At 44.6% G+C, this 72,089-nt stretch overlaps 1 long non-coding RNA gene across 2 annotated transcripts; it reads right to left on the bottom strand.

The window, feature by feature from the left end:
* Positions 1 to 50,753: 50,753 nt before the first annotated feature.
* On the bottom strand, positions 50,754 to 69,449 carry LOC114087415 (uncharacterized). 2 transcript variants are annotated; one of them, XR_003581806.2, is made up of 3 exons: positions 69,355 to 69,449; positions 53,796 to 53,959; positions 50,754 to 53,355 (listed from the first exon to the last, which is right to left on the bottom strand). It is a non-coding gene; the product is annotated as an uncharacterized lncRNA (long non-coding RNA). The 2 variants fall into 2 exon arrangements; XR_003581807.2 differs by having other exon boundaries at positions 50,754 to 53,330.
* Positions 69,450 to 72,089: the final 2,640 nt, after the last annotated feature.

Raw genomic sequence — 72,089 nt, 5'->3', positions numbered from 1 at the left:
AGATACATTGTGATAGATGTATTCAAGAGGGCTCAGGCATGTGGCGATTGGCTAGTGGGAAGCCCTCACATTTTATAGTTTGACAGGCCTGGGTCTAAATCCCAGTTCTGTGACATTGATAGTTCAGCGTGACTCAGGCATCTTTACGCCTGAATTGGGTCACCTGTAAAATGACTTTATTGTTTAAGTTCTTTAGAGGAACAAATCAAAGAATATCCCCCAGGCAATTCACACCTTGTGGACATCTAGGAGAATTCATCCTGTTGTATTTTCCAGCTTCTCGTCCTCAGCAAGGGTAGAGTTAATGACCCTCGAGGACTTTTTCCTCACCACTGCCGTGCTACACAAGCTCCCCCTTAGATTCAGGCACCATCAGATGAAGGGAAAGAGAAAGACAGGAGAAATCCCCAAAGATAACAAGTTTCCCAAAATAAACCAAGTTAACCTGGAAGACGCCATTTGAAATCAGAGCGACAGAATCGCATTTAACAGGGAAATTCAAGCATGCCCTCCTTCCTTCATTCTCCTTACCGAGCGAGAAATGAGGCTTTGAAAGAAAATGAGAACACATTATAATCTGCAGATCTGCGTCCTAATGAGTAAATTCAATGCCCCAGTACTTGCTGAATTATTAGTATTGTTATTCTATGTTATCATATTTGACTGCTTTGACCTATAAAATCTGCAGTTTCCAAAGTTTAAAATGAATAGATATTGCTACTTGAATGCTATCAAGATATGGACAAGGGAATCCCTTCCCTCTGACCCGAAAGAAACCCTGTGTACTGGTCAGGCCCCCAGCAGGTCTGAAAAACCGGGAGTTCTATGTTTTGGTACATTTTTTACCTATAACACTTAACTACTCGTACCTATTTTCTCTCCCTAGATCACCATTCTCAGGAATGGAGAAACCCAACCAAGTGATTATGAGCTTGGAGTGATTTCTAATAAAAACAAAGACATGTTTCTTCAGGCAGAGAAGACTGACCTGATCCTTGTGATACTCAAGACTGGATGTTGTTTGAAAACCTTAGGAAAATTATTAACAATTTCATCTTCTGAGACTAGTATCTCAGGGTTTTTAAGTTGATTTTCTATAAGTTTCAGTTTTGTGAAACAGAATAGACAATAACCATACAGGACCTTATTGGAACATATTGCTGATATAGAACAGATCGGAACAGATGAGTTGGTGCTATTTCTGGGCCTCTGCATCTCTCTGCCAACCAGAAACAAGCTGGCCCACGACTCCCTAGCTCCTTGACAGTCACGACATTCATGGTTACAGGAAGATTCAGAAATCATGAGACCGCATCTCTGCCCAGCCTCCAGTGTGAGAATCCAACCTTGAGCAATGACAGTCTCAACTTCAGTACCTCCAGGGACAAGGAACTTGTTTCTCAGATTGTTAAATCACAACGTGACACCATGCAGAGATTGGTAGCAAGGGCTTAGGAGGTAGCCATGGGCAAAGGCATCCTCTTTGTATCTCAGTTCCTCAGGTCCCATAAATGGGGACCCATTTATGACTTAATTTAGAGGACTGTGTTAAGAATTTTTTGTAAGGTACTGCTGGCCCTGGGTATCACATTCACTCAGTAATGCCACACATGAGTATACCATCATTATTTTTGGTGTGGTTCTGCTTTCCTGGATAACAACCAGATCCAATACAGTTGTCCCTTGTTATCTATGGTGGATTGGCTGCAGGGTCACCAGCAGATACCAAATCTTCAGATACTCAAGTCCCTTACATAAAATAGTATATTATTCACCTGTGAATTACACGCATCCTCTCATACTTAAATCATCTCTAAATTACTTATACAATGCAAATGATATGTAAATAGTTTGTATATGTATTATTTGGGGGTGAAATTACAATAAAAATGTCTATATCCAGTACAGGGACAATTTTTTTTTCTGAATATTTTCTATCCAAGTTTGGTTGAATCTGTAGATATGAAACCTCCAGATGCATAGGCTATGTTTCTAGATTGTGTGCAGATCTAGTTTCCTCACCAATGATATTGTATAAATGCTGAAGTTAACTTTGTTGCTCGTTGCCGATGGTGTAGCTCAGGTTTAGCAGCCAGGCTGAGTCTGTCACCAGTGCCTGCAGAAGCTGTGCCTGCTCCAGAACAGGCCGCTCTCCATGAGAAATCACCAGCCTGTGCTTCTGAGCTGATGTCGCACAGGATTATCTGGGGCCTTCAGCACAGTGCAGATCAGGTAGCCACAGATGATGTCTGACTACTCTGTGACAAAATCCTGGCTCTGGCTAATCTGAGCAGAGTAAAAGGACCAGGTTTTATGCAGCAGGGGGAATTCTCAAGAGTCACCACAGGACCCCCATGTCCCTCCTTGGCTCCAACAGGGAATGCACACATTTTTTTCTGTGTGTGTATGAGTGTTGCAATTTAAGTAAAGCTGCCAGATTTGATTTCTTCCTCTAGATAATGCATTGTTCACGGGAGCTCCGTTTGGATGGTTTTGCATGATGCTTTGAAATGCCAACTGTGGTTGTGGTCCAGATCGGCCACAGTCAGAGGCCTCATTCAAGGAATCCATATACAGCCCTCCTGGGTAAACTCTAAATCCTCCTCCTCCTCCACCACCATGGCCTTTAGCATGAGGAACACCTAAGAAAGTCAGTGAAGAGGAGGCCAGAACAAACCACCTGCCCAGGGGTTCAGAGGATACCAGAACTCAAAAACAGCTCTTGAAAAAATATGTTAACTAGATCATCCTTTGCTGACTTAATTAGAAAAAAGTATTTGAGGCTAGGGGAAAGAGGCCTGAGAGTCTTCAATATGTGGTCCTTTTCGGACTCTTTGCCTCTCCTTTGCCTCCCCTTGCCATGGTTAGTTAGCATGCCCAGCGTCACTGGCCTTTATCCTTGAGACTCTAAATTTCCAACTTTTCTCTGCTTGGGACCTTTACACTTCCTTTTTCTAGAATGTTCTTCCCTGATCTCAGCTTAACTGTCACCTCCTTCGGAAGACTTTCCTTGACTATACCAAGTAACTCTCCCAGTTTTTCTCTCTCCTATCATCTTGTTTCATTTCTTCATCGCACTCCCCCAATCTGACACTAGGTGTTAAGTTACTTGTGTATTATCCATCTGGCCAGAGCATAGTCTCCATGAAATTGGGAACCCTTGTATAGAGAAGGCACTCAAAATGCCAAATGAAGGAATGATATGATCATGGTCTTTTAGAGGTTCTTAATGGCGGGGGTGGGGTCCTCCATGAATTCCACGGAGGGAGAGATGAGGAAATAAGCAGAAAAATAGAAGAATTGTTAGCCGCCACATTAGCTAGGGACGGAAACCACCAGAAAAGGGAAAATCTGAATGCTTAATTATAAAATGCAAACAAAGGCAGTTTTCAAATAGGAACTGGATTATGTCCTCATAAAGCAGATGGATTATAAAGTGCCAAGAATGGCTACTTCACACCCCCTCAAGACCGGTGCCCAGTTTTGGATGTAAGGACAGCATGATTTTTTTCAGCCCTTCCCAAGAACCCTTCAACCAGAAACACTTCAAATGAAAGTACAAAAGAGGCTGGCTGTCACCCGGCGCCGGCGGATCCTTGCCATGTACAGCATCTGGGCAGAAGTCAGAACATCTGTTCTCAGCATGAACCCGATTAGCTTCATCATTTGGCTTTCAATGGAAAAAAATGTACAATTATGATACATGGGTTTAATTGGTGGCAAGGTGGCCACTCCTGCCTTGCCGCAGACTGTGAGCTCGGGAACAGGCGCGGCTTCTGGGGGTGGGGGTGTCCTCGTGCCAGGGGACGAGGACAAGGGTTGGCAGCAAGACAGCAAGGGTTTGGCTACCTGTGGTCAGCCCTGCAGCAACCCAGGCTGTAAAGTCAGAGGCTATCTGGGGACCGGGAGGAAGAAGGTGGCACAAAAGAGGAAGAATAGAGGAGAAAGAAGATGGAAATGGGAGAGGAAGCCACAAAAACATGACCAGAAAGGCATGAGAAAGAGGGAGGGGGTGGAGGAGGAGGGAAGTCACCCCACCTGGCTAATAACGGGGCTGGGGGTCCCTGAGCACTAATGCAAGACAGTTCTACACTTCCTAGAGGTGAGCCCTGGAGCAAGTGCCTGACTCATTGTGCCACTGTTTCCTCAGCCCATGAGAGGGGGCAATCTCAGCACCTACCTGAGAGGGTCGAGAGGGTCTCTGTGAGATTGAGGGGGCTAAGTATGCATAAGGACTCAGAGCAGCCTTGACATTCAATAAGGGGTCGTTCTTCTTCCTCTTGCTATTACTACTGCTGCCATTGTCGTTATTTATAAGACTGAATGCATTTGCTTCTTGCAATGCAATGAGACACGCAAAGTTCCCCAAGCACAAAGCAAGTATGTGGAAGTGAAAGGCCCAGCCTTAGCTCCCTGCATCTCTGGGGCCCCTGCTCTTTATCAGCCACTATGCAGGAACTTAGGGCCACCCTAGAAATGCCCCTCCTGTTTATTACTGCTATGACAAAAACTTTTGAGAAAGGCCAAGAGAAGTCTCCTTCCCCAGGCCCTGTAAATACAGGCAGCAGCACCACACCCAGGAAACAACTGGGGTTGGACAGATGTGGTTCAAATTCCTGTTCTATTGTCTAATCCAGTGAACTTCTATTCTCTAGCTCTCCCCCTTTATTGTGTGTTAGCATCCACATATCAGAGAGAACATTCAGTCTTTGGATTTGGGGAATTGGCTTATTTCACTTAGCATGATAATCTCTGGTTCCATTCATTTATCAGCAAATGACATAATTTCATTCTTCTTTGTGGCTGAGTAATATTCCATTGTGTATATGTACCACATTTTCTTTATCCATTCATCTGTTGAAGGGCACCTAGATTGGTTCCATAGTTTAGCTCTTGTGAATTGAGCTGCTGTAAACATTGATATGGCTGGGAATGCAAAAAAAGGGAGGGGGGACGAGAATAGGAAAAACAGTGGAATGAATCAGACATAGCTTTCCTATGTTCATATATGAATACACGACCAGTGTAACTCCACATCGTGTACAACCACAAGAATGGGATCCTAATGGGAGGTAATGGAGTCAGGCTTAGTGGGAAGAAGTAGATCATGGGGATTGTACCCTTAAAGGGGAGAGTGGGACCCTGAACCCTCTTCTTTCTGCTTCCTGGCTGTCATGAGATGAGCTTTCCTGTGCCGCACATCCCACCATGAGATACTGCCTTGTCACAGGCCCAGGGCAATAGGGCCGACTCATACTGAACTAAAATCCCCAAAACCGTGAGCCAGAATAAACGTTTTCCCTTTCCAAGGTGATTATACCCAGAATTTTGTCACAGCCATGGAAAGTGGACTCACACGGTGGACTGTGCAGAAACGTTCACACACAACTCCAATAAAACGGAACAGTTGCTGTTTGCATTTACATAAATTCCTTCATCTTCGAAGATGCCCTCCCAGTGATTTAGCCACCTGGGTGCTGGTCTAGGAAGAGCTGTTTAAATCTTGGGCAAGTTGCCTAGCCTCTCAGATGGTCTTCCTAACCATCTGTAAAAGACGTATAATAATAAAACCTATTTCACAGAGGGACGTAAACATTCAAGGAGGTAATGTGCGTAAAGAGGTCAGCAGATACCAGCACACAGGGAGAACTCAGTCAATGTGAGCTAATAGCTGAATGGCCATATGTGTTACCATTTGGCAATTGCTAAAGACAAAGTGCTGCAATGTGGCTTAAGAGCCATCAAACCTAATTTCTAGAAATTATCCCAAAAAATAGTCAACAGTATCAACACCTTCCTTGGCCTCTCACCCCATCTGCACCAATCAGCGAGTCCTCTCCACTCTATATGATCCTCTCTGATCCTCTCTCTCAGCTGGGCATGGTAGCGCAGGCCTGTAATCCCAGCGCTCAGGAGGCTGAGGCAGGAGGATCACACATTTAAAGCCAACCTCAGCAACCTAGCAAGGATATAAGCAACCTAGTGAGACCCTGTCTCAAAATAAAAAAAATAAAAAAAAATTGCTAGGGATGTGGCTAAGTGGTTAAGAGCCCTTGGACTCCATCCCTGGAACAACAAACAAACAAGCAAACAAAAACTTTCTCTCCACTCTGTCCTCTCGATCCTCATTCATCAACTTCATTTGGTTTTCATTATCTCTCAAGGGGTCTACCTCAAGCATTTATAAGGGTATCCACAGAGGTTTTTGCCCCGGATCAATCTATTCCCTTCTTTATGCAGAAGCTATGTAGCCCTCTTTGAAGTCTCAGTTTGTATTAAAATTTGTTTTCCCATTCTACAGGTTGAACATTCCTAATCTGAAATTTTGAAATATTCCCAAATACCAAATTTTTAAGTGCCAACATTATGCCACAAGTAAAAATTCCACACCTGACTTCAAGTGAGATCATAATCAAAATGTAGTCACATCAAAAATAGTATATAAAATTACCTTCATGTCTATCAATGGACAATGGATAAAGAAAATGTTACACACACACACACACACACACACACACACACACACACATACACACGATGGAATATTATTCATCCACAAAGAAGAATGAAATTTTGTCCTTTAAGGCAACATGGTGGGACAGGAAGACATTACTTTAAGTGAAATAGTACAGAAAGGTACAGAAAGACAAAAGATATGTTTGGTGGATGTGCCAATTATCTGATCAGATCATTACACACTGTATACATTGATTGAAATGCCATTTTGTCCCTGTGAATATGTACAATAATTATGTGTCAATTTAAATATATATGAAAGAAATACAAAAAATAAAATTACCTTTAGGCTATATGTATACGGTGTACATAAAACATGAATGAATTTTGTGTTTGGACTTGTCTCTCATTCCCACAATATCTCATATATATGCAAAATAGATGGGAGGAAAAAAAATCCAAGCACTTTGGATAAGGGATATTCAACCTGTACTACATAGTAGAATCACATTTGTTTTTATTTTTCAAAAAATCACATTTAAACTCTTTACTATTTGCTTAATGTATCAATCCCCAAATTTCCCAAAGTTCTCCAGCAGCATCTGTAGCCAGTACATGTTAGGGGCTTGGCCAATGTTCTTGAAATAGAACACAAATGCAAAGAGATGCGTAGGTAAAGACTAGAAATTAATCCCCAAACCTAATAATAATGGCAAATTAGGAGAGCAGGATTATGGCTATATTTCTTCTCAATTTCCTGAAAACGGAGATAGATATTTTCTATGATTCTTATCAAAAACATTTTTAAGACCAAAAAAAAAAAGGTGCCTGGAAGTATTGCTGAGAGCCACACACAGCAGAGCATCTGCTGGGTGCTACCTGTGTCTGCTGCTTGCAAAGCCAGTGCTGCCTCTGAGCAGTGTTTCTTCACTGGGAAAGAGCAGGTGCCAAAAGTCTTGCAGATCACAGGCAACCTAAGCATATGGCATGAACGCGCAATAGGCGCTCAAGTCAGAAGGAAACACAGCCAGGCCACTTCCAGGATAGAGCAACAGCCACCTGCAGCTCCCGTTGCCTGGAGTCAAGGGAAATACACTCAGGATGAGCCGGGGGCTCTAGGATTCTTGCTACCTCCTTACTCATAGCAGTGATCCCGCTCAGGAGTGGTTCTCTAGCCGTTTCAAGACACAAAGTGACATTGCTGGAACTTGCTGCCAGGAAGCAGGGTTTATCCTGCAGCCCTTCTCTCCTGTGGGTAAGGAAAGAAATCCTAGGGTTTGAGGATCCAGTGTTGCAAGCAGCGATTCTCTGCTCTTAGCAACCAGGACTGCAGCTTAGTGACATCTGTCAGCTGAGCATTCTCATCGAGTGTGTATTTTATTCAACTGTCGGCACTCCGGCTGCGCAGGCTGGGTTGGCATCCTGCTCCAGGCTGGCAACTCAGCCTCCACCCTCAACTGACAAGAGGCCTCGCTTCAGCTCCTCACAGGCTGTGCATCTGGTTCCCGTGGCTCCTCCTCGCCAGGTGACAGCGACTCGCAAACCTCTTAGTCATCGCTCCCCTTCTCTGAGCTCCTGTGCCTCAAGGACAACACGGTTCCTTTTCTTGAAAGCACAGTTTTCCTCTTGGTTCCGTTTGGGTTCCTGTTGGGCCGTCTGAGAGCCAGCAAGGCAGGTGGATGGAGGACAACCTGGCCAGGAGCAAGACGCCATCCAAAGCTCTCACTGCGTCCAGCCTACGGCAGGACCAGGTCCCCCAGGCAAGGCCGTGCAGAGGTGCCCTCCGCCCCCAGCCGGCCATGCTTGCTTGGTGTGAAACCCCGAGCTCTGGAACAAGAGGCCTGAGGAATTCCTGAGTTCCTTCAGACCCTTTCACCATCCAGGGCCTCAAGACTCTCCTTCTGGTCTCAATAACAGACAAAAACCCAAAACCAAGCAATCCAAACTGGGATGCTTCAGAGGGAAGGTGCTGGAGTTAGACAGACATTGAATTTAGATCCTATTTCTCCTGCTGACTACGTGAGGAACCCCGAACAAATTACTTTGACCTCTCAGAGCTTCACTTTTCTCATCTGAAAAAGAATAGGGATGTTGTGCCAATTTGGGGTCAGGGTAAATTGAGATAAGTCAGATCCTTCATAGAAAAATCATCATTCCTGATATCTAGTAAGTGCTTAATAAATATGATGTTGCTATCATTGCTTCAAAAATACCAGCTAAGAGCCAGGCATGGTAGTGCATGCCTGTAATCCCCTAGGCTCGGGAGGCTGAGGCAGGAGGATCAAGAGTTCAAAGCCAGCCTCAGCAAAAGTGAGGTGCTAAGCAACTCAGTGAGACCCTGTCTCTAAATAAAATACAAAATAGGGCTGGGGATGTGGCTCAGTGGTCGAGTGCCCCTGAGTTCAATCTCGTACCAAACAAACAAACAAAACCCAGCTGGCTCATACACAAGGATGGGAACGTGGTTGAGATTCTTGGTTGCCTCCGATTTACATGTAAAAGCCTTTGTCTGCTTCTTCTCTCCCTCCCCCAGTCCCTGCACACTGTCCCTGCTCTGGCACCTACCTGGCCCCTGCCACTCTCTGTTCTGATTTCATAGACGGCCTCTTCCCTCATTGGTTCCTAGACTCTTCCCTGAGGACAGTGGCCTTCCTATCTCAGTAGCCTTCCTATCTACAGTAGCCTCAGTAACACAAGGTTACTGAGCTTTCCTTTCCACTGTTTCCTGAGCAGAGTTCTTGCCTTAACTTGGCAACTTAAAAAAAAAAAAGAAAGAAAGAAAAGAAAAAAAAAAAAGTATTGATTTCATGGGCTGAAATCTTTGAAGATTTTCAAAGTCTCAGAACCACTTTCCAGTCAGACAAGTTCAAAGAAGGAATTCATCGACTGGCTTCTTGGGCGCTCAGACATCATTTCCACTTCAGTCAGGAGAGGCTGGGGAAGGATTACTCACTGGGGAGCTTCTGCCTCTTCACAAACCATCTGATATCACAGGAATGGAACTTCCCCAGGTGCTCCCACTCCCCAGCACCACGAGTGCCAGGAATAGAAAACTTCCCCTCCTTTTGGGCTCAGAGTGGACCCAATTCTTGCTCCTACTGTGAAGGACCATGAGGCCAAGAACAGCAAGCTGGCTGCCACCATCAGAACCTAGGCGGGGAAATCTGGTGACATTTCCCAGAAGCTCCTTTCGGAGTGGAGAGGCTTGGGATACTGTGAGACCAAGAGGCCCCGAGCATCAAAGTCAAGACAGCATCTCTATGGGGGGCCTCCCTCCCTGGGACTGACTCTCTCTCTCTCTCTCTCTCTCTCTCTCTCTCTCCAATTCCCTCCTTGTCTTATGTAACTAATTGCAAATTTATCCTCATGTTTTTAAGGCAGATTTGGTACCACCTGAATGTAATGAAGTAATGTCATTTAATGATGGTACAGAGTCCCCACATGGACACAAAAATAAAAATAAGAAACAATGAACAGTTTAGAAAACTCCGTCCACAGTCCATTAATTGAGAGAACACTACATAAAGCATTCTTCAATGAAACCATTTTTTTGTGCTGAAGCAATAGTTCATGGCCTGTTCTGGGCCTCTGGCTAGAAACTTCATGACCAGGCTACGATTCCAAACCAGCCAGAAGACAGGGAGTGAGACCACGGGTCAGAACACACAGAGGCAGGCATGGACAACTCCAGAGACCTTGCTTCTGGATGTGAACCCGTGGGTGACAGGCAGCCTGTTCTACACAGAGGAGTTGCCGATCATCCCTGCTAAATGGGAAGGGCACAATTTATTTCCCTCCCTTCCGGGCCAAGTAAGACTCAAATTATTTTACAAGTTTTTCTGAGAGTCACATAAAAATAATCAAGTCACACTATAAAAATGAGTATTTGCAGATCTTACAAACAAATAGAAGCGATCCTTGTGGCTGTTCTGAAATGAGGGCATTTAGGCAATGCCAGGAACTAGAGATTGGAGCAGTGACGGATCAGGCCCTGATGCCTGAAATAAATGACCTGCCCCAGGAGCTCTGGCCTGGGAGGGAGGAACCCAAGTTCCCAGAAGGGGCAGCGCTGCCATAGCCAAACAGTACAAGCAGTTTGCTCTCAATTATCCACCCCCTGGGTAATTTTAGGAAAATTCATTCTGTAAATTACAGATTTTTTTTTTTTTGACACTTAACTCAGGAAAAAAAAAAAAAGTTGTCTAACAGTGATTTCATGTCCAAGTAAACCTGTCATCTAACTCTTAGACTTTTCTTTCCCTTCTTACAAGGGGAATAGAGGACATGTTCCAAGACATTTTCCGAGAGAAAATAAATTCCCAAAGTTGAAAGATCTGAGTTTGCAAGTTTGGTTAAAATGCTGAATTTGAGAAGGGGGTTCTCAAGTTGACGAAGTGCTTCCCCCCCTTCACTTCCCCATGAACTTGCCAGCCCCACAGGCTGTGACTCAGAGACTGTGCAAGCCCCAGCCCCGTCTCGTAAACACAGCCTTCCCGGGCCGCCCCATGTTCTAGATTCTTTGCTAACTCAGTGCAACTCAGGGTCGGGGCAAATAAGGTAAGGAGACCATTCAAGTCCAACTTGTGAGGCTGTTCTTTTCTCTGCTGAAGTTTAGGTAGAGGCCCGAAAGGCTGTTTTCTCTATTGTCTCCAACTAAACTGCTGACAGCGAAGTATGAACACTTGGCAGGATTACAAACTCCAACAATAAGCAAACTGCACGAGGAGACTGTTTTCTGTGGCTTTTCTGTGGCTTTCTTTTTTGTACCTTGTGATGTTCCAGAAAGCCGTGGGTGCATTGTTCAGGCCCACTCCCAGGCCATCAGTGGCCACAGGGTGGCCCTTGTGGTCACCTGCATGGTTGGTTAATGCCAGGGAGAGGCAGGGGTGTTGGATGGAGAAAAGCTCTGGCAGCCCCGGGATCACAGTCAGAAATTGGGGTCCTCCTTCCCCTAGGATGGTCTGCTACCAACTCACCTGCTGTGGGAGCTGTGACTGGAATGTATTATCAGGACGGTCACAAGAAAACCCTTGTGTGAATGGAGAGGCACGAAGCAAAGGTGAGAAGTCTCCATCTCTCCTTTTTGACGCCTTCTCTCTCAAGGGTGGAGGGTTGACCTGTTTTGACTCTGCCTGCCTGAACATTCGTGCATTCACCCAACACCGCAGCCTCCTCCCTCCCTCCCTCCCTGGTCTGTTCCCCACCCCCGGCCCCCCGTGATCCAGATCTTTTTCTCTTTCAGAGCCCACTCGTCATGGTACTACTTCCCCTGGGCTCTGTCATCACTCAGCGGCAGCCACATTACCTGATAAAATAATTTTGCTACTGTACCAACTCTCCCAGGGAACATATGCATGGATCTGTTTCCTTCTCGAGATGTGTTATCCAAGAAGTGACTTTCGTACAGAAGATCAGGGATTGGTACCTCGATGGGGCCGGAGTAAGTAGGATCAGAATACAGCTCAAGGGAATTTGAGTGACGGAAGTGATTAAGTGGCTTCTGTGACAGGGAAGGGCAGGCAGGACTGGGTTGGCTTCCTGGGGGACCTGAATTGACTTTCCTCTCAGGTCTGGCCTATGTGTCACCCGGCTCTTATCAGTTTCTCCACTTGGCAGCTCCTGTGTCTCTGACAGCCCTGGGCCACACGTCCTGATAGCTCTCCATCAAGAGAAGAGATGTCTCTTTTTCAGACAGAGTCTCTGGTGAAAGACTCGCATTGGCTCAGCTTGAATCGAATGCCACCTCTGGGCCAATCACTCCCGCCTGAAGGTCTGGCCAGTGTTTTCATTTTCTGATGCCACCGTGACACATCATCACATGTGCGATGGCTTAAAGCAGGACACACGTCTTATCTTATGGTTCTGAAGGTCAGAAGTCCGTAGTTTTCTCCAAACTAAAATCTAGGTGTCAGAGGGCTCTGTTCCTTTCTGCAGGCTCAAGGGAAGAATCTGTTTATTTGCTCTTTCAGTTTGTTGACAGAATTCAGTTTCTTGTGCTTGTAGGACTGAAGTCCCTGTTTTCTCGCTGGCTTTCATTGGTGGCTTCTAAAGGCACATAGATTCCTTAGTTAATGACCCCTTTCTTCACCTTCAAAGCCAATCATGGCGGGCCAGGTCTTCCTCATGATTCAAATTTCTCCTACTTCTTTTCTGGTATTGCATTTCTTTGAAACTTCTCCCTCCTGTTCCACTTTTAAAGGTTCATGTGCCTACTTTGGGCCCACTTAGATAATCCAAGATAACCTCCCCACCCTAAAGTCTACAATCCTAATCACATCATCAAAGTCTGTTTGGCCATGTAATGGCCATGTGTATGTAAATGAGAAAGTCCTGGAAATGGAAATGAGTTTGTGTAACATATTCACAAGTTCTGAGGATAGAGCATCACCAGCTTTGGGGGGGCGGCAATTACATAGACAATCACAGCCAGGGTTTGGTCACCTGTGTAGCCAGGACATGGGCTGATGTGACTGACGGCACCCATAGAGCTGTGTGGAAGGAGGAGTCAAGGGAAGGTCCCTAATAAAAGACAGGAAGCCATTAGCAGAAAAGTTCAGTACAAGCCAAGATAGAGCTTATTACACATTCTAAGTCACTGCTCAAAGGTATTTGCAGGCTCTTTAGATAGGAACTTTAATAGTTCCAATGGCAAGTGCCTTAAACATTTTTTAATGAATAATAAATAAATGAGAGGGGAGGAAGCAGATCAAGGTTACCAAGTTTCCCATCGCCAAGCACTAGAACTTTATGGGCTTAACCATAAAAGAAAACTGAAATTATTATTCCTAACACTTTAGCCCAAGGAATTATGCTCACATACGGCACAGGGGACAGTCAGGAAAGAGGAAAGGGACTAGGATCTGACTCAAGATTCAGGTACTTGGGTAGATCAGGCTGAGCAGAGGAGGTGTAGCCAGAGAGGTTAAATATAGCATTGTGCCATCGAGCCTGGACTGTTAGTTAGGACATATTGGATATGGTTGAAACTCCCGTATCTGGTCACACAACCTTGGGTAAATCCCACCTTGAGTTTGTTTAGTCTCTGGGGACAGGAGAGAGACCACTGAGGAGGAGGATGAGGTGACAGTCACCCAATCCCCTCTCCACACCCATGCCTGACATCCATAGCCAACTACAGCCCTCCTCCATTCAGTCCTACTTGTGACCACTCTCGGACAGCCACCAATACTAATTGGCCAAGTCTAACACAGATTAAAATCACTCAGTCATTCTGAAGGTGGATGATTTCTAAGGTGCTTTCCAGATTGAACATTTCATATCATGAGGTTCTAATATGGAGCAACTACTTAGGATTAAAGGGGACCTGTTTAAGTTTCTATTTAAACTCCTATGTCTGGCAGGGTACAGTGGCATATGCCTATAGCCCCCTGACTTGAGGGACTGAGACAGGAGGATAGCAAGTTCGAAAGTTCGAGCCCAGCCTCAGCAACTTAGTCTGTTTCAAAATTTATATATATATATATATATATATATATATATATATATATATATCTCCATTGCTGGGTTCAATCTCCAGGATCACACAAAACAAAGAAATTCCTCCATCTGGATGATGATGAAGTAGGCTGGTGGGAAAGGCAAAGAGAGTTGGAACAACCTTCATGGTTTAATCTCAGCACTCAAGGACAGTTTCAGTAGGAAATCAAATCAGAAACAAAATGAATTTCTCTTCTCAACCTTAAGTCTTGAAGTGACATGTCCTAGCTTCACAAATGTCAACTCTAATCCTTGATGGACAGAAAATGGTTTTGAGATTGTATAGATAAGTAATCTGGGTTTTGTTTTGTATTGTTTGGGGCAGGAATAGATGGTACAGATAAATTGAGACATTTTGCAGGTTGGTTCTCTAGAAACACTGGAATGGAGATTAGCAAACAGGAAATTGATCGGGGTACCTTCTCAGGATTAGCCCCTGTGGAAGAAAGGAAGGAAGCAGAATTGGTCTGAGGGTAAAATTGGGCCTTGGCTTCAAGCAAAGGTCTCAGCTGTCTGCAGAGGGAGCTCAGAAGCAGGGCTGGCCTTTGAGAAATGACCAAAGTCTACCCATTGGAGGTCAGACCTTTTCTACCTCATTGACCAGTCATTGGATGGAGATGGACGCTGTCCTTCATAAAAGGCAACAGCAGAGGACTATCAGTCAGCAGCAGACCCCAAAGTCCTTCCATCCTGCAGGAGCCACATACCCAGGAAGAGAAGCAAATGGGATCTTCTACCTGCCATTATCTCTTTGGGTGACCAGTAGTACCCATCAGCATTACTTTCTTCTGTCCATTGACTTTACAGATGCCATCCTCTGTGCCTCCTTGTACAGTCTGTAGCTTCTGCAGGTATTGACCCATGGCCAGTTTTCTGCTGATGCTCAGCAACAAGAGTAGGATATATGCTGGTGCAGAGAGTTTGTTCTGGTGGATAAACATTCTCAGTTATTCCATGGTGATTTCTGGTAAAAAAAAAAAAATGATGGGCAAATGATATATTTTATGTAAGTTTTATAGACAAAATATCTTAGTCTGCTAGTGCTACTATAACAAAAAGCCACAAACTGAGTGGCCTAATCAAAAGAAGCTTCTATTCAGCCAGGCACACTAGCACACACCTGTAATCCCAGCGGCTTGGGAGGCCAAGACAGGAGGATCACGAGTTCAAAGCCAGCCTCAGCAAAAGCCAGCCTCAGCAATTTAGCAAGGCCCTGAGCAACTCAGTAAGACCTTGTCTCTAAATAAAATACAAAAAAGTACTGGGGATGTGGATCAATAGTTAAGTGTCCCTGGGTTCAATCCCCAGTACCAAAAAACAAAAAGAAGCCTATTTTCTCCACAATTTGGAGGCTAGAGCCCAAGATCAAAATGTCGGCAGGTGTGGTTTTTCCTGAAGGCTCTCTCCTTGGCTTATGGATGGTTGAAGTTTGGCTGTGTTTGCGTGCCGTTTTTGTCTCTATCCTTGTGTATCCCTCGTGGCTTCCTCTTCTTATAAGGACACCAGTCCTATTGGATTAGGTTCCCACCCTTATGACGTCATCTAACCTTATTAGCTCTTCAAAGACTCCAATAGAGTTACAGTGGTGGTTAGGACTTCAACCTTTAAAAATTTGGGAAGAACACAATCAAGTCCATAACACACAGCGTTGAAAAATCCTCTGAACACACTGCCCATGAACCTATGGATGAATGAATGATAACATGCAAAATTCATACTTGGCTGCCATCAAAAAATGAGCCCTGAATTTTTTATCTCCTTTTATTTTTGCCACATTGTACAGATCTTACTCTTTACGTTGGAATTCAGAAAACGAAAGATTTCAAAGGAAAAGAAAAATCATCATATTCTTAAAACCCATTAAAAATGTTAAAGCAATTAACATAATTCCTTCCCATCTTTTTCTCTCTGCTACTTGTGAATGTCTTTGAAGGACTGGAGCATATTATCAACACGATTATCTAGCTTTATGTTCTTCCTACATATTATTGGAGCAGTGCTCCATGTTCAAAGGAAAACAACATAGTCATAATTTTCATTGTCTGATATTTTATTTTGGACACTACCACACCAACTATTGCACATAAATATTTACTTGAATGTCTGGCTTCCCGATATTTTGCGTTTTTCATACCAATTCTTTTCTCTCTCCGCCTTTCCAATTTTTTTATTTTTCTTTTAGGCCCAGTTGGAGCCTTTCTGAAATAAAGACTTCCCTGGCATCCCGGGAACATGGTAACTGTGTCTTCCTTGGCTTTTATTCAATGGGTTTTCTACATTATTTGCTTAACCCCACCTTTCCTGTGCTCTTTCTTGTATGACTCTTGTGCTGCTTTTATTTGTTGTTGATCCAAGCCTATTTCTCGGTACGACTGTAAGCCCCTTGAGAACAAAGATGGAAACTTGTATTTATTGCTCCTCGCTCATGGTTGATGTTGGTTGATTGATTGATCAGTTTGCCGGTTGGTTTGCTGTTTTCTGAAAATTAAGACTCGATCCCCAGTTGTCTGTGGAAATCACTTCCCCCTCCCTACTCAGCCTTTGGAGGGTACTGGTTTGTGACATTTCCGCAGCAGGACTAAATTGGATGCATTGTGTTCCTTTGTGTTCCCCTGACTTCCCCAGTCTGTGTGCCTTGACAGCAGGATGGTTCTATTATGTTATATCCTATTGTGTTTTTATAATGGCTTAATTACTGTGTATGGGCTTCTGACTGAGAACTGGGGAGTTGGTAAATCCTATAAATAAAATGCATATCAGTGACATTAATCTGCTGCCAGATTTAGTTGGGTCTACATTGCACAGGTTCCCATTAAAATTCAAAGTGTTGTCAAATATATGTTATAGGTAAAGAATCTATTTTAAATTCCTTCAGAAAGTGAATTAAGCTTCAGTCAAAACATATTCTGGGAAGAGTAACTTTGATGTTCTGATAGACTGTAGAGCAGCCTATCTCAACGTGTTTTCTCTCTATGAAATGGAAGGCCGCACCAACATCTAGAGACTTCAGAAGAAGACAGTCTCTTTTGTGCCTTAATTCGGACAAGCGAAAACCTTAGATTATCATTGCTACCAAGTGATCAACATATAAAATGTATGCAAAACTGGGTCTGATTCATTAGCATTGCTGTAAATGGCCAACAGACAAAACTCAAATTACTTTCAGTATTTAAACTAGAAAGGGAAGGAAGGAGGACTGGGGGAAGAACCAAGGAAGGAAGGAGTGAATGCCTGTGTATGTATCCATACTATCAGTGAAATCTACCATTTCATTTGTTCTTCTTTCAAAGCTTTATACACTTTAATTTTCAGGTTACAATAACAATCATAACAACAAGTACCGCTTGAAGGATAATGATCAGGGGGGTTGGGGAACGACATTTTGACACTGTTGCTGTGATTCAACTATTTTGGGGGGAGAATATCTTACAATGCCTTAAATGATTTTATTTTTATCTTTAGAAATAAATGAAGAAGCAGAATAACTCTTCCCACCAAGGCCTGACTCCATCCCATACCCCACCCTGGAAATTCAGACTGCCACCCCGATGTGAGGGATCGGGAAGGAGGTTCAGGAAGGGGACAAGTGGGACACGTGTTACATGCTTTTAAGAAATTACTTTTATGTTTGAACAGATCGTTCTGATGCGTGAACACTTCTGCATTACTGGTTGCATGTGACAGTGGGGGGCCATTTCCGGACACCTAGTATGAACAGGAGTGATGTAATAAAGACGTGGATCATTCAAAGAAAGGAGAAAAAGTCACTTCACTTCTCTACAACTGTCAGCTGAGAGCCATGTTGGGCCCTGATGGGTCCAATACGTCTCCTTGGTCCTTTATTTCCAGATGCAGGTGCAGATGTCAACTCCAAATTCCCGTGTTCTCATGGAGGAAGGATTGGGCCCTTGCCAAGATGGAAGAAAAGGAGAAGCCAGGGCAGATTCAGAATGAGGATGAGAACAGGCAGCAGCTTAGGAAGGGCTCGCGCTGCAGGCCTGGGCCTTTTCTTCCTAAAACAAGAGTCTCCCTTGAGGAGACTGTGGGTGGTCCCATTGGGGGAGGTGGCAGTGAGGTATTTGCCCAGCATGCAAAATTTAAGGAGATACCCAAAACTCAGCAGTCAAAATAAAATTTCTTTTTGGGTAATAGTTTTACAAAAATTAATATGGATGCAAAAATCAACCTTAAGCAAAATATCAAAGTTTTAAGTAAAGACATCTAATCCTACAGATAGGCACCTGAACCTAACTCACCCTATGCTACCTCAACCCTGGGATTTGCTGTCCATCTTGGATAAATCTAAAGATGCTCTTTCATAAGTTGGAATGGAACCACCATTTGACTCAATTATCCCACTCCTCAGCATATACCCAAAGGATTTAAAATCAGCATACTATAGTGACACAGCCATACCAATGTTTAGAGCAGCTTAATTCACAAGAGCTAAACTATGGAACCAACCTAGATGCCCTCCAACATATGAATCAATAAATAAAAAATGTGTTGTATATACACAATGGAATAATACTCAGCCATAAAGAAGAATGAAAATATGGCATTTCGAGTCAATGGATGGAAATGGAGACTATCATGCTAAGTGAAATAAGGTAATCCCAATAAACTAAAGGCCAGATATTCTCTCTGATGTGTGGATGCTACAATCAGGGCGGTGGGGGAGAGTAGAAGTACTTTAGATAAAGGGGATTGAAGGGAAGGGAGGGGGAATGGGAATAGGAAAAACAGTACAATGAATTGGATATAACTTTCCTATCTTCATATATGAATACATGACCACATCATGTACAACCACAGGAATGGGAAGTTATGCTCCATGTATGTATGATATGTCAAAATACCTTCTACTGTCATGTATAACTAAAAAGAACAAATTTTTCAAAAAAAGCACAGTGGTAGAGGACACCTGGGTTCTAACCCCAGTAGCCAAAAAGAAGAAAAAAAATAAGAAAAAATAAATCTCATGGACACAGAAAAAGTTAAAAAAAAACAACAACAACTCAGTCACAACAAAGTACATGTATTAACTAGCTTGATTTAGCCATTTCATCATATATACATATTTTTTCAAAACATCCCATTTTTATTGGATAATTTTTATTTGTCAACAAATAAGTGGGGAAAAAACAAACAAGCAAACAAACAAAAAACTCCAGAACCAGGAACATGCACAGAAAACTCTATCTAGAGTTTAGTTCTAGACTCTTAGGATCTATGAATCTCTTGTAAGGCTCAATCTACCTCTAAAATTATCTAGATATTTGTGATTTTTCTAAACCCCCATGTCTAAGACAATGTGACTAGCAAACACATCTTAGGGAAAATGTAGTAATAAAAGGAAGGAGAAATAAGCAAGAGAAATTAGTACAAGTTGGAACACAACACGGGGGTGACAGAAGGTGGGTCCCACCATCACCATCACCAAGAGTACTACCTTAAAAATTAGGCAAGTAATCATAATAAGTCCTCTGACCTAAATTAGCATACAGTGGATTAATATCAATTAGCTTCAGAATCAACCTTTAAAGAGAAAAACTTTATCCAAGAAAATTAAGGCTTGTTGAGGCTCTTGGGTGTTTGAAAACAAGCTGATGAGTTTGGATTGGACTCTGGAAAAGATGGCTTTGTTAGAAGGAATGTTGGTTTGCCTTCCAATCACACAGTTCTTGAGTAGGAAACATTCATGGATCTAAAGAAAAGATGAGTCAGGAAAAATAAAAATATTTGTTTAGGTGATAGGATTGTAGGCACCTTTGTCTTGATCTTGGATTTCTATTTTTATAGTAATATTTATTATGGAAAAAAAAGATAATGTGTTCCTAAGGATTGGCCAGGCATGGAAGCACAGGAAAAGGAAAATAACAAAGGCAAACATGGACCACATTACTGGGAAACCGTGTCTCTCCTTATTACTTCTGCTGTGAAATAAACTAACCTCAAGTTTAAAGGCTTAAACCAACAACCATTGTATGAGTCTATCTCTCAGGAATTTGGACTGGACATAACAGAGATGACTTGTCACTGATGAATGAAGTCCAAGCCTCAGGTGGCAAGAGCTGAAGGTTGGGCTGACCCAACAGCTGGAAGCTGGAAGCATCTGGAAGCTTCTTCACTCACATGCCTGCCCTGAGCTGGGATGATTCCAAAAGCAGGACCACTCGACAGAGTGTCTGTATGTGGCCTCTCCGTGTGTGGCTTGGTCCTCTCATAGTATGTGGCCTCGGGGTAGACAGATTCTTCCCACTGGAGTTCAGGGCTCCGAGCACAGGTGCTCTGATGAACAAGGCAAACACTGCACAGCCTTTACCACTGAGCCTTGGAAGGGACGCAATGTCATTTCTGCCATATCTAGTGGCCCAAGTGGTCCCAAGCCTGCCCAGATTCCTAGGTAAAGGAATTGAACTCTACCTCTCGATGAGGGAGTGGCAAGGTTGCAACGCAGAAGATATTGTGGAACAGAAGGAGTTTCTGGCTGCCATGTTTGGAAGATGCAATCTGCTGGGGTGTCCAAGTTCAAGAGCACCATTCATCTGACCAGGTGGCAGGGGGAGCACCTCCGCCTCTCAGGGACTTGTGCAGTTTCACACGAGAGCCCCATAGCTGGCTCTCCTTATTCTGAGGCTCTGATAATTCAGCTTTTCGCTCATTTTCCTAGGAGGAATAGAGAGAACATACGAATCCCATGGTAGTTCTGTTTCTCCTTGTACCTGAGGAAACCGGCTCGCTCTTCAAAGCAACATTCTTCCCATAGGATTGTTTGCCTGAGTCACTGTGGCTCCCTCCCCTGGTCCCTGAGTGACATCCATTCTGGAATGACCAGGCTCCGGCCAACTCCTGCCCCACAGTCACAGTGCCCTGATCAGTGCTTCTTCATGGGGCTGGCTGGGGGTGACAGCCAACCTCCCAACCATGACTCTGGACACTATAGGAATCATTGTTTCCTCTTTGAAACCAAGAATGAGGTAAAGGGGTCTAAGTCAAAGCAGGGGAGAGGAAGCCATGAAACAAAATGGGGACCTAAAGAGGAAAGAGGAGCCACAGACTGGGAGGAGGACAAAGGCATCAAAGAGCAAAGGAGACCTTCAAGTAACATATCATGGAAAAATCTAGGTCAAGAGGTGTGTTTCCTAGACAGGCCATGCTCAGTCACGATTTCCCCAGTGCCCAAATCCCACTGACCTAAGGTGGTAATTAGCTGGGTTGAGGGGACACAATCACTTCTGAAGGCTGTCCGCCTTTCTGTCTCCATGTCTCCCTCCTGACTTAATCCCAAGGGTTTACGGAGAATGAGTCCCAAGGACTGAGCCCATTGCTGTGTCACCAAAAACTCAGCAGGTTATAGCCCTTGCTGGTCCTGGTGGCTTACAGACATCAGGTTTATCCCATAGTGACCCTAGTCTTCCTCCACGAATGGATCTTTTATTTAACAATGGTGGCAGGCAAGGCTTACCAGGTATCAGGCACTGTCCTGAGTATTTGGCAAATATTTGCTCAGTTAATCCTCCACAAAGGAGGTCCTCTATGATCTTTATTCTACAGATGAGGAAACTGAGATAGGTTAGATACTTTATTGCTCAAAGCCAACCAGGCTGGCTCCAGATTCATTGTGTGCAGTCACTCGGCTGTGAGTCTGGCACAGTTGGGGAGGCAAGTGGCCAGGCACAGAGGAAAGGAGGGACAGGGAGATGCCCTGGACACAGGCACACCTGCTTGGTTGTGGCTGGGGTGAGGGTCATCCCATACACCCACAGGACTCCTGAAGCTCCTCTGCTCCCTGCAGTCTGTGAGTCTCTCCCTACTCCACCAGTTTCCCTCCTGTGAGCCACTGAGCAGAGGATCCAGGGTCACTCACTGCAGTCATTCACAAACCTGCTGGTAGTCTAAGAACCTCCCTACTGTGCTCCTAAGACTCGGTCTTCATAGGTGACTTTGACTGTGGGAGAGGGGGACTTGCAGGGTAGAGTTCAGCTGCCAGATTAAATACAGAATGTCCAGTTAAATTCAAATGTGAGATTAAAACAATTCATTTGTAATACGATTGTGTTTCATTGCAGACCTTGGAGGCATATTTATATCTAAAAAAATTCTAACTTACTGTACATTCTACCTTTTCTTTGGTACTAAGGATTAAACCCGGGGCGGGGGAGGGGGGGTGCATTACCACTGAGTTACATCTCCAGACCTTTGACTGTTGCATTTTGACACAGGGTCTCATTAAGTTGCAGAGGCTAGCCTTGAACTTGTGGTTCTCCTGCTTCAGTCTCCCTAGTCACTGGTATTGCAGGTGTGCATTCTGCAGTTTCATTTGCTAAATCCAGCAACCTTAAACGTGGGCTTCGGAAAACCTCCAAGATGCTGAGTGGGGAGGCAGATAGGCCCTGTGTGGCAGTCTGAGTGGTGACAGGTGAGGGGTGGCTCCCTGGAGACATAGGAGAGCTGGCCCATGCATCAGGCAAAGCAATGCTCTTCAGTCCAAACAGAGGCCATTCCGTGGCATGTCAGAGACCAGGAGAAAAATATAAATGCTCATGTCTTTGGTGTTGTGCCAAAGGCTCACGTGACTGGCCACACTTTACATGAAGTCCCCTTTCCCTGCGACACTTTTTTTTAATTTTGAAAAAATGTCAAACCTGCAGGAAAAAAATTGCATGATAATACAAAGAATACCCATCTCTATCACATCTGCGGCTTTCTCTTTCCCACTGTGCACACACACACACACACACACACACATCTGTATTAGTTTGTCAGATGAACCATTTGAGAGTTTGTGTCAGATGGCGGACACTTAATGCCTAAATACTTCAGCATGTAACGCCTAGGAACAAGGGCGTCCTCTTCCCTGAACACAATACCATGACCACACTCAGGAAATGAAAAGATTAATACCGTATTATCATCTGATTTGAAGTCCATGCTCAAATTCCTCCAGTCGCTCCAACCATGTATATGTGAGTATATCTTTTTTTGCAAATCCAAATCTCACCAAAGATACCCAATGCATGTAATTGTCATGTTTCTTGGTTCTCCATTAATCCAGTACACTGCAGGCAACACGGTGTGCCTTATCTAATTTTCCCCCTGTGAGGTAGAGGTTATCTCCTTTTACAAATAAGGAAACTGAAGCTTATTCAGGTTAAGTAACTTACCCAGGGTCACAGGGCTAGTAAATGGCATGGCCAGTCTATGAACCCCACCCTGATTCCAAAGCCCTCTTTCCTTTCCACTGTGCTGTCTGAGCTCTGTCTCCAAGGGATGGTATCGAAAAAGTTATGCCAAAGTTGGAATCTGAGAAGTCTTCCAGGAGGCAGAGAATGTTCTTTAGGATGCAGAGGAGTTTGAGGGAAAGCCAATCCTGGTAGCTAGGGAGGCGGCACTGTGCCAAGGTAAGAAAGCCTTGTAGACCTGGGTTCAGCTTTGGAGCCTCTGGTTCCCAACTGTGTTCCCTTAGCCTTTCTAGAATCTTTCTTTTCCCACCTGTAACACAAGAGCAATAAGAGTGACTTCACTGGGTTATTATGGGAAGTCTATTAAATATTTACATTAAGATCTTAGCACTGAGCCAAACTGGCACATGCTAGGTATTCAATAACTGGCAGTTACCACTACAATTAGGTGATAGGAATAGAAGCCCGAGAGTTGGGTTGACAGAGCCACAGGCTGGGCAGCCAACGCAGAGAGCATGTGTGGGTACTCAACACGCAAGAAGGGGTGCAGCCATGGGGACCTGGGGGGTTCCATTTCCATTGCTAGAGCCCAGTGAAAAGAGATCAGCTTCTAACTACATCTCCTTCAGGAGGAAGAGAGGAAGGAATTCAGGTGGAGAGACCCTGCTGTGCCCACGCCCACCAGAGAGGCAGACAGGGGACAGGGATCCTTCTTCCTGTTTTCCAATTGGTCTCCTGGGTATGCAGAAGCCCGTCGCCTTGGGAAAGATAGGAGCTTTGGACAGCTGAGACAGAAGCAGGTTTTCATGGGCTGAATGATGTTTTCCTAGAACTCACATGGCAAAGTCCTGACCCCCAGAACTTTATAGAGTGTGACTGACTGTGTTTGGAGGTAGGGCCTTTGAATCTGACTGAGTTCAAATGGGATTGTTGAGGCGGTCCCCAGACCAATCTGATGGTGTCCCAGGAAGAGATTAGGATAGAGAGATATTAAATATGTGTCCCCACAGAAAAAAGGGCATGTGAGGACACAGCAAGAAGGCAACCATCTGCCAGCCTAGGAGGGAGGCCTCTGGAGAAGCCAACCCGGACACACCTCATTCTCATACTTCCAGCTTCCAGAACTATAAAGAATACATGTCTGTTTTTCCAGCCTCCCTGTCTGTGGCACTTTGTTATGGTGGCCCTAGTGGACTAATCACAAGCCCTCACATTCCCAGAGGAAGAGGTGACCTAGTAAAAGAAAGGCACATTGAGACAGAGATTGGCACAGCCCCTCAGGAGGGATGTGTGGAGCAGGGCTCTGCAGGGGGTGGGGGATCCTAATAGCAGGCCTTTGAGCCAAGACTCCAAATGCTGGAGGGTTATCATCACCCTCTGCTACTCCAACCCCCACTGGGCAGAGGCAGGAGACAGGCCAGCTTTGCAGACCACCTGCGGTCAAGTCATTAGCCCACTAGGACTTGTCTCTGAGATAAGGGCATGTGGACTGGCTGATTTTTTGAGATCTCGTCTTCATCTACAATTCTAGGATTCCCAAAACAGCAGAAGGGCTGTCGGTTGGTTGGCATGGCCCTGTGGCCAAAGGCAGCACAGTGATTTGGATGCCTACAACTCCGAGGAGGGTCCCACGTGTGTTGTGGAAGGGCCAGCGGAGTGGGGAACCACAGCCAGGCTCAGCAAGTGGTGTGAATCAACTTTTCCTTCCTTTCCAAAGGAGGCTGCTTGACAAGCCAGGGTGGCACCAGAGCTGACCTCAGGGCATCTGTCCTCCTGGATACCAGGCCTGCTTATTGTGTGACATTGGCAGCGTGGAGTACCCACTGCTTTGTTACAGAGAGCTGCATATTCTCTGGGGACACTGAGAGCCTGGTCTCTCCAGGGACCCTGCCAGGCCACACAGGAAGCTGGGGTGTTAAAAAGCTGCTAGGACACCAGGGCAGCCAGTAGCGATGGCCACACACACTTCACAGCCTTGAGGGGTTAGCAAAGTGACAGAGTCCCAGCCTCCTGGTCCCACCTTCCAAAGCACAAAACGAGATTCTGGCTCTACGTGGATCTGAGAGGAGTGCTTCCTAGCCTCTCTCCAATCTATCCCCATGGGGGAGACAGGCTTGGGCTTATGGAGTAGTGACTTCAAAACCATTTGTCTGCAATCCTCTTGAAAGTCACTAACAAGCCAGTTGCCAGACTTAAAGATGCTTAAAATCATACAAAATCATTAGACCGAAGGAAGCAGGGTCTTCCATTTTTACCGGTGCATCTGACATGCACCTGGAGAGATGGCATTGGTACACTTAAAATAGCTGGGTGCAGTAACGCTCACCTGTAATCCCAACAGCTTAGGAGGCTGACACAGGAGGATCACGAGTCAAAGCCAGCCTCAGCAAAAGCAAGGTGCTAAGCAACTCAGTGAGACCCTGTTCTCTAAATAAAATACAAAATAGAACTGTGGATGTGACTCAGTGGTTGAGTGCCCCTGAATTCAATCCCCGGTACAAAAAAAAAACATGTTGAAGACCCTGTTTCTGAACTTTGCTTTGCTCTTCTGCATTTATTTCTCTTGCTCCTGTGATTGTCCTGTGTCAAGGTGGCATGACCTAAGCAGAATTATTCTTCTCCAGGGAGAGTCAGAAAAATCGTCACCAAGCAACATCATGGCTTCCTGGATGACACAGGGCACAGTAGAGCCTGAGTAAGGCTCAAATGTCATCTCCAAACCCCTGACTCAGGATTCCAAATCCCAGGAGATCTACATTTGACTTGTTTTTTTTTTTTTTTCTCTTGAATTCTCTATGTTCTTATTTTCCAAAACATTTTATCTATTCCATATTACAAATAAAATATAAATGTTCAAATAATCGAGAAATTATTTTCCATTTTCACTGGTGCATCTGACGTGCATCTGGATGGATGGCATTGGGCACACTTAAAATAAGGAGAAATAAATAGCTCTGAGATGTGACAGCAGATGCATTTGCTCAAGAGTGAATGGCAAAGATCTGCACTTCATTTTTTTTACAGTATTTCATCAGACATATGGTAAACCAGGCTAGGTGATTTTTATTTAAAAAGTCAGTCGTGCCCAATTCAAAACTTAAAGGCACATGCAGACAGTCAGTCATGCTGCTCTCCCTGGGCACAAGAGCATTCTCATTCCTGGGAATGTCATTACTGATATTCGAGAGGCAATCTGAAGTTTTCAGAGGAAGTGCCAGTTTCCAATACAAAAGTCAGCCATGCATGATGGGAACCAATGGCTCCAGCTGTCTCCGTTTAACACCCTGACTCTCAACGCTGTGGGCTGAAGGTGAAATGATCCAGAGATGGGGAGCCCCCAATTGCCCTTCCCCTCTGCTCCTCTCCCCCTTCTCCTAATCTGTCTCTGCCAAGGAAGCCAAGAGGAGGTGTCCTGGGTGGATAATTGACTATTTTAGCATCTTTCCCAGCTCCTCATTTTTTTTTTCCTTTTCACTTACTGATTAGGTCTCGAATGAGTATATTTGCCTGCAGGGCTGCAGAAGTGTCTGGAAGGGGAAGAGTGCACAGAGGGAGGAGCCTGATGGAGCTTTCCCCACACAGAATGGAGATGGCTGGTGCCTTCTCGCCACTGGGCACCCCTGAGGTCAGGAAGCACAAGAGTACTTCAGCACAGCACAGACTCACGCATGCGTTCAACCTCTGCACAAGAAGCTATGTGCATGCACTTGGCAAAAAGGGGAAGGAGGAAATATGGAGTTAATTTTGTTCAAAACTCTTTACCTGATACTCTACATGACTGCATATATGATTAAACATGTATAAACAGTGTCACTACACAGGTTTCTGGACACAAACCACGTACACTGGTACCCCTTTAATAATAGAAGGAGCTTTGGGTAGCAATTCTGAGTGTGTTCAATCATTTAGAATAAAATCTCTGACAAAGATGCAATTCCACTTCTCTCTCTCTCTCTCTCTCTCTCTCTCTCTCTCTCTCTCTCTTAATGTAAATGGTAGTGTATTGAAGCTGACTAGTAGAGCTGGTAACTTGAAAACAATTAGACCGAAGGAGGCAGGGTCTGACTGATAATGGATTCCAGGTAGCCAAGACTCAGGTGGAAAACTTTAAGCCAAGAGGAAAAGGACAGATGAATCAGCAGTGGATGGAGAGGAGGGGCGGGCAGAAACCGGAGCAGAAGGTGTACCTGTGGTCAGAGATACAGGCGCTCACCAGCGAGCATCTGGTCTCTACCAACCACAAGGACAAGGCACTGCTGAAAAAATCAGCCTCCTTGGACACCTTCGCAGGACCATAGCTGCGCACACGAACTGACTCTAAAACAGGTTCTCCACGGGTTTCCTGCCCTCCTCCCCATCATCATCGCTGTCGTGGTCATCACCATTTGCTGAGTGGTTTCTCATCCCTGTCAGGAAAGACCTCAAGCCAGTGTCCACAGCAGAGTTCATTTGGCTTCAAAGAATAAGGAAGCTCAGAATGGTTCAAATCCCAAAAGGGGTTATCACAGAAAATTCTCAAGGTATACAGACAGCAAGAGAGGACGGGAAAGTGGCCAGGCAACAGACTCATCTCTCACCACTTATGATTGTCCCTTTTCTGAAGACCAGAGTGGCCCACTGATCAGTTTTGCATTGGAGGCCTCAGCCACCAAATCCATATGACCTTCCAACTATAGGAGTCCCAGTAACACAGAGCGTGTCTCTGTGTTGAAATTCCTCCAAGATAACGGTGGAGGCAGCTCACCCCCATGTTGGGGTTGTATACACTGTTCCCCTTTGTGACTAGCACAGTTAGGACCAGCATGTGGTGGCAGCAGCAGCCACTCCTTCCCCTTCAGATAACTGCAGGTAGGAGGGAGTAGAAGCCGCCACGCCAGGAGAGTTTGGGAGGGGCAGGGCTATAGAGGAACATTGACCACTCCAGTCAGGAATGGTGGAACTTTAAGGAATGGGCAGATAAGATGAATCCAAGACTGGGGGACTTCAAAGGTATCTCCTAAAATGAACAGATGTGTACTTCTCTACCTATTCAATCATAAAAGCTAATATTGACTGACTTATTCCTGACCTAAGCAGAGTGTAATTACCAATAGGCATTACTGCATTTAACCCTCACAACCCTGTAAGGTGATGTCTATTATTACTCCCAATTTACAGATGAAGAAACCAAGCCTCAGAGAGTGTAATAAATGAATGTGTAAGTTTTGCCCCAATTTACACACCTAGAGCAGTGGCAGAGTCGAATCACCTGCCTGCATACTTTTAAATATTGATTTCCTTTTATTTCATTTAATTGCATTAGAGGTTTACATACATGAGCATAAAATAAAATTTGTGGTCATTCTAGAGTATCCTCTAAAAGTTATTAAGAGGAGATATTATGACTCATATTCCAGGTTCTCTAATGCTCAGTGTCACAAACTTTGTTATGATATTCAACCTAAATTTCAAGAAGGCATGTAAAACGTACACCACCAACACCATTGGTTACCTGAGCCCCTGGTGTGTGAAGACACCTGGTCAGCTACATAGGTACAGAGGGTGGGAGGCAGTTCCTGATTTCTTTACAATACTCTCTATGCACCAAAATCACTGTGTTCCCTGCCCGTCCTCATTTTGACGGGGGAACTCATTTCCATTCTGTCCTCCTGCCAATCATCCAACCATCCCTTTTGTTGGTTTCATTTGCCTTCTCAGGATTTTCCTTGAACCTCTTCTTGGTAACTCTCACTTAAGAGAAAGGACCAAAAAGAATACAGAGCTCTAGGAGGCCTGACAGAAGTTGGTCAGGGTGGGAGGATCAACACTTACTTCCCACATGATGGGTGTTTGTTTATGGATTCCAAGGCCACAATTGCCTTTTGCTTAATAAGAGCCAACCTCACAGACTTAGGTTTAGCTTGTGTATCACTACTGCCCCCAGCTCTTTTTCTTCCATACTTGTACATTGCTGTCTCCTTCCTTGGCTATTTTTATGTCCTTATTTTCATTCCCACATAAATTACCCAGTCCTCTCTCCATTATACGGGGAACCCTGTTTTGTATCACTTGCCTTTACCAACTGAACAAATGCTTTCAATGTTAATCCTCTGTTTTATATTTTCTTTATTGCACTTTGAAGGATTTATAGAAATAATTAGGTCTATATAGCCCTTCCCCTTGGTCAGCCCTCATGGTTGCCCATTTCATCTTTAAAAAGCTGCAAAGACAGATTTACTATAATTTTTTTTTCAGGAGAGGGACGTTGGTGATATGCCAAACATGGGAGTCTGGGCTTCCAATACATTGTCTCATGTTTTTCTTGAAATGTCCCAGTGGCATGAGTTTCATCATTGTCACCTTACAGGGAACAAAGCCAAAGTTCGGAGAGATTTAAGTAACTTGTCTATGACCCCAGTGTTCAAAGAGGTAAAGTGGGAATTTAAATCCATTTCTGGCAGCCTCCAAAGTCCGTGCTTTTACCTCTTTTCCTACATTGACTTTTTTTTTTCACTGTCAAAACATTTCTCTTTGTCAGACTCCGGTTTTTATCTTAGCTCTAGCATCAACATGTCATTAGACATGTCAGATAAGTCACCTTACCTCCTTGTGTTAGTTTTCTGATCTCGAAAACAGGAATAATAATATTCGTCTTGCCCGCCTCCCAGAGTTGTTATACAGGATCCGTGTAAAAGCACTTGGGAAGCTTATGCCCTGAGCAAGTGCAAGGGCTAATTACCACTGTTACTGCCAGCCACATGCATTGTCCACCAGGGGTTTCAGAAGATGCCCTTCTAAGGATTTGAGGCTCTCCCCCACGGACAGAGAAATGGATTTGTCATAAAAGAGATAAAACTTGCCTAAGAAAATGCTACGTTGGTTGGGTTGTTTTCAACTGCTAGCAGCAGCACCCTGATCCAACTGTCATAAACAGAGAGTTATTCAGAGAGTCAAAAGCTCCAAGGCAGGACAGCTCCACGGTGAGTTAATTCATGGACTCTGTGACATCCTAACTAAGCAGAGTTCCTCAGACTCTCAGCTCTGCTCTCCTCCGTGGTTTGGCTTGTCTTCAAGCCAACTCCTTTCATGGAAGCAAGATGGCAACTCCCACACCACCCACAGACTCCTACAGCCAGCAGAGGAAGCTGAAGGTGCCCACCTCTTTATGGTGACTTCTTTCTCTAAGCAAAAAAACAAAAAACAAACCAAACCTTTTCCTGGAGTCCCTGTTCCCCAGCAAACATTCCTTCGCACGTCACTGGTCAAAACCATAGCACACACTGTGGCCTAAACCCATGTCTAAAACCATGTCTAAAGAAACATGGTTGATATGATTGTTCTGAGACTCGTGGCAGTGTGGAGGAGAGTGAGTCCTCCAAATAAAGGCAGGGCTCTGCTAATAAGGCTGAAAGAGAACGGCCATCGGTAAGCAGTCAGCAATATCTGCTCTAGAAAAGGGGGAAGTCTCTCCAAGACTCAAGGGGTCTCTAAAAGAGAAAAGCAGACACTCTTCTCTCCTGACCTGATCTTCCACTTCTATTTCATTTCAACCCAGTTTGGGTTTAAAGCCTTACATTTCATCTCACATCCACAGACTTAAAGATCCTTCTTATGCCTTCCCAGGTCTCTCACTTTCTCTTTATTTTGGACTCAGCTCCTACTCAACAGTGCCAGAATGCTGAAGGGCTCATTAACATTTTCTTCTCAGGGGCTTTCCCAAGTGAGACAGAGTGAAGGACTCCAGGACAGGAAGGCTTTTCAAGTGGCTTTTATTGAACGAAGCATCAAGTTGCCCTGTGTCTCCTTTCCCAATCACATCACCATTGACAAGACAAGTGTCTCCAGTTTTGCCCCCTGTTACTGCCTCCTTGACAGACGTAGTCTCCAACAGACAATGTCCCTCCTGTATTCCAGAGAGAGAAGACACTTGTTCTGCATGGGCCGCGGGGAGTCACAGAGTGTGCGGGCGTTTCTGGATTTAGTTCCGTGGTCTGTGAATCACAGTGATTGGTACATTCCAAGACAGAAGCTCTAGCAGCCCAGATGAACCTCAAGGTTAATTATATAAGAGCAGGTAATCACTATTCAGAAGTAATTATCAGGTTGTACACCCCTAGATGCTTAGTCTCAACGCAGGAATATTTTTAGCATTGGAGTCCACTGGCTTTTCCTGTCTTTCTTCCCCTTTGTTTACCCTAAAATTAACATTAATCAACATTTGGCTTCCAGCACACTGTGCTTACACCATGTAATTATAACAAGTTTCCTAATATATAATATATATATGTATATGTGTGTGTGTATATATATGCATATATATATATATATATATATATATATATATATATATATATATACTTTTCTCTTTTTTTTTTTGTAAAGTTTGACCTTAAATCCCCAGTTTCTATCTCTGAGTCAAGATCAGCATTTGCAGTAGTGAATTAATCAGGCTCTGGGACCCATGGACACCTCATGGGGGCCTCCTCATGCTATGTAGGGGAGCACACAGCCCACACTTGGAGCAACATTCTTCCAACGAAGCCAACAGGAATATATTTAGGTTTCGTGTTACGAAGAAATTGGACGGAGCAAAAGCAATGATATTTCAATTATTGCCGCTTAGAGACCACCAAAATAGTTATAAGCAGAGACAGACAAACTCGGAGATAGCTAGTCATTCTCTAAACATCTCATAAACCACACGAAAACCTCAACTGGATGTCATGCCTTGGCTTTCGGATGCTAATTCTTGGGACTGTGTTTAGGAGTCTCAAAACACTAGTAAGAAACTTGTATTTCCCTCACTCTCCGCTCAAGAAAGGAAAATAGGGATATTGTATGTCCTTCACTCGTGGCTCTTTCTTATACCAAAGTATAAATTCACCAATGGTGTCCTCTCCACGGACACTCAAAGGTTATGAGAAGAACACTGAATCCATTTCTTTTTAATCAAATATTGGAACTTGGAGCTTATTTGCAAGGTTTGGCACCATGAAGGAATGCTAAGCTCTGGGCTCCTTTGTGGACATCTGGAAATGACCTGTTAATTTACAAGGCAGCCTTTATTTTTAAAACACTTTCCATATTTATTATCTCTTGTGAGCCTATGAATATTTGAGGTATTTTTTTGTTTTTGTTTTTATTTTTTTTAAATGGATGAAAATGAGCCAGGTGAGATGGCACACGCTTGTAATCCCAACAACTTAAGAGACTGAGGAAGGAGGATTCCAAGTTCAAAGCCAGCCTCACCAACTTAATGAGAACTTGTCTCAAAATTAAAAAAAAAAAAAGGCCTAGGAATGGAGCTCAGTGGTAAAGTACCCCTGGGATCAACCCCCAGCACCAAGAAATTGATGAAATTGAGACTCAAAGAGGTTAAGTGGCTTATCAAGACCAAGGTAGGGGGACCATATGCATCAGGGCAGGGCAGTTCCTGTTGCCACATGGTTCCATAATAACCATGAAGGGACCTCCCTTGACTACCAAAAGTGAATAATCCTGGTTTGAATGATGAGATATGCCATATGTCAAGGTTAGAGCCCAATCACCTGACTCTTGGTCCAAGCTGTTTATGGCCATACCTCTAATATGTTACTAGAACATCATGTAGTCAGCCAGCAAAATGAAGCCCATCCTCCTCTGACTCACTCATGAATATAGCAAACGACAAATCACGTGAAACTCATCTGAGACAAAGAACTTCTCTTTGGGATGAAGGTAACTTCACAGGTGACCCTTCCTCCTGATGCCATATGAGTTAAAACTGCCAAAGCAACCCAGACCTGCCTCAGGTTCCACACATAAATGCTGTTGAAGAGTACCTAGCAATCATGGCTTCTGGCTGCACTAGTCCACCCAGAAGGACCCTCTACCCTTCAGTTTCCCTGATCCCAAGCCAGTTTCTCATTTCGGTGTTAAATTTACCTCCTGTTCACACCAACTTGATATTATCTTACTGTAAAAGGTGGAAATCAGAGATTGGTGTTCCAATTCTAAGGAGATGGAAAAATCTGTGTACGTATTTGACCAAAAAATAAGATGTAAGTCTTGTCCATCGTAGAATCTGAGACTGAAGTATTACTTTGGGGAGATGAAAGTTAACTTTTGAAAACCTTATTTTAAAATCTGACTTTGCGCATACTTGGAGAGACTAGGTACACCTTCTACTGTTTTTTTTTTCCTTTTTTCCTACTGAAGAACGATATAAATAAATAAATGCAAATGTCGGAGAATCAACTGAGGAGGAAAAGGACCAGAGAAATACAATATTTAGTCTCAAAGACTCAATTTCATAATCTGGATTATCCTTAAGTTTTCTGCATTTATCAGTCTGATCTTGAATGGCTTTCTCTCCAGGAAGAATGTTCTTAGAATAAATCACAGATATGGACTTTATCCTGCTTTTAATGGAATGTTGCTTCTTTCCCTCAATTTGCGTTATTTGCTACTGAGCATTTGAAAATGTGCTTGGAAATAAGCAATTGAGTTGTTTTGTCATTTGGGGCATTATTTGTAGTTTGAAAACTACCCTAACTTCTTGGGAATCACCTCTCCTGTTCACAGGGGAGCGGAGCCGTGTTTAGCCATACACCCAGCTCAGCCTCTGCCTCCTGGGCTCTGCTCTCTCCACCAAACCCGCCCTGTGCTCTTCCTTGCTCTTCCTTGCCTAACCGCCTGTGGAAGGCTTCCCAGTCATCGCCTAGCAACTCCCTCCCTGTGACCTGGGCAACACAAGACAGAGGCAAACAAGCCTGGGCTCGTTCTGTGCTCCACTAAACACAGGGAACAGCTCTGAAAGTTCAGGCTACACTGTTCACCTCGGAGCCCTCAGAAGTCCCATCCCACAGGAGAAGCATCTTTTAAGGGTCACCAGAGTCTTTTAGTTAGAAGATTAGCACCAAAAATGAGAAAAGCTAGGTTTAAATCTCAGTTCTGCCACTTCCTAGCGATGGTGCCCCAGGGCAACCTCCACCTTCGCTCTGAGGTCCAGTCCCTCCTGAGCGAAAGGCAGACAAAGTCTGCTGCTTCCACCAACGGTTCCCACTGCAAGCTCGTCCCCGTGCTCTGCGGGTACCTTACACTCATTGTCCAACCTCCCAACCATGTCAAAGGGAGAATATGCTTATCCTCACTTGATGCATGTGATGACCTGAAGTCACCCCCTAGGGCCACACAATGCAGGAGAGCTGGCACCTTCATTTGACTCCAAGTATCTTGGGCTCCATCCATCAGAAAACATTGCTTCCCCTCAGGACTGTTGAGAGAGTCCCAAAAATAACGTTCTTAGGAAACTGCCCTCCAAGACCCAGCTGTCTTTGGTAATCCTCCCCTTCTGTGTCTCCTAAATCCCATTCTCTGGCTGTTCCCAGTCACCTTTGCACAGAGAAGACCAAGACAAGGATACCACACACATGGCCTTGTGCAACATCACAGTCAGACTCTCTGCAAAAGCAGTAGAGAAAAAAAGAAGAAGAAGCAGAAGCAGCCAGAACACTGTGCCAGAAAGTCTTTGAGAACAATTATCTCCCAGGTCAGCCAGAGATGCCAACCAAACCACTCAAGTACAGATGTCGCTGACTCCTGAGGTTCTGTCTCCCTGTCTTTTGTTCTAGCTGAGCCAAGCAAACATGTCCTCACCCAATTACTTTCCCTCTCCTCTACCTTATCCCTTATTATTTCAATTACCATCCCCAAAGAGGACCCACAAATGAAGAAGGGGTTGGAACCGCAATGGCCAACATTATACTTAATAATAACAATTATATAATTATATATCTCTGCCATAATAATATGTAATTACCCAATAATTACTATTAAACAGTGCAGTGTGACCACTGAGGTTCCAAAGCCCTTTAATTATTGTTATCGCTGATAATGAAGCAGAGATCTTCCCTGACATTGTTTCTGTGTACAGAGATGCTTCTTTTCTGAGTTCCTAGATGATCTATTTATCTATTTATGTTCTCACTCCGAAGCTGAGGTCTCATGGGAGAGATTCAGGCCCCAGAACCCAGGACATCTCCTGGGTCCTAAGCATGCAAATTGCATGAGTTCTGACTTTCTGTCTCATCTCCAGGTAGAGACAGCATCTGGGCACTCTTGGGGAAAAATCTTCCATCCAAATAGTTAGAATGACACCATGGCCCCAACTTCTTCCCAACCTGCTTTGAAAACAAATACGTGTAACTTTGGGGTAGAATTAAAACAAAAACTTTAGTTATGCTGAATTCAGAGTCTACAGCATTTCCGTCTATCCAGTCTGATAGATGATCTCCTATGGAGGCAAACACCGAATTTCATCTTTTTTTTTTTTTTTTGCAAGATCCCAAGTTGAAGGCCTCTTTTCCGGAAAAGAGAAGGTAGAGGAAGGAGCAGGGCACAGCGTAAGACTTCCTTTATGAAAACTTCTTATGCTACAAGTGATGTAAGAAAAGTGAAGTTATTGGCTAAAAGAATAGTTCCAAGCTCCATCTTCCCTTCTGTTTCCACTACACATGGATCTCCTGACAATTGTCTTAGAAAATCTACAAGCTAAAACCAGGAAGATTTCGCCTATCATCCCTTAGGGATGTCTGATTCATAGAATAAGCCTCCTGTCCATAGGCTAAGAAACTTCTAGCTGGGAGCCAAGGTAAATGAAAATAATGGGAATTCATTTCCTTCAGACTAAATTCATCATAAGATGAGGTTTTTAAAGGAAGAGACACAGCGAATGATTTTTCTATTCATCATGGAAAGCCATTTAAAAAAATATTGGTTCCTGTCTGATCTCCCAGCTACCACTAAAAGACTAATCCTTTTAGCAGATACTGATCTGAATTATCCCCTTAAACTGAGGGAATGTTTCATGCAAGTGTAACAAAATCTGAACTATGGAATAGTTTTTGAGGTCTCTACAGCACTTCACTTGTTACTTTTAGAAGAATCTCCTGTAAGTGCAAAATAGAGTTAATGACACATGCCTAAGTATTCTGTGTGGGACTTGCTACTTCCCCTCTGTGCCAAAAGATCAATGGAATGTGTTTCATGTGTCTGGGCCAACCTTCATGCTGTCACAAAGTCAGCCTGTGCCTTACAGGCAGGATAATGACACAGAACCCCTAGAAGCCATGCAGGTGGGTGCTGGAAGGGCCACTGGGTGGCTGAGCTTGTCAGAGCCAAACCCAAGCCTGAGTTTTACCTGCATCTTGGGGTTAGGGATAGGAGTGTCCTGGGTTCTAGAGCAAGTGAAGGCAGACTTCTTCCTGCTCAAAAGCTTTGGGTGGATTTGCAGTAAAGAGAGGTAGAAACCTGAACTTAGCTCAGCCTGGAGTCCCTCTATGAATGGTCTTTTCAGTTCCACAGACAGAGCATGCCTATCTCCAATCTTCACATCCCCCAACCCAGCCTTCCGAGCTGTTCCCTGCTTGAGCATCTTTACTTGCCCCAGGGACGTCCTTCTTCTTGTTCCTCACCAAGCTAACTCCCACTAGTCCTCAGGGATTTAACTTAAGTCTAGAGAGACTTTCTGCAACCCATTAGGTATGTTCCCAGGTGTGGGTCATTGTGCACTCTCCTTAGCATTTCTTTAACAAGTTATCATAAGGAGAAGAAGGCTTACCAACTTTGCTACCATCTTTTTTTCCTCTTGATAGTAAGCTCCACAAGGGGAGGGACGCAGTTGTTTCATTCATTTTCATTTACCCAGAGTCAGCACAAGGTCATTTACTATTTGTAGAATATCTGAGTGAGTTTAGTACATGCAATAACCAAGATATTTAGAGATACCTCCTACAATCCATCTTAGAAAGGAGCAAAGAGGAACTCAAGCAATGGAATCCATAAAGAGATGGTGTGTAGAGATTGGGTTCCAAACGTCTAGACATGTGCAGATCATCCCAGAGAGTCTTTGTTTCACACATCCTGCTATCACAGAACTGCTTGGTAACGTGACCCCAGGTGGGATCTGAAGAAGAATTGCACAGTACAACAGGAGTTCCCAGCATTTCAAATGTTTACCATTTTGCTCTCAGAATCCAGCCAAAAATGCTAAAACAATAGTAGTATCCAAACTGCCTTTTGCCAAATTGGGTTCAGGAGAGAGAGAGAGAAAGAAGGAATCTTTCAGTGAACCATAAATCCTCATTTTTGGTTTAGAAACTATGAGCACAGAGCTCACATTGTGCCAACCTCAAAAGTTAGGGAGGTTTCCAACACACCCTCTCTTTCCTCAGTCACCCACTCCCAACATGTAATTTACTATTCTATTAATAGCATTTTGTATTTTTAATCTTTACTAAAGTTTGGAGGCAATGAGCTCCATACGTCTGTGTCTACTACCTACTTATAAAGTGGTTTTTTGGGGGGTAGTGAGGATTGAACCCATGGTTCACTTTGCCATTGAACTACATTCTCAGCCTTTTTTATTTATTTATTTTTTTACATAGTGGTTCCCTAAGATGCTGAGGCTGGCCTCGAACTAGCAGTCTTCTAGCCTCAGCCTCCCAAATAGCCGGAAATACAGGCATATGCCACCATGCCCAACCTGAAGTTATAGCTTTGCAAAGTTTTCTGAAGTTCTTTTTACGTTGGCTAAGTCTTCAAGCTACACTGAGCCTGCCTTCCTCTCTCTCTTCCTGTCACCTCTCCCCCACCATAGTCTGTTTCCATGTGGGAAAGTTCCTATTTATCCTTTTCTCCCTCCTTAGGGCTCACCTTAACACTATTTCTTTGGCTCTCTTGTGTCCTGCCACTTGGCTAGGGCCAAGTCCTTCTTAATTGACTTGCTTTAAAAGAAACTCTCAGAAGAGTAAAGTTCCTTCGCTGACACTGCTGGACCTGCTTCTCAGAGGATAGCCTTGGTGGCAACAGCAGCTTTTTTACTCTGGGGTTTGTTAGAAACTCAGAATGCAGGACCCACCTGGGTTCCAAATCAGCAAATGCAATTTAAACAAGGACAGGAGATGACTTCTCTGCGCAGGAAAGTTTAAGAAACTGCTCCAGAGAACCTTCACCTCAGGTGTCCACAATCCCCACCTGGGGCTTCCTTCCAGTCCCCAGCCCCTGCCCCACCGACAGACTCTTCCATGACAGCAGCTGGTCAGCCACCACCATCCATTCTCTTCCCTCTTGGATGCAAAAGAGCTCAAGGAATCTCAGAACTCAGAAAACCCAGGAAATGAGAATTACAGTGGTCCTGGTGTAAATATCAGCTGCCTCATGAGTTTAACAGGGTTTTGTCATCTGCCATGTGATCTGAAATGTTAATAGGGCCTCTGCCTGTCCGCATAAGTAGCATGTGTGTACATAACACACACGCTGTCACACATGACAATTAAGATCTCACGGTAGTTTTTGTGGTACACACACACCCCACATTCTCACCTCATGTCATGTGTTGTGGAGAAAACAGCACCAGCTTGGGATTTAGACAGAACCGGGTTTAGCCTGCGTCTGTCACAAACAGTGGAAGGACCTCGCGTAAGTCACAGGACCTGTCTGACCCTCCGATTTCTCATCTACAAAATAAAGGCAGTTCTTACCTTGAAGGATGCTGGTGGGGTTATAAAGTGGGTGTAAATTGTGTTTTTCTACAGATCCTGGCCCTTACCAGGCCCATAATAATTTGTAGTTCTATTATCAGCATTATTATCATTATATACATGTAATATAGCCTGAGGGGTTTTCTTTGTGTTTCGGTTTTTGGATTGAGGTTTTTGTTCACAGTCACATACTGAGTTAGCTCCAATTAGTTCTCAATCTATCTCTAGGTTTCTTTTTGCATAAAGTAGCCATGGTCAGAGTTTTAATCCAGATGGCTTCTTGGTCCTAAAACTACCTTTATAAGTTTCCTTACCCTTGGGCCCAAAGTTTGTTCTGTAGCTCTAAGTCAGTATGTGCCCACCTCTGTCAGCCTCTGAGGACTTTGGGAGAAGCTGCTCACCCCACCTAATCAACCCCATAATTCCCAACCACTTGAATTCCTGCTTCATTCTGGGCAGGTTGCAGGGTGCAGTGGTGCACGTCTGTAATCCCTGTAATTTCCACATGGAAGGCTGAGGCAGGAGAATGGCAGGTTTGAGCCTAGCCTGAGCAGCTAATTGAGATCCTGTCTCAAAATAAAAAAAATAAATAAATAAAATAAAAAGGACTAGGGATGTAGCTCAGTGGTAGAGCACCCCTAGGTTCAATCCCCAGCAGAAAAAAAAAAATCTCAACAGGGAGAATTTGATCATGTTCTGGAAATGTATTTGGTGGTCACACTGGAGGAGGAGCCTCATCAGGAGAGGCCAAACATCCTGCCATATAACCACAACACAGGGCAGCCCCCAGGAAGAGTGGGTCCAGCCCCAAAATGTTTGAAGTACTGTAGCTGAGAGACAGTGCTAGGACCTGTACACCCCTGGTTCTTTTTTCTGGGTTACCTTTCCACTGCCATAACAAATACATGAGATGATCAATTGATCAAAGAGAAAAAAAATTATTTTGGCTCACAGTTTTAGAAGTCTGAGTCCACGAGTAATTGTCCTCATTTCTTTTGGGCCTGTGGCAAGACAGATAGACTGTGGCAGAATGGAAATGCTTACCTCGTGGTTGGGAAGAGCAAGAGAGGGAGGGGGCCAGAGTCCCACAATCCCTTTTTAAAGGTTTCACCACCTCCCAAGAGCACTAACCTGGGACCCACCCTCTAATTCACAGGTCTTTGGAAAACACAGAAGGTCCAAACTGTAGCATTGCCTTTCTCTCTCTAGGGTTCTGACCTGGTCCTCTGGGTCATTTATTCTTCAACCAGTTTGCAAACTAGCACAGGACATCATTGGCTCTTTCCTGCTTCTGAAGCTGATGGCTCTCTCCTCCCCATCTCTGTCTCTATCTGAGCTCAGAATCAAAGTGTCTATTCTTTTTGGCCTGCTTCATGTATTTCCCTGGTCAGGGGCTGCCTCAGGCCTATCCCACTTGAACATAGCATATGACTCTGCCCACATCCAACTCTTCCCAAGACAGCCATTATTAATTTCACAGCTACTTAAAATTTTACATGGGCAATACAAATACGAAATACTCTGGGTGAAGGTGGCTCTTTCCTCATGTATAGCAATCCTTTAGCTTAAAAAGATGACAGGCGTTTATCAATCCCAAAGGGCAGACTGAAAAGTACACATAATGGACCGTTAAGAAGCATTTCCCAGTAATTCAGAGAAATAAAAAAGAACGCTTGAAATGAAGAACACAGAAGTTAACAAATCTGCATAAAGGAGTCTGTGACTGTCCCAGAGTTAGTGTCACCGAGCAAGAGGACACTTTTATGGACCATGGAGGCCTGGGACATAGTCTTTGCTTTCTTCTGGTTGAATACTTAAGTTTCCATGGGCTCCTGGAGTGTTCCATAGCAGACCCAAGTCCTGTCTGTGTCCTTCTAAAAGCTAACAGGATGGGAGGGGAGGCACACTCCTATACTCAGCTCCTAGCGCTGCTCACCACGCACCAGCTCCTTCTAATAGCTGGAGTTCTCCATGTTGCTTTCCATTTTCTGGTTCCATTTCCACTTCTTCTTGTTTGTAGAACCCCCGCTCCTGGGGTCTGTAGACATCAGGTAAGAGCCTAAATCAACTTCATCACCCGAGTGCTTTTTTGTAGACATTAGCATCGTGGGCACTTCATGCTATAGTTTGGATCTTCAATGTTCCCCAAAGGCCCATGTGGTGAAGGCTTGGACCCCAGGCCCCAGTGATATCAGGATGTTGGGTCTTGAGAAAGGAAGTTAGGTCACTGGTAACATGTCCTTGAAAGGGATATCAGGACCCTAGCCCTTTCCAGTCTCTCTTTTGGCTTCTCAACCACCATGAGGTGAACAAGCCTCCTCTATCACTTGCTCCTGCCATGATGTGCTATGTCATTATAGACCCCAAGCAACCATGGGCTGAAGCATGTGAACCATAAGGCAGAATAAGCCTTTCTTTGCTTTTGGTTAATTGTCTCATGTATCTTGTCACACTAACAGAATATTGACCAACAGACTCTATTTTTTTTTTCTTCTTTGTTCCACCAGTTCCAACCCTGTGTTAGTTTTTCTTCTCTGTTACCAAAATAACTGACGAAAACAACATAGAGGAAGAAAGTTTATTTAGGCTCACACAGTTTCAGAGGATTCAGTGCATAGTCAGTCAACTCCATTGCTCTGGGCCCGAGGTGAGGCAGAACATCATGGCAGAAGGGTGTGGTGGAGGAAAGCTTCTCAGCTCATGGAAGTCAGAAAGGAGAGAGAGAGAGCGCAGAAGAGTCAGGGACAAAATATATTTTCCCAAGGGCACACCCCCAATGACCTACATTCTTCAGCCACACCCCACCTGCCTACGGTTACCACTCAGTATGGTCCTTTCAAACTATTAATTCATCAAATGGATTAATCCATTGATTAGGTAATGGTTGCCCTCATAATCTGGTCATTTCGCCTCTGAACATTCCTGCATTATGTCACACATGAACTTTTGGGAAAGACCTTATATTCAAACCCTAACATACCCCATCTCTGTGCAACATGTATGTCACAGTGGAAAATAACCCCATCGTCCACCAGGAGTGGGCATTGTCTAGTCCATCAGGATGGAGGTCATCCATTCTCCCAAGTGACTGTTCCTTGAGCTCAGGCTTAATGTGGTTGCTTATGACACTTCCTTGATACTAGTTATTGGTCCTGTAGCTAGACAAGACTTCAGATGCAGAATTTTTCTTACGTGAATGAAAAGAGGGTCTCCCCCTTCCCTGACTCCAGGAATGTGAGCAAGGAAGCATGCAGCCTCGATTTTTGCCAGTTGTCATCATACACCCTTGAAGAAGAAAACAATGCCAAGTACATTAGAGTAGAAATAACCTGGTCCCTTAATAACACAGAGTCACTGAATAATCTGGTTCTGAAGTACATTCTGCCTTCTTGAGTGTCTTTTTTGAGAGGTGATATATCTACTTCTTGCAAATGTCAGGTTCTTTCTAAGATCCCAGAGCATCCTAACGAATCATCTCTCCATCTTGGTCAAATTTAGGATTCCATGAAGGGGGCACTACCTTCCTTTTCCAGGATACTAAGTCATCCTCTGACATCTCTCTTGCCTTAAACTACTTCCCAAAATATCCTTCTAGCCTACCACAACCATCAGGAGACCTTCTGAAAAGGATGGAAATTTATAATTTAAGCTTAAGACTTTGAACGAAGCTTCCTGGTTCCTCTGACACCCTGTTGTCTTCTTTTCCCATCTCCTCTCCCTTCCTGAGTTTACCATTCAAACCTCTTTACCTCTCCACACGTCCTCCCACCCTGGTCCCCACCAGGGCTATGTGGCTTTCCTTGAACAGTTGGCCCAAGACGGCCTCAGGTGCAAGAGTTTGCAGTGTTCACGACAAGTACTTGCTAATCTTTCAGAAGCTGTCAGGTGTATGGAATCCTGCAGTTTATCTGCATGATCAGACTATTTCATTTTTTATTCTTTTTCGTTGGCATCAGGGCCTTAGAATAGAATTTAGATCTTGCTTTGCTTAAAAGGAAAGAGCTGACAGGGCTTGCGACTGGCAATGCATCAGTTCCACCTCAAGGAAATCAACAGGGAGAAGCTAATGAAACGGAACAGTTCTCATATTAACCAGTTAGCTATTCAGCTTAGGACAGATGTGGAAAATAAGCCCATATGAGACAAATTCATTAAAGTGAAATTATCCATTCAACACCTTGATATCTGAGCAGACTGATGTTTCAAAATTATTATAATTATGATCATGGGGGTAAAGAGAGCCAAACTTTCGAAAGAAGACTTGAAAAAAAATTAAAAATTCTAGTACTACCCTGTGAGATGAAAATAATGAGCTGGTCACAGATCCCCAGGATATCAGCAATTGCTCTAAATCCTTCTTGATGAGGAATCTGTGACTCTGAACTCCACATTAATTCAAATGCAAATAATATCTCTTCCCCCTGAGAATCATTATTCCTGATTCGGCAGGCAGTTTAATGGGAAATCTGCAGGTGCACGGCAGACTTTGAACTAGAGAAGTTGTTCCAGCTTCAGACAGAGTGTTGACTCCCAAACACATGGAATCTGTCTGATTCAGGGCCCAGGGACTCAAATTCCTGTACTGCCTTGGAGATGGGAGCACCCCAGTTAAACAAATGGAATGCCATAGGGTACAATTGCGGTACCTACAGTGTGGAAAGCATCGCAGACTTCTGTCTGCTTCTCAAAAGTGTGCACCCCAACCTCCAGGAGTAGTCAACCACCTTGGCCCTTTGTATGAAAGTTCTTCTTAAACATCATCTGTAGACAACAATTGGCCTACAGCATTATCATCTTTAGGGAACCTACATAGGAGAGAAGGCTAGAAGCCTCTGGAATCAAATGACTTAGGTTTGAATGATGCTGGAAAAATTACATGGCCAAACTGTGCCCCAGTTTTTCCATCAGCAAAATGAGGATATTAGCAGTATTTACCTTGTGCAACTTTATCACGGTTTAAGACATATAACAATTTTTTGAAGGCAACATAGCAGCATAGCTTATTATAGCACAAGGGCTCTGAAGTCAGACTTGCCTAAGTTCAAATCTGAGCTCTGCTACTTGCTCATTACATAGCCTTGGCAACTGAATTCACTTTTTTAAACACGTCAAGTGAGAATCATAATATTGAAAATCTCTCTGAGCTATTATAAAGATTCACATTTTTCAGAAGCTTAGGCCAATGGCTTGCTTTAGAATATGCTTTATATAAACATTGAGTACATGTGAGAGCTCAATAAATGTTATGCATTAGTATCAGAATTTGTGTTAGTGTTTGTGAGGAAGTAACACCACAGAAGGATGGGACATGGGTAATATTACCAAGGATGGACTCGGAAGAGGTAAAATACTTTCAGTTAGAAGATTTTTTCCCCTGAGCAATTCCTGTTTATTGTCTGTATTAGTCTGCTCAGGCTGCTATAACAAAGTGCCATAGACTTTGTGGCTTAAACAACAGAAATTTATTTTCTCATGGTTCTGGAAGTTGGAGGCTCAAGATCAGGACGCCAGCATGGTCAGGTTCTGGTAAGGGCCCTCTTCCTGGTTAGGAGATGGCAGCTTCTTACTGTGCCCTCACATGGCAAAAAGAAGGAAATCTCTTCTTCTTTTTAGAACACGATTGTCCTTTCAAATTGAGGCCCAACCCTTAAGACCTTACTCAATCTTGATTATCTCTTAAAGACTCCATCTCCAGATACGTGCTTCAACATATGGACTCCAGGGGGAACACAATTCAGTCCATAGCAGAATCACAGTAAAAATGCCATGTGCTACTTCAGTGCATCCCAAGGATTCAGGAATGGCCAACTAGAAATACAGCCAGCACCCTGGATGCCATTCTCAGTGACAAATCCAGGAACATAGTTCTGAGGTAAGCAGAAGTGAGACAGATTAGCCAAGGAGTGAAGCCAGCACCTGTGAGTGTGTGGTTAGCATGGGTCTGAGCAGTCACAAACATATGAAGTCCTTCAATACTTCACAAAGCCCAGTCATAGATTATGTTTCAAAATCATTCAGACCCAGAGCGTCAGGAAGATAAGCTGTGCTTATCCAGTCAGTGTAAACAGTCCCTGGTTGTCAATCTTGTGGGGTCACAAAGACCTGCCTGGTGCCAATGTTTATTTTTTTTAAACAACAACTGAAAAAGGGACACCTGATTATCCAAAGACAGGTTAAAAGTGATGTACTGGTTTGACGAATAGGTAATAATATGTACTCGGCTTGTTTCATACGATAAAAGTATCCCTAAGAATTGTGTGCTGAGGAAAAAAAATGGAGAAATAAACCATGATGAATGTTGGGTTAAAGCAACCCTGCAGCAAATCTGAAAAAGCTATTTCAATACAAATAATCACACCTAATTTTTGTGTGCTAACATTTTTCTATTATTATAATTATTATTTGATTGACACATATTAAGTTTACTTAAGCCAAGACTTATATTTCCTGTGGGAGCTTTTTTTTTTCCTGGCTATTCTTTTATCCTATATTGTATTAGTAAAAATTTAAAGGTATTACAAGCAAAGTGAGAGTTTAGATAAAGCTCTATCATACAGGTCTTTCTCTCGGGTTATTTGAGGGTATGAATTTTAAAGTATCTGCTCAGTAAATATTAATCAATGCTTCTTCCCACATCTTGCAGACCTGCCATTGTTAAAGGTTACTATTTTCATTGCAATGGTCTTACAATATGACTAGAATCCTGTGATAGCTAAAGCCATTTTATTTTCAAAGACAAATTTTAAAAAGATATATATATCTTATGTGTGTGTATCACATATATATGTACAATTTTAAAAAGATGTACATATATATGTGATACACACACACACACAATTTGTCTCCTTGACCCTTACTGTTGGAGCAATGACTAATAAAACATAATAAATTTCCTCCTTTGCTTCTAGGTCAATTTAATCTCAGAGGTTTTTCTATCTCATTATCAATTTCAAAAAACAAAAAATAAATAAAATGAGGAAGTCGATCCCAACTCCTTATTTATCAGAAACACATGCCTTAATCTTCTCTTCAGTCATTTGGCAACACTTGTTCCTTTTTTTTTTTTTTTCTGTCTTTCATTTCAAAGGTGAAGGGGATTTGCAAAGACGTGTCCTCATTGGTTTGTTGACGGATCCTGTCTTCTTGCAGTCACAGCCTCGTCTTGAACAGCATTCACCTCTCAAGTCTATTTTATCACCAGATAGTGATGTCATGGGACCTGGATCACCCATCAGCAAACCACCCTCAGAGGGGACAACACCTACTCACCTCTTACCTCAGGTATTATGTGGTCCAGAGCCATCCGTCTTCATGATAACCCAACCACAGTCACCCCAGGAAGGAAAATGTAGGCAGGAGGTAAAGCTAGGAACAAGTCAGCCTCCCATACAGTCAGAGAGAGAAAAGAAAGCTCTTCTGGGTGTCCTTGACCCTGTTCTGACTCCTATTTTCAATCCAAGGCATTGGTCTCCTGCCATACCCAAGTGATGTCAAAACTACCACAACCCCAAATTTCTTCTCCATCCTCTCCAACCTGAGGGGAGCCCCTACTTTGGTGGAGGGACTGTGGTTGAGAATCTGAGAGTTCATTTCTCTCAATTTGCTACTTATTTCTGGAAACTAGAAGATGGCAAAACTCCAGGAGACCCATCTTCCCAAGGCCATACAGAATGTCCTATTTATCTTTGCAAATCCAGAGGCACAGGTCTTCCTACCTCTCTCCTGTGGGGCTGCGTCTAATACATTCACTGTCCTATCGATGTCCTGATTGCTTGCATCTATGGCCCTCATTCCATCATCCAAGTAGCAAAATGTGACATTCGGAAGTTTTGGGTCCTGCTCTTGTTCTAGAAATGTTTCAAAAGTCACGGAGGGAGGAAGCCAAAGGAAGCTTCAGTTTTGGAGTCAAGCTGCTCTCCAGTAATGGCCCTCACATTTGCTCCAGGGCTAAGAGTCTCTCTAAGAATTTTGAACCATAAAAGTTACATCAACGGCACCTCCCTTCTCAGTCCTCCCTTCTATTTCTACACCTATGAATATGACTTTGGTTGGAGACTTTGCCGGGTCAGGGGTTCGCAGAATGACCAGGGGAACATGTTAACAATGCCTATTTCCCTGTCCCATCTTCCATGAACCCAGTTTGAGAGATATTAAGTAGGGGCTCAGAAATATGATTTTTTTAGCTGCAGATCAGTTGATTTGGAAACAGGAAGTCTGACACCCCATTTGATCACTGGCCTAGGTCAAAGCAGACCCTTCCTAAATCCTGAAGAGGATCCTACCCTTTTTAACATACCCAAGTGTTTTTTTTGTTTGTTTTTCTTTTTATTCCTTTCATACTAAAATACTCAACGCTATATGCTGTCTCTAGGCCTGTCAAATACCTTAATGCCTTAATGAGGCAAAAAAAAAAATCTGCTTTGGATTTGTAGAATTGCTCTTCTTCAACTGAGGAACAATTTTATTATCCACATTATATTCCTAAGGATACAAGAGGGAGAGAAGCTTTTGCCTTTAAGAGCTCACAAGCTTATGGAGGCACTGTCCCTTGAACCCAGCGATGACAACATGGCAGAAGAGCTATGACTACAAAGACAGGCACAGGTTGCTGGACAAGTAGCAAAAAGGGTCATTAGCTGAGGCAAGAGATTAGATAGGCTTCCAGAGGAGGTGGCATCAGAAAAGAGCTTTGGATAAGGAGGAGACATTCATCAGACCAAGAAGATAAAGAAGGAATAGTTTTGTCAAAGCTCAGAGCACAGCAGGTGCACAGCATTCAGATAACTTAGAGGGGTTCAGCAGGTCCAGAGTCGGGGCTCAGGAGAATGACAAGGTGGGTTGGTCAGGTCCTGCTGCCCTAACAAACTGCCACAGACCGAGTGGCTTATAAACAACAGAAATGTAATTCTCATAATCCTGGAAGCTGGAGGTCTGATATCATAGAGCCAGAAGATTCTCCCAGAGAGGACCTGCTTCCTTGCTTGTACACAGAAGTCTTGTCACCGTGTCCCCACTGCGGAAGAGACAAGAGTTCTTTGGGTCCTCTTTTTAAGGGCATGAATCCAACCCACGGGGACTCCATCCTCATCGACTTAATTACTTTCCAAAGACCCCACCTCCTAATTCCATCACTCTGGTGGTTAGGATTTCAGAATCTGAATTTTGGGGACAGGGGACACAAACATTCCATCTACAGCACAAGGAAAAAGGACAAAGGGGTAAAGCAGGAGGTAATCATGCTTAGAAATTTGGGGGGTCATTGACTGACTTGAGAGGAGCCATTGACCAGCTCCAATGTATACAGAAGACAGGTCACTGTGGGAAAAGACTGGTGCTGTGGTCACCTCACATAACCAGCCCAACTAGCAAAGAAGCTCAGTGACACCAAAGGTCTATGGCTTTGGCCCTCTGTTCCTTTTTTAAATTGAATAACAAAAGTTTAAAGTTTCCATTACCCATCGAAATCAGCTGACAGCTTTAATCTGATGGCAGCAGCTGTGGTGCTGTGACTATTCATGACAGTCTTTTGCCAGCAGACACAGCGAAGGTGCTTGGCATGACTTAACTTGGTTTTATTTCCTTATTTTAGAAATCTTCTTTCTGTTAGACCCGTCTTCTTCTTATAAGCTCCTGACAGATCCTTCGTGTCATTTTAAGACAATGTATTTTCAGCTTGAAAGTGGAGTAGCTGCTAACTATTTAACGCCCTTAAAACCCAGCTGCCTGCCACAGCTCCCGGATGTAGCGGATCACTAGGGTGGAGCCCAGACCCCTTGCTGTTGCCTTAATCAGTACATTTGCCTTAATCAGTACATTTCCCTTCTGCTATCCACTAAGACCTCGCCCCTCCACCCACTAACATTTTTCTGATTCTTTCAGCTCCAGTGGCTGACCTTGGAGATAACCTCCTCTGATGGTCTGAGCAGAATTATTTCCTCTCTGGGCTTCCAGACATGTCCCCATATAATAGGTGGGGAAACTGAGCCCCTAAGAGGCTGCATAAATGACCTGGGTCACAGAGCTAAGATATGTTAGGGCTGGGTATGGATGGATGTGGAGACACCTAAACCAGCTTCTAACCACGGTGCAGTAAATCCCATGGCATGTAAATCAGCCACTTCATCGGGATCTATGGAATAAGATAATGACTGGAGATGGGAGGGTCAACAGGATCCAGAGCAGCAGGGGGTGACAGAATCCCCAAACTGAAATGATCTTTGGATTGGCAATTAAGAGGACGTTGGTGATCTTCAAGAGAGTAGGTAGAATCTCCTCTCTGTCCCCAGGTAGGCTGAGAGTGCCCAGGGCAGTGCCTTCTGAGTTGGCTCTTGCACAGATTCTCTTTGGCACCCCGTCGACACTCCCGCCCAAACAGATGACCTCAAGCCCTGACTCCACGTGTCCCACTGCCCCCCATTAATGAGCAAAGGAGGCCGTGAGTGAGACACAATCCCAGCCCTCAAGAGATGTTGGGCGGAGAGGAAATGTTAAAGACAGAAACCCAAAACTCAGCCCATAGCTTTGAACTTGGGCTGGGGCCAGGAAGGGGAGGAAAAGAACTTTCATTGGCTACAAGCACCACATCAAAAGTAAGTGAGACATGAGTGCTGGGAACCACATGAAGAGCCAGCGCGCCAACCTCAGCAAGCCACCAAGCACTCAAGAAGCTCCTTGGTAGAACTGAAGCTCCCAGATGAAAAACAAGCACCGCTGCTCTGCAGTCTAAATCACCTCAAAAGAGACTCACACACCAAAAGAAGATGAAACCCGCCTTAAACATGCACCCCACCCTGCTCACTCTCGGCTTCTTTCACCGGCAGAACCAGCCTCCGCTAAATAGCAGAGGGCCCGGGAGGGTGGCTGCCATCCTCTACCCATTCCTGCCATCTGCATGTTGTAGAACGTGGTCCCAAATGTGCCGGAAGGTGACATGGTGCTTAATGTCTGTGTAGCCAGCCAGCTGGACCACTGAGCTCTGCCACACTCTCAGCGCCAGGAGGCTACAGATTCCTGTCTCTGATCTCAGCGAGGCGCACTGACATCTCTTACCCCAGAAAGAGATTTGATATTGGGCTTAATGGACTTACAGTGCGTTCCTTTCTGATCACGGAGAGACCTCCCATGGAGACTAAATATGTCGAAGAGAAGGGTCACTGCCCCTGCAGGGAAATGTGATCCCAGCACAACCCTCATTGCTGGCAGCAGAAAGTTAAAGGAAAGCACCAGAAACAAGGCAGCGAGTTCAGAGTCGGCTGGCGGAGCTCCATTATATGGAGGTTCTGCTGGCAGCAAGAAGCGTGGGGTGGGGAGGGGGGCCTTTCAAAGTCATTTAACACTTGGCATTTGAGAGCATTTTGGTGCTTGTATTTAATCGTGGGTGTGTCTGGCATTTCTATAATTCACAACACATGGGGGCCCAGTGTGAGCACTTGAATCAGTAGGAGGTGGAGAGCTAGTCCCTCTCCCATCCATTCCTGCCCGGTTAGCCCCTGATTCCACAGGGGGAGGAGTGGTGATGGCCAGATTCCCCGCTGAGGACAGCAGCCCAGGAGCCTGCTTAGAAGAAACAGTCCTCTCTAAGGTGGGGAGGCTCCTTCTGTCCTCTACCAGGAGGGACAGGAGCAAGAGAACAAATGGACTCAACTGTCCTTCCTTCCTGGAGTTGAACCAGGACAGAAGAAGTTAGGACCCACACTAGAAGATCCTGAGACCCCTGAGATGTCCCCATGCCAAGGAAGTCCACGGAGACAAAGCAGGAGGCCTGCTTTGTTCTCTGTATGGGTTGTCCTCTGTCCTGAAGGCTCAGCACAGCCCAGGAACCCCGAGTACCATGGAGCTCAATCAATGAAAGGAGATGCCCACTCTTCCGGAGATGGGATCCATGTGCTCCTAAGGAGAGGTGAGGAGAGCCCTTTCCACATGGCCTCACTGGCAGGGAGGAAGGGGGAGGAATCAAAATGGCGGGCACTCCCAGACATTCTGCTCACTTCTGGAAAATTCAAGGTAGACTGGGTTAGCCAAAGCTACACAAACAACACCCGTGGATGTGTTCATAGACATAGGCTAGGGAGATTGGAAAAGATAAAAGGGAAAAGAAGTACAATAGCCAGGACGATTTATATATGAGCACATAAGGGTACCCAGAGAAACCAGTTTTATTCCTAAAGACAGTAGTTCCAGCCCCACATTGGAAGCAGAACAGGGTCAAATCTCACACTTCCGCAATCAATTATAAATAGAAGGAAAAGAGAAAACAATTTCATAGACATTTTGCGTGTAACAAAAATACATGTGTGATCTCTATATGTCAGTTTAGGGACAAGTGTTCTTTTCTAGTAAAGATTGATTAGTCCTTGTGGCATTTATCTTTTTTTAAATGATAATGAGAGAAAAATGAGACCTGTGTATAAACAAATTTACTTGGCAAGAAAATCCTACCTTGCAAACAATTCTGATTTTTTTTTCAACTTTATCTCTAAAATTGAACTGTTCTAGAACCTATGATGTGAAAATGCAACATAATTTCTTTTTAAATTTCAAGCCTCTTGGGCAGATGTGAATTTACATCATGTGGTTTTGTCTTTTGACAGTCAACACTAGGCTGGTGACAAGGGAAGCTGATGTCCTCCAAATATTGTGTGCCACATGTGGTTCCAGACTCTATCAGGGGTCGTTAAATTCACAACATTTTTGTATGGTAAATATAAGTTGACCCAATATTTTTTCAAAAAGAAAATGTTTTCTGTTTCTTCCTCTCCCCAGCCTGCCTCACTCCCCTGTTTCACCTCGAAGCAAGGAACCTCTTGGAGGAGACTGGAGCCCCACTAGAGGTGACAGGAGGCTAGAGCTGATAGGCCTGTGAGATGTCCTTCCAAGATTTGAGAGCTTCATTTCACCTGCATGGTCTCCTGGGAGCTTTATAACTTGAACACAATCTCATGGTGATGATGTCAAGATTCAGCTGAGGCCCCTCTGACTTGCAAGCCCCCTGTGTTTCCTGTCTCACCTCCCCTCAGCTATTATTGAGGGTTTCATACACTAAACTTGACAGAGTCTTGGGTAGTCATCCCCAAGATTCTAACTTCCCAGAGCAGAAGGAACCAAGGGAGGGTAGGTGACTTGCCAAGGCTTGCTCAGTGAATTTGATGACGGAGTCAGCCATGCCCACTCAGCCCCCCACCTCCAGCCCCTGTGCTTTCTCTGCTGCCCTTCAAGTGACCCGTGTTCCTCCTTCCTGCCTTCAGACACCAGCCACACATGGCAAGTGACAGCCACCCTCAGCAACAGACCCGAGTTGAGAACAGTGGCCGTCTTTCCAGAACCTGCCAGCCTGGGTCCCAGGCTGCCGAGGAGGCTCACCCCACATGGCTCCTGCGTGCACAGGCCTGGGAGCTGAGCTGCTCCCTGACAATTGCCAACTCAGGCCATGCCTGCAGGGGTGGGGGCCCAGGGACAAAAGGGCATTGTGCAGGAGAGGGAGGAACACACTGGCAACGTCCTCCTCTCCCCAGCCTGCCTCACCCAGCTGTCTGGTGGCCGAGCAAGGAGCCTCCTTGAAGAGGCCAGCGGCTCACTGTAGGTGACAGGAGGCTGGAGCTGACTACTTGACTTATGAGATTTCTTCCCAAGGACTGAGAGCTTCATTTCGCCTGCATTGTGTCTCTGGATGCAATGTCCCCTGAGTGTATAGACGCTGCCTTATGACATTGCCTTTAATTCCCTTCGAATGGAAACCTTTAAAAAGAGTCCAATAACATTTTTCTGAAAGGCATTCCCCCCGCCTTTTTTTTTTAAGAAGAGGAACAGAACCATTTGTTCCCAAAGGGGGCCCTCCAAATGAAGGGACCGTGGGGTGGACAGGGGGCGAGCAGAACCCATTTTAATAGCATCTTCTCTGCTGAATTGTGTCTTCATTTTACACTGTGGCTTTATTCTCTGCCCCTTTGACACTGCCAGCTGCCTTCACATTCCAGCTCAGAAACAGGCTGGCTTCAGGCGGTAACAGGCACCAGCTTCCAAAGCCCTTTCTCTGGATGACTCACGTTAGCCTGTGTGAGCCTGCGAGCCCCACGCCACCGCCATCCTTAGACCTTTGTTCCCTCTGCAGAGCGCACTGGGGTGTGCAAGGAGGTCCTCACTGTGTCCGCCCAAGTCGCCTGCCTGACAAGGGCCCGAAATAAGCGATTTTGCAGTGGAATGTCTGGATCCTATCTCGTTCAGGTTCATCCTGTTATCAACTTGGCAGATGGAGGAAGTGACATCATGGGCCCAGCTCTCCTTTGAAGCTGGAGGTGCATACCAAGACGTTGTGGTAGTGCTCACTAGGGGCAGGAAGCATCACGCTTGGACGTCTGTTAAACTATTAAAAAATAATAATAATAATAGGTTGGGCCATCAGTTTCTGCATTAGAAGTTTAAATGCCATTGTTCAAATGGTGAAAAAGGCCTTTTGTGAATTCTGTTCTTAGCCTGGAAGGTCACAAAAGAAGTGGAGATGAGTACCCCCAGGTGTCATCCATGGAGCAAGCTTCCAGGTAGCAAAGCTGTTTGACACCAGGTACTGGGGATTCTTTCCCGAATATTCCAAGCCCCCAGTCTGTTCCCAGGCTGCTTTTCGACTCCTGTGCTCTCTAAGCCGGCTATCTTGGGTCTTTCTTGGTGAGTGGCGGCTCTGGGAACTTTCCGTGTGGATCTGAACAGCATGCAAAATCATTTCACTTTTAAGACAAAAGACATTTGCTTCCTGTAGCTTTCTTCACCATCTCTACCCCTCTTCCCTTTCCACCCTGCTTTCCCTCCCCTCCCCTTCTTCCAACCCCACCGCATTAAATAAAATGCTTAGAAAATGAAGGGCACAGCTGCCCTTTCTTCCCATTAAAACAATCAAGAATGATGACGAATTTAATATATTTGATTAGAGAAACTCCAATTTGGTGCACTTGAATCAGCTGCCTTTGTCTTCGGCTCCCGATGGCCCGATTTCAGTGGAATGTCCTCTGCTGTCCACTGCCAGCTCACTCGGGCTGGGAGGACACTCGGGTTTCTGGAAGCATTTGCCTGGCACGCTCAGAAATGGGGTATTTATGCTGCAAAAGATGCCAGACCCACTTTCCCCTAATCAGAGGGAGCGCCACTTTATTAAATCACGGTCACTTACTAGTAATCTTCAGAGTCGTAGCCCCGGGGTTTGGGGTGGGGGCTGGGGTTCTCTTTAGCAATATTAATTTTTCATGGACTCTACTGCTTTTCTTAGTTGATATTCACCACTGAAATTCAGGCCTGAATCCTGTACAAACAACCCAGGAGATTCTGATGCTCAACCTGTTAGGAAGAAATTCAGAGAATAATAATCACATTTACATATGGAGTCTGTTTCATTCAAAAAAAAAACAAATAGAAAACTAATGGAAAAGAAGAAAATGTGTCATCTTTTTCTCTATAAGATATGATTAGAAGATTCTGAAATACTGCCCAGGCAGCCCCTATCTTGCTGGATGCTTAAAAAGGAATCGATCTCACGGGGGCTAGAGGCTGGAGAACACGGTTTATTTGCACTTAAAAGTTTCTAGAGATATTTAGAAGGACTCTCATTATATATTCTAAATAAATGTGTGTGCCACAAGAAAGTGCAAGAATGAATTAAGGAGGAGAGTTTAAATTGCTATCAAAGGCGTATTAGAATTCTTTGAATGTATTTCCAACCCTACCATTGCCAAAGTCAGATTAGACTGGAAGGCACCATTTCACAAAGGCTGTTAAACTCATTTGCTTCACTTTTATGAAGAAAAATATCTCATATCTTCTGGGATCCACCCCACAGGGCTGCCTCACTAAGCCCCTGCCCAGTGACTTCTTCCTCTGGGGATCTGTGGTAGGAAACCAAAGCCCAGGGACCATAGCCAAGTTAGAAATAGCATCCAGATTTCTGGGTCTCAGTGTCCATACTCAGTCTATTAGATGGTCTGTCAAAACCATGGACAAGGGATGCAGAGGATTCTGCTAGACTCAGGAAGCACAGTCCAGGGAGGAGAGCACCCTGTCCCCCCCAGCCCTGGTAGAAGCATCATGCCTATACCTCTCAGGTGGGGGCCAAGTGCTGCAGGGGAAATACTGCACTTGGAGACCAATGTTGCCATCAGCTCTGCAGGACTTGCAGGCCAGAGTCTTTCAAGGAGGCCTGATTACCCACTGGCTGCACATGCAAATGCACTGTGGTCATGGGGCAAGAAGAATGAGCATGACCTTCCAGGAGGGAAGATTTCCCAGTGCAGCAGCATCTTAGGGCCACACAGCAAAGGCCTCCAGGAGATGATCTGAGCCTGTTGGGGTGAGAGAGCTCTGTGCTTCTCCTCAGGCAGAACACGGCTCTGTCAGTCACCTGAGGGAACAGAGCCCAGGCTGCAAAGTTTCATGGGGCCCTGCTGACCAATAAGGTAACTTTGGTTGCAAAAACACAACAAATGACTGATGGCATTTTACCTCCCTTGTCGGTGCAGAGTCGAGTCTGAAGATTCCTCTTGTAGAAGAATTAATATGAAAAGAATGTTGTATCCTATTATGGCATTGTGTTATATTAATGGAATGCTCTCCCCTCCCAATCTGGCTTACTGTCACCCCAACCTTGCCAACAATTATTCAGTTCCACAGCGTGTGAGTGTCGCTGTGGGGACAGCCTCTTGGGCCTGCAATTAAGAAGCCATGAACACTTCAAGCTGGGCAGAGCTGGCCCTGGCCCCGGCCCCCGGCTACACTCACGTAGACACCCCATGCTCAAGCAGTTCCACTCTGCCTCCGGGGCCGACGTGGACCTGCTCGGGAAGTTGAACACTTGGACAACCCCAGCTTTATAAACCGGCTCATTGTCTTTGACGCAACACACAGTGAGTTCCAGAAAAGGAAAACAAAATATTCTTTAAACACTGTGGTGCATTCTGTGTGGAAATTGAGAGCCCACAGCAAAGGGCTTTCCTGGACAGCCCAGAGCAGGGACACCATGGCCACGCTTTGATTTCAGTGAAGTTAAAGATCTGACAAAGTTTCTCCAGCATTTTCCAATTAGGTGAGAAGTGCTAGGGGAAAAAAAAATTGTTGCAAAGCCATTGAGTGTCTGAAGAATTCTTAAGGAGGAAAGGGTGACAGGTTCTTTTCTACTTCCGTCGGAACAGAGCAAGGAGAAATGAACCTTAGCTGCAGCATGAGGGATTCCAGTCAGATACAAGAAAGATCTTCTGGAATGTTTGGCCCTGGAATGTGCCAGCAGATGAGGATTCTGCAACACTGCTGAAGACGGAATGTGTCTGGACATTTGGCATGTGGCGAGGGTGGAGTCCTTAGGTTCTCCAGAAGTCCCTGGCTGGTGAGGTGGTGAGACGGTATTTTTTGTCGGATTCCCAGTTGTTAGGCTCTCCTCCTTGCATCTTTCTCTCAGAATGGCCGTATTTGGAGGGAACGCACTGATTTCCATTTCCTCTTGACCATTTCCAGTCTCCCCAGGCTGTGTGTAATCTTTACTTAGGAAATGCCTCTCAGAGTCACCTCTTCCTTTCCAGGCATGGCTCGGAACCGCACATTCCCAGTGCTGAACAATGGCCACAGAGGGCGTGTCTGGTTGAATTAGCTGGTGTGCGTGTGCGTGTGTGTGTGTGCGCGCGTCTGTGTGTTTCCCCTTAATAGAGTCCAATCCATTGCACGTACGTTTTCAGAGGCCAGGCCGATCCTCCTCCACACAAGTGATATCAGCAAACCCAGGCAGCTTTCAGAGCCAAGAAAGTCCGAGGACCAGGAGGAAGTCATTATAGGTCTCTGTGGCTGACGTGTCCAGGGCATGCACAGGCTTCCCACCCACTAGCACGGAGGGTGTGACATGGCTCGGGGCTGCCGGAGGCTGAAGGCTGCCAGCCAGCCCCAGCCAGGTGGGGACATCAACATCTCCAAAAGAAAACAGGTGAAAAATGACCTCCATTCTCCAAGATACTCTTAGCACAAGCCAAATGGAAACCAATTATTATTCCTTTGCCTAGAGTAAATCTGGGCTAAGAGAAGGCTTGTCACGCGTCCTTGCCCCAGCCCCTCACCCATACTGGCTCTGCTCGTGGGTTTGTACCCAAGCCCCCGCACCCAGCTTTCTCAGCATTCACCACAGACCCTGAGTGCCAGGCCTGGCAATCAACTCCACTAGCCTGGAAAACTCAAAAAGTCACCCGAACATCTGACTTCTCTCCTCTGCCACTTCCCTCCTTTCTTCTCACCACCAGTTACAGCATCAAAGTCTCTGCAGCTGCTCAGACACAAAGAAGCTAACCAGAAAGTGATCCCACCCACTCCTGTCTTCCCAGGCTGTAGGCCTGCAGTGATTCCATTGTTTACAGGTAGCAAAACATTAAAATGTGTGAAAACATGTTACATTTGCACAAACAGACACACAGACCCTGTTACATACAGAAAAAAAAAAGGAATTGTGTAGATTAGTTATCTGAATTAGTAATTGCCAGTGTTGAAGTGGGTTTAGAGGTGTCCCCTCTTAACATAGGGATATGCTCCAAGACCCCTATTGGATACCTGAAGCCTCAGACAGCTTTAAACCCTACATATCCTAGGCTTAAAACAGAACAATTATACTGATAGACGGTAATAAAAGTACAAATTGTTTATTGTTGGAATTTCCCATATTTGCAGACCAAGGTTGACCACAGAAAACTGAAACTTCAAAAAGCAAACCCAAGTCTGAGGGGGACCTACTGACCACAAGGTAAAAATGGATTGCAATGCAAATGTACAGCTTTTGATATTGAAAACATTCAAACTTGACATTTGAGGGTAGGTTTCAAAGTGTGACTTCATCTGATCATCACAGTGATGCCACAAGGTCTCGCTTCAGATCTCCAGTGAGCCACAGGCCCTCATAAAGGCCAGTATGGTTCCTGCTGGCCAAGAGAGGGCATGAATACAGTGTTTCTCCAGCTGAAGAGGCTAAGGGCATCCAGCATGTCCTCTGAAGCCCAGGAGAAGGCAGACATGAGCCCAGACATCCAACTGACCCCCTGCTGACGTCAGCCACTCCTCTAGGGTGGACCATCTAGTAAAACATCTGGTGCATGTCAGTCAGCTTCCAATTACTGTAATAAAAAATGCCCAAGAAAATCAAGTTATAAAGAGAAAAATGCTCATCTGGGCACATAGTTCCAGTTCATGACCAGGTGGACCCATTGCTTCTGGGCTTTTGGTGGAGATGCTGGATGGCAACGGTGGGGAGCACCTGGCAGATCAAAGCTGCTGACCTGGTGGCCAGGAAGAGAAAAGGAGTGGAAGGGGCTGAGGTCCCACAATCCCCTTGAAGGGCATGTTCCCAGTGACCTGAAGACCTTCCATTAGGGAGCACCAGTTAAACATTTCTCCACCTTCCAGCAGTGCCAAGCTGGGGACCAGGGCTTTACCGTGGACTTTGGGGGAGTATTTCAGATCCAAACTATACCAGTACATATCAGCCAAATGCCCCAAACTCAGGGAAATATGAATCAAAAAGAAATAACAGGTGGTAGCTTTCTTGAGCTAAGAAACAGTGTCTTACTCAACCAAGTACCTTTATTGTATGACAAACATTCTCACTATTAACAATAGTTAAGAGGTGCTAGCTGCCGAATGAATGCAGGAGTAAATTTTGCCAATTCCAAGAAGGTAAGAGGAGACGAGGACTAGTATGTTAGTGCTGCTAGTAAGAAGACCACTCTGAGGGACCTCAGGTAAGTAGGACTGGTACCAAATATTTGCAGAAAATGCAGTGAGGGAATTAATTGTGAGTTTACACATATTGTCCAGGACCCATATTGCCAGATGTGCATGATAAAAAATAAATAAAAAATAAAAAAAAAAGCCTGACCCAGCTGCTGCCTAGGATCAGGAGACCCAGGATAGCTGAAACAGGAAGGATACACAACAGAGGGAATACGGAGCAGGCTCACAGAATGTGACCTCCTCCAAACCCCTTTTGTTCATAATCATGCCCCTTGGGATAAAGGGACTTCCTTGGGGACCAATGCTATAGGCTGAATTTGTGCCCTTCTGGGGAAAGGCGGGCATGCATGCACCCCACAAAATCACATATATGTCCATGGATACCTGATCCACCGTCCAGAGCACCTGCAAGAGACAGCTCTACCCAAGATTGCTGTCATTATGATCAGAATTATTACCAGTCTAGCGCCCAGCACTCTGTGATGTGTCTAATAGAATAAATGGTGACCACAATAGTTCAATAATAATAGTTCCATGTGGCAGATGGAAAAGTAAAACATGGATGGATGAAAATAAATAAAATAATTTAAAAGGGCAGGAAGGACTTGCTTAGAATTACAGACCGTCACCATTGTGATGCAATCTGCCTTGCACATTGGACTGTATATTTAGGGGACACTTAATATATGTTAAATATGCATAGATCTTTGCTTCCCACAACTTTCTTTCCAAACCCAATGAGTGCAGTTGGAACAACTGCAAAATCCACAGAAATTTAAAAGTATGTCAAAATGTACATACTTATTTTTTTAATGTTTAAAAACACATTTGACCCATTACTACGGTGCCAGACACTTTCTCGTCTGAAAACCAACCACCGTGTCCTCACCTGCTGGTATCCTACACTCCGAGTGGTTGGGCAAGGCTGGAAAAATGACCAGACCCTGCTTATGCATTAAAAAAAAAAATAGCGGTGATGAGGGACAGAACTGAGTTAGGGGACAGGGTGAGGAAAGAGCTCACAGGAGGTGGCATCTCGGTGGAGTCTGAGGTTTACCGTCCATTCCACGGGCAGCATCTTGAGCCTGTGGTAACAAAGAGCCTTTAATGCCTTTGCTGCCTCTCAGCCTGTGTCAGCTCAGCAGGCAGCCTCCAAATGATCCCGCAACAATGTGGAGCACACATTAAGCACTTACTGCAATAGCCAGACTGCTGAGGGAGACACAGGCAAGGAGGCAGAGCAGTGGACGCGAAAGAGGCTTTCGCCTGTGCATGCACCTCTGCCAAGCCAGGGCACGGGCACTAATGGGCTGCGGAGCGAGGCAGGAGGGGACCAGGGTAAAGGTGATTGACCACCGAGGTTTGCTGCTGGGACCTCTCTATTTTTAGGCGGAAAGCCATACTAAACCAAAAGTGAACTCTAACGTCAGTAGTCATCTGGATGGTAATGATGTGCCAACGTGGGTTCCGCTGTAACAAGCGGCCCTGATGCAGGACGCAGGCAGTGAGGGGCACTGTGGGAAGGGAGAGGAGGGATGGGATGGCTCTGTACTCTCCACTATGTTTGACGGGAGCCTAAAGCTGCTCTAAAAAAATAAAATAAAATTCATCCATAAATTTTCAAAGGCAAAGGGAGGAGGGGAAGAGGATGCATTATAGTCTCTGCAATAAATGTTGTGATCTTACTTATCAGTCAGCCTCATCCAGGTGAAGAGTCCCAAGGATGGAGCATCAAACATCTGGATTAAACTCTGAATCAAACCATCCCAACCCTCACTCCAAAGGAAGTGACTACCAAAATTTTTCCTGTTGACCAATATCCAAGTTTTAAAATCATTCTCACACACACACACACACACACACACATTTTTACTATCAAACATCTTAAAGGAGTAGTTAGTTCACTTTCTCATTATTAGGATGCTTAACGACTAAGCCACATCCCCAGTCCTTTTTCACATTTTTTAATTAGAGACAGGGTCTTACTGAATTGCTCTGGCTTTGCCAACTTGGTGAGGCTGGCTTTGAACTCACAATCCTCCTGCCTCAGCCTCCCACATGGCTGGGATTGCAGGCGCGCATCACGGCTGCAGCTCTCATTATCACTTTTACTCTTAGGTTTTAATGGCTCCATATTAATATTCCATTGCTGCTAGAACACATTTCTGCTGCCTGAGGGTTAAAACACTGATTTGTCACCAACTTGTAGGTCACAAGACTGGCAAGGGTCTCTGCAGACTACCATCAAGGGGTCTGCAGCTGCATGCCATTCTGAGGGCCCTAGAAAAGAATCTATTTCCCACTCACTCAGGTGATTGGCCACAATGCCTTGCAGCTGCAGGACCAAGGTCCCCATTTTCCTCCTGGCTGTAAACTGAGAGGCATTCTCAGTGTCACCACATTCCCTGGCCTAGGGCCCTCTTCGTCCATCTCCAAGGTCATAAATCATGATGCGTGGAGTTGTCACACCGTCTCTCTCTGACCCACTCTTTCTGCCTCCTCTTTGACTTATGAGGACTCATGTGATGACATTGGGTCATTCGGATAATCAGGATAAGCTCCCAACCTAAAGTTTGAACCCTTAGTCACCCAAGCGGCCTCTTTTGCTGTAAGGTAACATAGTCATAGGTTCCAGGGATTCCATCAGGTGCAACTCTGAGGAAAGTCCTTATTCTGCCTACCACACTCTCCTTAACCTATTAATATTTGATCCTGCATCTACATTGCTTCTGGAATCACTTCCGCTAGAGTCATCCTGTACACTTAAACGCTCCATCCTTTCTTCGTCCTTATGCAACTCTTCTGCTGCGTTTGACGTTGACATGACCTCATTCTGGAAGCACTTGGCTTCTCCCTTACTGCAGTGCCGCCCACCTTGCCTGCCTTGGACCACCTCTTACTAAATTCTGCATTCATTTCCTTGCCTCTTTGCCCTTTCTCTGCACAGTGTGCCTTCATCTGCAGATCTCAGCTCTGTGTCCAGCTCTCCTGGACCTTGCTTCTCAATCACAACCACCTCCTGAGCTCTGCTCAGATAACCAAGGGTCCCCAGAGCTGACTGCTTCCTCCTTCTGTATTACGTGCCTCATTGTGCCAGGGCCAAGCCTCGCCCTTCTATGCTGATCCCTGGGCGTTCCTCTCTCCTCCTCCCTCCACCTCTGCCTCCATCACACCCAGGAAATCCTCACACCCTGTCTGTCTTGCTTCCTGAGTATCTCTTGAATCCTCTGTCTCCTCTATGTTCCCGCTGCCACTGAACAGTCCCTAGATTATGGTAGCAGCCTCCCGCCCTTGTGTCCTGTCCCACCCACACCCAGCCATTCATCACATTGTCACCAGACTCAGATATGATCTTGCCATCGCTGTATTTAAAAACAGTGGCTCCTGCCATAAATTGCCTAACAGCATCCAATCTAGCCCATGGCTCACAGTACCCTCCACATGCACACAAACACACACACCAGCTCACCACCGTCTTCTCCCACTTGCTCTTCATATTCAAAGAGTGCTCTACAGACCAGCAGCAGCAGCAGCCCCCAGGAGCATATTAGAAATATAAAAATCTCAAGCCCCACCCAGATCCACTTAATCAGACTCTGCATCTTAATGAGATTCGTATTCAAGTTCTATGCTGTGAAAGTTGGAGACACGTCGCTCCACAACTGTGCTTTACGGAGTAAGACGTGAGGCCACCTTCTGAGTATGAAAATGTCTTCTTAGAAATTCTCCTTAGCTTTATGTGTATTTTTCTCCATTTTAATTTTGGTGTTTGCACATAGTTTATGAGTCCCTGCCTATTTTAACAAATCGTCTACTTCTTTCTCTCCCCTTTTCCTCTCTGCCTAGACTATTTCTTTTGCCTCTCTGCTGCCTAAAACTATCTTCCATATCCTTCAGCATCATCTCCTCCAAGGAGCTGTACCCATCCTTTCAAACAAGTTGTCACTCTTACCTCCACACTCTTTGGAGATATTTTGGCTTTTTCTTTTCTTTTCTTTTTTTCCTGGCTGTTCATTTTCCACATTGTACTGTGAGATCCTCAAGTATAAAGACTGTGCCATCTCTGCCAATGTGGCCCTGGCTTATAGAATAGCAATATTCTAGCTAACCAAATGAATATCCAACAGCAGAAAATTCTGCTGAATTTTAATACTCTTCTATTTGGGGGTCTCTCTTTGAAACAGAAGAGAGTTGTTTCCTAACCTCTTCACATGATCCCGTGTCTCAGACTTCTGACTGGTTCCTGGTAGGTGACACACCAGCTGGACACAGAGCTGATGGCAAACATTGTTTGATTCTTGCTCACTTATAACTGATGAAGAACATGTCAGTTCATGCACTCTCTTTCTTTCATCCCCTGTGTCTCTTGGTGTGGTACACTGTGCAAGATAAAGAGGCAGACAATTGGAATCAAACATTTAGCATCTTGTGCTTTTTGGGGACTTTGAGCTTAATAAAAAATTCAAGACCCATGGCCATGTGACCATGATTGGCCACGTGAGTACTCATTTCACAGATTATTTTGCTTTTCTATCTGCTCTAGGATAACACTGGCGGATTCTAATCCTAATTTGTGAGGTACAAAATGGCATTAAATTAGTTAGTGGTAGAGTCTGACATCTTGAAACAAAATGGCAGCTAATAAATGTTCCAGATAATCATTTCTAATGAAAACTGCTATGTCCACAGGTAAAACAGACATATCATTATACTAAATCCATTTCTTTATATGCTAATTTGAGGTGATAATATGACCTCCTACCTACCACACAGGGTCACTGTGAAGTTCTAAGAGACAAGATAATCCATATAAAAAATAATGCACTTTAAAATTCTATAAAAATGTATACTGGACTGGGGTGTAGCTTAGTGGTAGAGCCCTTGCCTAGCATGAGCAAATCCCCACGAAACAAAACAAACAAACATAAAGTATACTGTTTTTATTAATAGATATTTTAAATGAGTCCTTAGTTTTCAAATCTATTCTCTTAAGTGTTCCTTTCCCATCTTTCTGTTGTTTTTTTTTTTAATCCTCTTCCTTAAGTCAAAGGGATACACACATCCCCTTGAATTAAATAGTAACTCAGGAGTGTGCACAGAATATACCTGTCCACTTTGCTCATTCAGTTTAATCAGGTTGTGAATAAAATGTATACTTTCTGCTCCTCCTTGACATGTCATGTGCCTGGCACTATATAGAATCAGACTTAAAGCCACAAAATTGACACCATTTCCTATCATCCTAATACCCCTCACCTACTATAATATATCTCTCATGCAAGGTGGATGTGCACTTGCTCAGATGGACAGGTGGGCAGGTAGAGGCTAGCAAAACAATGGGATACAGAAAAGATAGAAATTTAGAACATCGGTTCTCAGGCCTCACCAATATCTATTTTCTGGCTATTTTCTTGTAATGATTTGGTACACAGCAGAGCAGATGATGGAGCCATTCAAAACTGAACTTCACAAACTTTATTCATCTCCTACTGCTACATTACGCCAGGTTCAATTATCTAAAATTGCCAATTAAAATGAATAATTAGGCTGGGGGTATAGCTCAGTGGCAGTATGTATGCTTAGCATGCTGGGTTCTGTCCCCAGCACCAAAACTGAGGAAGTAAATAAAATGAGTCGTTATTTTATAACTAGCTTCAGCTCTCAACGTTATTTTCCTTATCTACAAAATTGGGCAAATAATGTCTGCTTTTTGCATACGTGTACTTAGGTGGAGCGAATATAGGAGAAAACGGGCTTTGAACGATTAAATCCTTAAAAATAGGACAATAACTAAAATAAGGGACAGGAAGATAGCTGAAGGGCTAGGCCAGCAGAGAGGGACGACTTTAGGCTTAGAGGATCAAGACAGCCTTCTCAGCACCTGGCCTTTGACCAGGGCTGTAAAGAAGCTGAGAATTGTGCAGACAGAGGTGGGCGGGGAAGGAATTCCTGTGAAGAGGACTTGGGGCAGGAGGACAGGCCTGGTGTGGCCAAGAGCAGTGACCTGCAAAGAGCCGTCACCTGCATGGAGCACAAAGGACAGCAGGTGTGCACACAGCCACTGGCTCTGTTAGAAATGGAAAGTGAATAACTGTCATATCTACTTGTGACGTTTTTTTTTCAATTATTCAGATTAATGGGTACATACTTTACTTACTGCAACATTCTCTCTGATATACTTACTTTAACAACTAGCATGAGGCACCGATGTCCAGTAAAAGCCCTGTGCAAGGCAGGGATTCAACAGGGATTAGAGAGAGGGCCACACGGCCTGCCATCAACACAGCATGACTTGATGTTATAGACTGGCCCTTTTTTCTATAAGGCCAGGAATTGGCATGCTAGATAATGTCTATCTTGATAGCTGCCTGACTTTGAAAAGTCCCTCGACCCCATCAAAGTTTCCATTTCTTCATTTAGAAATGTCTGCATATATGTCAACTGTCTCCAGAGAGTGTCAGGGCATTTGGTTTGAGAATAGCCCTAGGGAATCCTAAACAAAATATTTAGGAGGCAGGACTTTTGATTTTATTTCTCACTTTGTAGTGAATAGAATTGTTCTAGCCAATACTTTGTTAATGGAAAAGATAGGGTTTTATGGCATAGAGGTACATTATACCCAGGATAAAAGGCCACGGTCACATTTCATTGCTCAAAACCATGTTCACACACATTCTCTGCATGTGTAGGCTCATGTGCAAAGCAAGTACTGTGTGGCCAATTTTGATAGATAAGAGAAAGGACTTTGAAAGCAAGAGTAACTTGCTCAAAGTCACAGGCATAAGTGCCTGAGAAGCAGATGCAGAATTAAATCTCAAATGCCAGTGCAGTGCTGTTTAGACTCTAAGCTCTTGCCACAATCAAGGTAAAACTTGAAATCATCTTCCATACCCTGCCTTTGATAAATGCATCTTCCAGGGCTCACCTGCAGAAAATACAAACTGTAGAAGCTGTTTTAAATAGAGACTTAATACAGGAAACCAAGTGCTATGAAATCATTGGAGAAAATGGAAGATAGACTGGAGTTTGGATATCTAGGAATGACTTCCGGTAGCACACTGCTGATGGAGTCTTCAAAGAAGCTACTCCCCTCCAACCCAGGCAAAAAGTGGGAGTCCCCTGGGAAGCCTGGAGCTCCATGACACCTCCCCAGAGCTGTGAGGTCTGGGAACTGCCAGCATGCTGCTACAATTGCTTCTCTATGCACACAAAGCCTTGACTGTACAATAGAATTTTGCTACAGAAATGCACAGCTTCTTCACCACCTTGCTTGCCAGCAGCAGAACCCCAAGTTGCAGAAGTCTGGTCTTCTTTGTACATTTCCTCTTTTCAAATTTTGCATGGGAGCCTCTAATCAAAGAAACTTCTCTGCATCCACAGCCGAGCAGCAAGAGATTCTGAGAGATATGGAGCTGAAATTGATACTAACTGCCAATCTACTCCATTTGTAACAGGTAGATTCTGAGACATTGACAGAATGTCCCTAAATGGTTTAGAAACAGGATTCTTAGGTGTGCTTTCAAGGCAGGCATTACAGGTGATCTGCATCCAGGCACCATGTATGGCTGCTCAGGTCGTACACTCAGGAAAGGAGTGACCTCCTCATGTTGTGCATTAGTCCCAGTATGTGTGATCAGAACAGCTGCCCCTGAGTTGTTCAATGCCAGCCTGATTCTCAAGAGTTGTCTGCATCAGAGCAGGGCATGGTTATAGCTTTGACAAGGAAAGAAAGCTGCATATGTGACTAGATTAAGAAGCTACTCAGAAATGGACACATCGTGAGGCCAGGGCCACTGGATAAAGGTCAAATAAAAGTCTAGCCTGACTTGAGGAGCTGATAGCCAGAATACCTTCCCAGAGAAGTAGGTCAGATGTTGGCATCCAGCTTTCTTAATTAGATTTTAGCATAAAAATACCAGAGAATGGAAATATCATACCTTATGATCTTAGAAAGTCACAATCAATTATGCCATATTCAGATGTGTTTGAACGGACTTTTCTTTGTGTAAAATTAAAATTAAAACATGTTCTCCTGTACAAATGTGTTACATGCATGTGCCTGCGTGCACGCACGCGCACACACACACACACGACACACACACAGGTAGGTTCTTTTTATATTTATGGTGTTCACTATTCCTCATTTATTTGTCTTTCTGCCTTTTTCTCCGGCTATACTCAGAACATTCTACTGGGTTCTGCCTTTTCCATTTCAGTAAAAACACTGGCAAAGTAGACTACATCCAGAAGGGAGCAATTAAAACAGGACAGGTCTGGACCTAATGGCTTAGGTGTAGCGGTTACGACATCAGACTGCTGGCCTTGGAAGAGAAGATGGTCATGTTCACATACCCAAAGGGCCATCACTCTAGAAAAAGGGCTTAATTTGATCTGTGTGTGTCCAGAGGGAGGAACCTGGATAAACAACTGAATGTCACAGAAAGGGTTCAGTGTAGTGGTGAGATCTGGCAGCAAATGAAGCCAGCTGCTTGGACAGTGTCCCTGGTGGCATGAGACACCGTTCCTAATGACATTTACCATCTGATCACTTGTACCTGTTGCAGAGACTGGTTTGATCTCCCCCTGGACTTGCAGCAACATGAGGACATGGATCATTGCTTTTCTTCTTGTGTCCCCAACTTGTCCCATAGACACTAGAACATAGGCTTGATGGGAATATGAATTGACAAATGGGCCAGGGCCCACCAATGCATCAGCAAAGGACAGTCCCTCTGGGGCCCCCCCAGAGAACTGGCTTAGAGCATAAGCGTGGGGGATGTTGAGGGGGTGGTGCCTAAGCTGTGGTTTTGCAGAGAACAAGCGTGGTGCCTGAATGGAATATGAGTGAGGATCCAGAGGGAGCTTCAACCCTGCTGTGAGCCTGGGTTCCCATGGAAGTTGGCTGGCGGAAAGCGATAGGTGGCTTTGGGCTCAGCTGCTGGAGTGTTTTCTCAGCACCCATGAACGGTGGCTGGAAGTCTATTTAATTTGGACAGCACAGCAGCAGCATAGCTTCTCCACAGTGAGGGGCTTTGTCTGCAGATCATCAGACATTCTCCTAAGACTTCACTCAGCCTGCCTCTGCCCTGTGGACACACGCAGGTGGCCTCCAGAGACAGCCCACCAACCTGGTTTTGTTTGGTTTTGCTTTTTAAAACTTATTTGTTCTTTCTAGATACACATGACAGTAGAGTGTATTTTGACATATTATACTATATAGAATATGAATAACTTGTTCCAGTTAAGATCCCATTACTGTGGTTGTACATGATGTGGAGTCACTCTGGTTGTGTATTCATATGTAGATATGTCCGATTCTTTCGCTGTCTTTTCTATTCCCATTCCCCCTGCCTTCCCTTCATTCCCCTTTGTCTAGTTCAATAAACTTCTAATCTTTTCCTCCCTTGTTGTGGGTTAGCATTCACATATCAGAGACAACATTTGGCCTTTGTTTTTTGGGGTTTGGCTTATTTTACTTAACATGATATTCTCCAGTTCCATCCATTTACTGGCAAATGCCATAATTTCATTCTTCTTATGGTTGAGTAATATCCCATTGTGTATATAACACATTTTCTTTATCCATTCATGTGTTGAAGGATACCTAGGTTGGTTCCATAATTTGGCTATTGAGACTTAAGCTGCTATAAACCTTGAAGTGGTCACGTCACTGAAATATGCTGATTTTAAGTCTTTTGGGTATAAACCAAGAAGTGGGAGAACTGAGTTAAATGGTGGTTCCATGTTAAGGTTTCTAAGAAATCGTCATACTGCTTTCCAGAATGGTTAAGTAGAATGAAACTGAAGTTCTATCTCTCACTCTGAACAAAACTCAACTCAAAGTGGATCAAGGACCTAGGCATTAGACCACAGACTCTGCACCTACTAGAAAAAAATGTAGACCCAACTCTCCACCATGTCAGCTTAGAAACCAACTTCCTCCATAAGAGGGCTAAAGTGCAAGAAGTAAATTCAAGAATCAATAAATGGGATGGCATCAATCTAAAAAGCTTCTTCACAGCAAAAGAAACAATCGAGAATGTGAACAGAGAGCCTACAGAATAGGAGAAAATTTTTACCACCAGCACCTCAGATAGAACACTAATCTCCAGGATATACAAAGAACTCAAAAAAGAAAAAAACCAAACTCAAAAAAACAAAAACAAACAACCCAAATGATAAGTGGGCAAAGGAACTGAACAGGAACTTCACAGAAGAAGAAATACAAATAGTCAAAAAATATATTTAAAAAAAATGCTCAACATCTCCAGCAATCAGAGAAATGCAAATAAAAACTACACTGAGATTCCTTCTCACTCCAGTCAGAATGGCAATTATCAAGAATACAAGCAACAATAAATGTTGGTTAAGATGTTGGGAAGAAAGGTGCATTCATACATTGCTGGTGGGACTGCAAATTGGTACAGCCACCAGACTGTTTTGACAAGTGTATGCTAAGTGGCTCCTCTGTGGCCAGCGGCCACCTTAACAACCAGTGACATCAAGAAATGATTTGAAGCCATACTGGTCCCTTTTCCTTGATACTGTGACTCACTGGTTAATAGTGAAATACATAGTGCTACTCACAGTTTAGTAATCTGTTTCTGGGGTTGGACTGAATCAGTGAGGCCAGACAAAGCCGTGGGTTAATCAATCGTATGTGTGTTTTCGATTCAGTGCAAGGTGTTGAAATGTGCCGCCTCCCACCCCCACCCCAGCCACCCCTCTCACTCGCTGCCAGAAAGACCCAGGAATGTCATTCCAGTTTGATTGCTACTGAAGTGCAGGATGCATCATCTGCCAGTTAGCACTCGCCTGTCACCTTATTTATAACACCCTGGAATGCCTTGCACCTCTGCCACTCCAGCCTCGGCACCTTTTTTTTTAGATTCTCCCAGGCTTAACTTTCTAACATCATCAGGGACAGCTCTTCCCAGTCCTGTTGCCTATCACCCAGGGTCCTGCATGCAACCCTCTCTCCTTACCGTAGCTCCTGGGCTGCAACTTGGGTTCAGATGAATCCTGTGTAGATTCACAGGAAGAGTATGTATGCTTTTGACTTCCTGTTTTGACGAACAGTAAAAGAAAAAAGACATGCTTTTTAAAAATTATATATATGTATATATATATATATATATATATATATATATATATATATATATATATATATTTTTTTTTTTTTTTTGCAGATCAATTGATTGATTGATTGATCAATCGATCCATAGATAGATGGAAAGAATGGGCTCCAAATAGGAATTTATAAAAAGGAAACTGCACATTGATTAAGGACCCGTCACTTCAGCCCATCTTCAAGGGAACCACCCTTGTATGACAAGTGTATGCTAAGTGGCTGATGCTGGAGCAGTCATGCTTCTTGGGACACCAGACATGACTGTTGTTATGAGAGGAAGTGAAAAGGGGCGGGTGCAAAAAGAGTCAGTGAGGTGACAAATGGACCGTGAGACACTGAGCTCCAGCTCCTGCTCCGGCAGCTGCCCACCTTTTCCGAGCATTGCCCTGCCCACCTCACTGCTTGGAAAGAACTGGAAAGAGGAACTCACTCACCTTCACAAGGGGCCAGAGGCTGGGAATGCAAACTGCAACCCCCAATCACACCTTGCGGCTGAAGCAGAGGTCACTCCCACAGCCACGACTACTTGGCTCCCCCAAGGCAAGGGGGCCAGGGCAATCTGTGCCTGGCTTGGTGAACATGTTGAGTAAACTGGCTAGGAGCTGTCACTAGAGATGAAAAGCCCTGTCCAGCCAGCAAGAAGGAGAAGGGATCGATATATCAATATATCCATGCCCCGACACTTATTCCCCCTTCAAGCTCTGGCTAATGGATGTATTGGTGGCATCTAGACACCCTGGCCGGGCCCACAAAGACTTGCAGTGGGACTTCTTCAAGAGTTCTGGTCCCCTTGAATATGTCATGGATAGTCAATGAAGTGAGCCCCGCTTAGTAGGTGCTCACTAAGCGCTAGACTGATTTCTTCTCTAGTAAGACTTGGTGGTTGCAGCTGTACAGAACACAGCTTTGGCAAGGATGCTAACGGCTCCGCTATTTATTAGGGGGGCAGCTGTGTGCAAAGAACTTCGACCACCAAGGACTCTTTCCTCCCCTGCCTCACAAGGTTGTGATGAATTTACTTAATGTCTGTAAGACACGGTGCAGGCCAAGGGAGCGCTCAGCAGAAGGCAGGTCAGATCTTTATGTTGTGACGCCAGTTATCAACCACCTCGGACTGAGTTCCCACTACCTCCCTTCAGCATTTACCTCCATTCGTAAGAGCTGGTTTGTTTTGGTCTGTTTGCCCCCCACCCCAACACACACACACACACACACACACACATACACACACGGGGCAGGTGGGATTCCTTGTTCATTCCTGAATGCCCAGCACGTAGGATGAGGAGTGGTCTCTAGGAGTATGGAAGAAATGGACGTGACTTGGTGTGTTTGGCATCCTGAGCGTTGCACAAACAGCCGACACACAGGGGTGACAAGAAAATGTGCAAGCCCTTTTTATTCCTGGCCTTTTCTTATGGATGTTCAGAGCCATGGACTACTTAGCTTGGGCCCGGTATTTCTTGACATCTGAGACTTTGCCCCAGTTATTCCTAATAGGAGACTTGGGCTGGTGCAGGAACTCTGCAGTGTGACACAAACCTCAGGTGATTCTGAAGCCCTCTGAAGATTGAGATCTACCACTAGGTCAGGGAAAGGGCCCCTGGTTTGGCTTGGGCACAGCAAGCAGAGATCAAGGCCACCTGCGGCCTCTGACTCGCAGAGGCAAAGTTTCCTTTCCATGTTGTACAGGAAGAATAAAGAGGCAATTCTCACACCTGCGAGAGGAAGGGAGCCGTTGTGGGTTCGACAGATGTCACCTGCATGGAGAGAGAGCCACACAGAGGGCTGTGTTGTCCAACACAAGACAACGCCGGGCTTCTTTTCTCAAACTCTGTCAGTTTTACTAAACCAAGGCCCCTCAGGAGCCAGTTCCGAGGCCGGATTCCTTCTAGTCATCAGGGAGAGAAAGGGCCCAGCCCTTGTAGCAGTGCCCCTGACAGCCGGCTCCGTATTAGGCCCTTGGCAAATGATAAAGTATGTCTGGGAAACATCACTTAAACCTGGCAGTGTGGATTCTTTTTCCCCCTGAAGCACACAGGACATTAAAACAAAAACCTACCAGGTATTAGCTACTATGATTCCTTTAAAGCAAGGGGGTTCACTTGTTGGCAATGGCACATTTTTATAAAATGTGTCACTAAAATAACAAAGGCCTCATGCTCCATCCAAAAGAATTGCCACAGCCACAGCTAGCCACACATGAATTCCCCAGGCTTCTGTTAGGGCCTTACTTGTTTAGACTGTCTTGGCCCTCAGCATTGTGTTGGAGAGGGCCACCAGCACTGCACAAGAGGTGACAGGAGACTGACAACATATGTTTTCACATGGGACAGCCGCTGGGGAAAGCCAGTGCATGCCCACCCAGCTCTGAGAGATGTCCATCGAAACATCTGGACAACAGGCCCCTCTTATCTGGGAGGGTGCCCAGGGTGCCACGTGGACCCAGAGACAAAAAGCCCATACAGAAACCTTTCCCCTGAACTCTTTCTCAGGATACAAACAGCCCTATGTTCCAAACAGTCCAGCCAAGGGCAGAGGGGACAGGGCTGATGACAGCTCGGCACCAACAGCAGGAGCCTGGGCCCTGCT

This window comes from Marmota flaviventris, chromosome 4 (assembly GCF_047511675.1).
Source record: "Marmota flaviventris isolate mMarFla1 chromosome 4, mMarFla1.hap1, whole genome shotgun sequence".
In the NCBI taxonomy this organism is placed as follows: domain Eukaryota; kingdom Metazoa; phylum Chordata; class Mammalia; order Rodentia; family Sciuridae; genus Marmota; species Marmota flaviventris.
The sequence above is the reverse complement of the archived record's forward strand: the minus strand, read 5'-3'. Positions and strand labels throughout refer to the sequence as shown.